Source organism: Aegilops tauschii, chromosome 5, assembly GCF_002575655.3.
Source record: "Aegilops tauschii subsp. strangulata cultivar AL8/78 chromosome 5, Aet v6.0, whole genome shotgun sequence".
NCBI lineage: Eukaryota > Viridiplantae > Streptophyta > Magnoliopsida > Poales > Poaceae > Aegilops > Aegilops tauschii.
The window spans coordinates 551,756,645-551,827,354 of record NC_053039.3 but is presented as its reverse complement, the minus strand read 5'-3'; the positions used below and the strand labels follow the sequence as shown (position 1 = coordinate 551,827,354).

Here is a 70,710-nt window from a genome sequence, read left to right as displayed (position 1 = left end):
TTCCGTAGTTCCTGATTTGAGTTACAAATATGAGCAACCGCACCGGTATCAAATACCCAGGAGCTAATACGAGTACTGGTAAGGTACACATCAATTACTTGTATATCACATATACCTTGGGTGTTGCCGGCCTTCTTCTTGTCCGCTAAATATTTGGGGCAGTTCCGCTTCCAGTGACCACTTCCCTTGCAATAAAAGCACTCAGTCTCGGGCTTGGGTCCATTCTTTGACTTCTTCCCGGTAACTGGCTTACCGGGCGCGGCAACTCCCTTGCCGTCCTTCTTGAAGTTCTTCTTACCCTTGCCCTTTTTGAACTTAGTGGTTTTATTCACCATCAACACTTGATGTTCCTTTCTGATCTCTACCTCAGCTGATTTCAGCATTGAATATACCTCGGGAATGGTCTTTTCCATCCCCTACATATTGTAGTTCATCACAAAGCTCTTGTAGCTTGGTGGAAGCGACTGGAGGATTCTGTCAATGACCGCGTCATCCGGGAGATTAACTCCCAGCTGAGACAAGCGGTTGTGCAACCCAGACATTCTGAGTATGTGCTCACTAACAGAACTGTTCTCCTCCATTTTACAGCTGAAGAACTTGTCGGAGACATCATATCTCTCGACCCGGGCATGAGCTTGAAAAACCAGTTTCAGCTCCTCGAACATCTCATATGCTCCATGTTTCTCAAAACGCTTTTGGTGACCCGGTTCTAAGCTGTAAAGCATGCCGCACTGAACGAGGGAGTAATCATCAGCACGCTGCTGCCAAGCGTTCATAACGTCTTGGTTCTCAGGGATTGGTGCTTCACCTAGCGGTGCTTCTAAGACATAATCTTTCTTGGCTGCTATGAGGATGATCCTCAGGTTCCGGACCCAGTCCGTATAGTTGCTGCCATCATCTTTCAGCTTGGTTTTCTCTAGGAACGCGTTGAAATTGAGGACAACGTGGGCCATTTGATCTACAATACATAATGTAAAGTTTTTAGACTAAGTTCATGATGATAAAGTTCATATAATCAAATTATTTAATGAACTCCCACTCAGATAGACATCCCTCTAGTCATCTAAGTGAAACATGATCCGAGTTCAACTAGGCCGTGTCCGATCATCACGTGAGACGGACTAGTCAAGCTCGGTGAACATCTCCATGTTGATCGTATCTTCTATACGACTCATGCTCGACCTTTCGGTCCTCCGTGTTCCGAGGCCATGTCTGTACATGCTAGGCTCGTCAAGTCAACCTAAGTGTATTGCGTGTATTCCGAGGCCATGTCTGTACATGCTAGGCTCGTCAACACCCGTTGTATTCGATCGTAAGAATCTATCACACCTGATCATCACGTGGTTCTTCGAAACGACGAACCTTCGCAACGGTGCACAGTTAGGGTGAACACTTTCTTGAAATTATTATAAGGGATCATCCTACTTGCTACCGTCGTTCTAAGCAAATAAGATGCAAAAACATGATAAACATCACATGCAATCAAACAGTGACATGATATGGCCAATATCATCATGCTCCTTTGATCTCCATCTTCGGGGCACCATGATCATCTTCGTCACCGGCATGACACCATGATCTCCATCATCATGATCTCCATCATTGTGTCTTCATGAAGTTGTCACGCCAACGATTACTTCTACTTCTATGGCTAACCGTTTAGCAACAAAGTAAAGTAAATTACATGGCGTTATTCAATGACACGCAGGTCATGCAAAATAATAAAGACAACTCCTATGGCTCCTGCGGGTTGTCATACTCATCGACATGCAAGTCGTGATTCCTATTACAAGAATATGATCAATCTCATACATCACATATATCATTCATCACATCTTCTGGCCATATCATATCACATATATCACTTGCTGCAAAAACAAGTTAGACGTCCTCTAATTGTTGTTGCAAGTTTTTACGTGGTTTGTAGGTTTCTAGCAAGAACGTTTCTTACCTACGTATGACCACAACGTGATTTGCCAATTTCTATTTACCCTTCATAAGGACCCTTTCGTCGAATCCGTTCCGACTAAAGTAGGAGAGACAGACACCCGCTAGCCACCTTATGCAACTAGTGCATGTCAGTCGGTGGAACCTGTCTCACGTAAGCGTACGTGTAAGGTCGGTCCGGGCCGCTTCATCCTACAATGCCGCCGAAACAAGAAACGACTAGTAGCGGCAAGAAGAATTGGCAAACTCAACGCCCACAACTGCTTTCTGTTCTATACGTGCATAGTAACTACGCATAGACCTGGCTCATGATGCCACTGTTGGGAATCGTAGCATAATTTTAAAATTTTCCTACGCTCACCAAGATGCATCTATGGAGTCTACTAGCAACGAGGGGAAGGGAGTGCATCTACATACCGTTGTAGATCGCGAGCGGAAGCATTCCAATGAACGTGGATGACGGAGTCGTACTCGCCGTGATCCAAATCACCGATGACCGAGTGCCGAACGGACGGCACCTCCGCGTTCAACACACGTACGGTGCAGCGCGTCTCCTCCTTCTTGATCCAGCAAGGGGAAGGAGAGGTTGATGGAGATCCAACAGCACGACGGCGTGGTGGTGGATGTAGCGGCTCTCCAGCAGGGCTTCGCCGAGCTTCTGCGAGAGAGAGAGAGGTGTTGCAGGGGAGGAGGGAGGCGCCAAAGGCTGTAGTATGCTGCACTCCCCCCCCCTTATATAGGCCCCGTGGGAGGGTGCGCAGCCCTAGGAGATGGGATCTCCAAGGGGGGGGGCGGCGGCCAAGGGGGGAAGGGGTTGCCTTGCCCCCCAAGGCAAGGGGGAACTCCCCCCTAGGGTTCCCAACCCTAGGCGCATGGGGGGAGGCCCAAGGAGGCGCCCCAGCCCACTAGGGGCTGGTTCCCCTCCACTTTCAGCCCACGGGGTCCTCCGGGACAGGTGGCCCCACCCGGTGGACCCCCGGGACCCTTCCGGTGGTCCCGGTACAATACCGATAACCCCCGAAACTTTCCCGGTGGCCGAAACTGGACTTCCTATATATAATTCTTCACCTCCGGACCATTCCGGAACCTCTCGTGATGTCCGGGATCTCATCCGGGACTCCGAACAACTTTCGGGTTTCCGCATACATATATCTCTACAACCCTAGCGTCACCGGACCTTAAGTGTGTAGACCCTACGGGTTCGGGAGACATGCAGACATGACCGAGACGCCTCTCCGGTCAATAACCAACAGCGGGATCTGGATACCCATGTTGGCTCCCACATGTTCCACGATGATATCATCGGGTGAACCACGGTGTCGAGGATTCAATCAATCCGTATGCAATTCCCTTTGTCAATCGGTATGTTACTTGCCCGAGATTCGATCGTCGGTATCCCAATACCTTGTTCAATCTCGTTACCGGCAAGTCTCTTTACTCGTACCGCAATGCATGATCCCGTGACCAACGCCTTAGTCACATTGAGCTCGTTATGATGATGCATTACCGAGTGGGTCCAGAGATACCTCTCCGTCACACGGAGTGACAAATCCCAGTCTCGATCCGCGCCAACCCAACAGACACTTTCGGAGATACCCGTAATGCACCTTTATAGTCACCCAGTTACGTTGTGACGTTTGGCACACCCAAAGCACTCCTACGGTATCCGGGAGTTGCACGATCTCATGGTCTAAGGAAAAGATACTTGACATTGGAAAAGCTCTAGCAAACGAAACTACACGATCTTTTATGCTATGCTTAGGTTGGGTCTTGTCCATCACATCATTCTCCTAATGATGTGATCCCGTTATCAGTGACATCCTATGTCCATAGTCAGGAAACCATGACTATCTGTTGATCAACGAGCTAGTCAACCAGAGGCTTACTAGGGACAGGTTGTGGTCTATGTATTCACACATGTATTACGATTTCCGGACAATACAATTATAGCATGAATAATAGACTATTATCATGAACACAGAAATATAATAATAACCATTTATTATTGCCTCTAGGGCATATTTCCAACAGAGCTCGCACCAGAGCTCCCTGGCGACGGCGAGCCGGGCGAAGCCAGCCCACTAGAGGCCGAGGCGGGGCTGACCGGATCCCGCTCAGGGCCGGTCAAAGCAACAGCCGGCCCAGGCGAGGACGCCACCAGGTCGGGCGAGGCCAGCACCGGGCCAGGCAAGGCCGGCAACAGGCCGGGCGAGGCCTCAGCCGTCGAGCCAGGCGAGGCCAGCGGCAGGTCAGGCGAGGCCAGCACCCGTGGGCCAGGCGAGACCGGCGCCCGCATGGCAGCCTCCACGGGCGGTGTAGGGGCGGGTACGCGGGTCTCACCCGACTTGCTGTGATGAGGGCGCCGTCTTGCCACCGGATGACGAGGACTTCGGAGGTTTACCGCGAGTCGTGACGTTGGCGGAGACGAAGCCGGGGGAGACACGACGCGCCTTGATGCCAGCTCACGGCCAAGGAGTCGTGCTTAAAGCTCACGAGGTGGAAGTGGATCATCACGGCCATGAACGTTCTCAATGAGATTGTCATAATCATCATCGAGCCCATTAAGCACGTAGGTAGTGAACTCCTCATCCTGCAGTTGCTGGCCAACGGAGGCCAGCGTGTCGGCGAGACCGGTCGTCTTGTTGAAGTAGTCGGTGATGCTGAGGTCACCAAGCTTGGTCTTACCCAGCTCGGTGCGTATGGAATGAGCACGCGCCTGAGACTGAGAGGCAAAGCTAGTGTGAAGTGCCGCCCACGCCTCCCTGGACGTAGCGGCAAAGATGACCAGCGATGAGACGCTCGGAGTGAGCGAAGACTGGATGGCGGAGAGGATGGCCTGATCCTGAGCCACCCAAGTGTGGTACGCCGGGTGATGAGGGGGCGGGCACGGGATGGATCCGTCAACATATCCCTCCAAGTAGCGGCTCCGCAGAAGAGGCAACACCTGAGCGCGCCAGGACAAGTAATTATCCGGCGCAAGCTTCACCGGCAGCAGATGCGAAAAATAGAACGGCGACGGCACGGCGGCCTGATCGGCATGAGCATGTGGCGGTGGTGCATAAAGGCCCATCGACGGAGCCATCTCGGCATGAGCAGCAGGCACCGAGTACGGTGCGTAGAACCCGGGAGGGCCAGTGGCGAGGGCGCCGTAGTTCGGCGCAGCATGAGCCCCATAGGGCGAGACGGCCGCGCCCCCATGAGGCTGCTGCTGTGGAGTTGGCGCAACCCCGTAGGACGGCTGCAGCGAGGCGGCGGCGCCCCCTGGGTAGGGTTGACGCGGCGAAGAGGCCGTACCCCCATGTGGCGCGTAGGGTTGCGGTGGCGGCGATGAGTAGGCCAGCTGCGATGGCGGCGGCCCATAGGGGTGTCGCGGGGGCGCCGCGTAGGGTTGGTGAGGAGGCGGCGCACCATACGACACCGCCTGCCACGAAGACGACGGCGGCGGCGGTGCACCAGGGGCCACCAGGGAGGCGCCGTACGGGTTAGGGCCGTAGGACAGCGGCGCGGCGACGCCGTAGGGCATCGAGGAGGTGGCGCCGTACGGTGGTGGTGCAGCGACGCCATAGGACGGCGGCGCAACAATCGCAGCCGCGGTCGAGGCAGGGTCACCCGGGGAAGCGCCGTACGGGTTAGATCCGATTGGAGAACCGGGCGGCGGCAGGGCTCCATAGGCCGCCGCGAGAGGCCGAGAGGCGAGGAACGTCGACATAGGAGCGAGAACCGGCCCGACGGCGGCGGCGGCCACCGCAGCGGGAGCAGTGGAAGACATCGTAACCTAAATTGATACCATGTAAAACAAGTATTCTGAGAAACTGCACGACACCCTAAATGGGATGTGGCTATCTCATTATATAGAGGTACCAAGAGGTACAATACAATGTTACAATAGTTATACAGAGGCTATGTATATATACAGTCTAACATAGAGGTCTCCGACGTCGGTTGTGACGTGGCTTGATTGCTACGTGGCTTGGCTCATCGCCTTAGGCATGAGGTTGGCTTGGATATAGCATGTATCGTAGTTAGCGTGGTGGATGTCTTGGATGAATGTGAATACTAATCCTTGTGATTGGCGTGGAAAGGACCGAAAGGCATTTGTTGTATCCGATTTCTTTGCCGCTCCATTTTTAATATATGATACGCATGAAAAAACATGCACTACTTTTCCAAAACAAAACAAAACCAAGTATAGCTTGGATTAAATTAGACACGTCACTCGATCCATAGTAATTAACACAGAACCAGTACATGTCATGCCATGTGCATAGCATACGTGCATTTCTCCCGATTGACATAGACGATGATCGATCAATTCATTATCGGTTTGCACTTCATGCCTACTTCATTCCATCCAGATGCTCTTCTTCTTTTCCCCACACACGCAAAGGTGCGGCGTTGTGCTCTGTCTTTCGGGTGTTGCATGTACGTCGATCGTATCATCGTAATGAAGAATATCGCTGCATAGCGACATCAACTTGTAGCTAGTGCCTAGTTCAGTGAAGGCAGCCACTACAGAAGCCGAAGCCAAAAACAAAGGATGGTGCATGCGTGAATGCCGTCCTTCTTACCCTAGCTACTTCTTCTTTCCAAGATGTGCAAAATCAGCTCTCCTATCACTTGCTCGCGCTGTCCACAATTACTAGCGTCCAAACAAATTAGGAATGGCCAGGGGACAATCGACTGAAGTTAGAATTTGGATGAATCGAGTTGTTCTCAACCGTTAAATTCTGAAAAATATTGCACAAGTTTACTAGGATGTGATGCGCATTCGTGTAAAACAAATCAGGATGAAATACAATTGTAGTCCCTCACGCGAGGTATCCCACCACCATGAATAATAAGAAGAAATGGGACGTAGGGTATTACTCTCGAGAGGCCCAAACCTATGTAACCTGCGTGCAGGCTCCGTCCCGATACTTCCGATCACGTCGAGCACCCTATCGAGAGATCTGATAGTTTTCTGCACCGTCACTTGCACACACCTGCCTCTTGCACAATAGGTGGGCTCTGAAGCCCACTCGAACTGAGAAGACACATGCGAAGATCTTGGCGGAGAAGGTGGTCGCACTGTCGAGGAATGACCTCCCAGTCCCAGCAACGACTATGTTGATGCATGGTTCAATTGGAGAAGGTCCAAGGGAACCATCGTAGTTTCGTAATTGTGGTTTTTAGTAGTGGAAATTGGAGAGGAGTATCTCTTTACAAAAAATTTTAAGAAAATTATGATTTTCAGGGCATAAAGTTAACCCTATTATCAGGTGGACATGGGGCATTTGCCCCCCCCCCCCCCACTGTTGACCATGTTTTGTTTATTCAATAGTTTTTTATGGTTGAGTACGTGTATCTTATAATGATCACTTGCACCGTATAATCACATATACATTATGTATTAAGATTTTATTTGCTAATTAAATTTACACTTTTTATGGTTGTGCCTTCATAATAATTTTGATGATATCTGATATATATCAGTGGAAGTATTTATGTTTTTGTTATAGTTTTTTTTTTGCGGGTAGTTACTGTTATAGTTGTTAGGTCTATTGTACAGTACCTCATTTGGCCTCCATAATACTAGGGACCATGTTGTTTGGTTATGCTTGAGTTTGGAAATAAGCATTGGTATGAGTAAGATTCAGAAAATACATGCAACGGTAATAGATCCTCCACCTGACCACTAAAGTTGGACACAGAGAATTAGCGCAAAAAATATGAGAGAGAGACAGAGAGAGACAGAGAGAGAGAGTGTGTGTGTGTGTTTAGGTTGCTCACCCCTCCTTTGGCTCAGTAGTGTCTCTAGATTTAGGAAACTCAACTCTCATTTTGACCACTAACAGTGGGCCGAGATGTTTCCGGTGGAGCGTCTGAGAGGGACACCCCGCAGGCGATTGTTGCGGCTTCATCGTTGCCTCTGCTTCTGCCAGTGGCGGCCTATGTCCTTCCGCCTCCTTCCTTCCACCCAGCGCGGCTCTACTCAGGCACCACGTGGTTTTTCACACCGGAGTAGCGGCTCCTCCTCAGGTCGTCTGTGCTCGCCTTCTTGTCGAATCTTAGCGCGATGCCCTCCCTAGCATCGGTTCTGCCATGCCGCGTCGTCTCGCGTAGGAGGATTTGCTCCTGGGACAGCTATCCCTGCGGTCTATCGTGGATCCAACCGAATCCAGTATGTGGTGCCTCCTCTCCATCATCAATGCCCCGCTGCTACTTCTTGAGCTTGTGTTGATTTTTTTTCCTTAAAGAGGAAAGGGTAATACAGCAAAGTAAAGATAAGTATTTTCCTTAGTTAAGAACCAAGGTATCAACCAGTCGAAGGCACAAACAAGTCCTCAATACATGCGCCTGCACGAAATAACAAACACTTGCAGACAACGTGAAAAAGGGGTTGTCAATCCTTTCACGGTCACTTGCAAGAGTGAGATCTAATAGAGATAGATGTAAAATATAAATAAAAGGCAAAATAAATTAAATATAAATAAATTGCAGCAAGGTATTATTAGATTTTTAGTTTTATAGATCTGAAAGTATATGATGGAAAATAGACCCCGGGGGCATAGGTATCAATAGAGGTGCCAGAAATTGTCGAGTTGACGGGATAAAAATATGATAGATTGAATAAATAGATCGCGAATAAATGCAAAACAAAATAAAGTGCAGCAAGGTATTTTTGGGTTTTTGGATTAATAGATCTGGAAATAAAAGCGAATAAAAATAGATCTCGAAGAAAAATATAATAAAGAAGAGACCCGGGGGCCGTAGATTTCACTAGTGGCTTCTCTCGAGAAAAATAGCATACAGTGGGTAAACAAATTATTGTTGGGCAATTGATAGAATTTTAAATAATCATCACGATATCCAGGCAATGATCATTATATAGGCATCACATCCAAGATTAGTAGACCGACTCCTGCATGCATCTACTACTATTACTCCACACGTCGACCGCTATCCAGCATGCATCTAGTGTATTAAGTTCATGAAGAAACGGAGTAATGCAATAAGAACGATGACATGATGTAGACAATATCTATTTATGTAGAAATAGACCCTATCTTATTATCCCTAATAGCAACGATACATACGTGTCGTTTCCCCTTCTGCCACTGGGATCGAGCACCGTAAGATCGAACCCATCACAAAGCACCTCTTCCCATGACAAGAAAAATCGATCTAGTCGGCCTAACTAAACCAAAGATTCGAAGAAGAGATACGAGGCTATAAGTAATCATGCATATAAGACTCAAATAAATTTCATGGATAAAAAGATAGATCTGATCATAAACTCAAAGTTCATCGGATCGCAACAAACACACCGCAAAAAGAGTTACATCAAATAGATCTCCAAGAGAACATTGTATTGAGAATCAAAAGAGAGAGAGAGGAAGCCATCTGGCTACTGCCTACGGACCCGTAGGTCTACAATGAACTACTCACGCATCATCGGAGAGGCACCAATGAGGATGATGATCCCCTTCATGATGGTGTCTAGATTGGATCTGTGGTTTCTGGAACTTGCGGCGGCTAGAATTGATTTTCGTCGACTCCCCTATGGTTTCTGGAATATTGGGGTATTTATAGAGCAAAGAGGCGGTGCGGGAGGCCACCGAGGTGGGCACAACCCACCTCGGTGCGCCTGGGCTCCCAGGCACGCCCTGGTGGGTTCTGCTCCCCTCAGAGCTCCCCTCTGATACTTCTTTGGCCCAACAGGTGTCTTCTGGTACAGAAAAAATCACCAAAAAGTTTCGCTTCGTTTGGACTCTGTTTGGTATTGATTTTCTGCGAAGTATAAAACAAGCAAAAAACAGCAACTGGCATTGGGCACTATGTCAATAGGTTAGTCCCAAAAAGTGATATAAAGTTGCTATAAAATGAGTGTAAAACATTCGAAAATGATAATATAACAGCATGGAACAATCAAAAATTATAGATACTTTGGAGACGCATCATCGGGCGCCTTCAAGATGACTGGACACCCCCCTCGGTCCATGGTTGTGCCTCCCACTTCACACCTCCTGTGAGGATAGACTTCTTCTCTACAAGAGGTGAACTCGTGGTCGCTGCGCACGATGCCTGGCCCGTGACCACAGAACCATGCTTTGTCGTGATCCATTCCAATGTATCCTCTACAATAGATTCAACCACAGAACTCGGGATTGCCACTGCTTCCCATCTCCAGTTGTGTCCTGAAGACTGAGGTTTTCCCCATCCACTTCGAGGGTATTGACCTTCAATACCTCCTCATTGTGTTCCCGGCAAAGATCTCCTTATTTCCGGGCCAATATTTGGGCCTCCCTGCTACCTCTTGAGCACTGCGTTGGTTTTCCCTTGAAGAGGAAAGGGTGATGCAGCAAAGTAGCGTAAGTATTTCCTTCAGTTTTTGAGAACCAAGGTATCAATCCAGTAGGAGGCTACGCGCGAGTCCCGCGCACCTACACAAACAAATAAATCCTCGCAACCAACGCGATAAGAGGTTGTCAATCCCTACACGGTCACTTACGAGAGTGAGATCTGATAGATATGATAAGATAATATTTTTGGTATTTTTATGATAAAGATGCAAAGTAAAATAAAAGGCAACGGAAATAACTAAGTGTTGGAAGATTAATATGATGGAAAATAGACCCCGGGGCCATAGGTTTCACTAGTGGCTTCTCTCAAGAGCATAAGTATTTTACGGTGGGTGAACAAATTATTATTGAGCATAGTTATGAGAATATCTAGGTATGATCATGTATATAGGCATCACGTCCGAGACAAGTAGACCGACTCCTGCCTGCATCTACTACTATTAGTCCACACATCGACCGCTATCCAGCATGCATCTAGAGTATTAAGTTCATAAGAACAGAGTAACGCCTTAAGCAAGATGACATGATGTAGAGGGATAAATTCATGTAATATGATCAAAACCCCATCTTGTTATCCTCGATGGCAACAATACAATACGTGCCTTACTGCCCCTACTGTCACTGTGAAAGGACACCGCAAGATTGAACCCAAAGCTAAGCACTTCTCCCATTGCAAGAAATATCAATCTAGTAGGCCAAACCAAACTGATAATTCGAAGAGACTTGCAAAGATAACCAATCATACATAAAAGAATTCAGAAAAGATTCAAATATTGTTCATAGATAAACTTGATCATAAACCCACAATTCATCGGTCTCAACAAACACACCGCAAAAGAAAATTACATCGAATAGATCTCCACAAGAGAGGGGGAGAACATTGTATTGAGATCCAAAAAGAGAGAAGAAGCCATCTAGCTAATAACTATGGACCCAAAGGTCTGAAGTAAAGTACTCACACTTCATCGGAGAGGCTATGGTGTTGATGTAGAAGCCCTCCATGATCGATGCCCCCTCCGGCGGAGCTCCGGAACAGGCCCCAAGATGGGATCTCATGGGTACAGAAGGTTGCGGCAGTGGAATTAGATTTTGGCTCCGTATCTGATCGTTTGGGGGTACGTAGGTATATATAGGAGGAAGGAGTACGTCGGTGGAGCAACATGGGGCCCACGAGGATGGAGGGCGCGCCTGGGAGGGGGGTAGGCGCGGCCCCCTACCTCGTGGCTTCCTGTTTGATTTCTTGACGTACGGTCCAAGTCCTCTGGATCATGTTCGTTCCGAAAATCACGTTCCCGAAGGTTTCATTCCGTTTGGACTCCGTTTGATATTCTTTTTCTGCGAAACTCTGAAATAGGCAAAAAATAGCAATCCTGGGCTAGGCCTCCGGTTAATAGGTTAGTCCCAAAAATAATATAAAAGTGAATAATAAAGCCCAATAATGTCCAAAACAGAAGATAATATAGCATGGAGCAATCAAAAATTATAGATACGTTGGAGACGTATCAAGCATCCCAAGCTTAATTCCTGCTCGTCCTCGAGTAGGTAAATGATAAAAACAGAATTTTTGATGTGGAATGCAACTTGGCATAATTTCAATGTAATTCTTCTTAATTGTGGTATGAATATTCAGATCCGAAAGATTTAAGATAAAAGTTTAATATTGACATAAAAATAATAATACTTCAAGCATACTAACTAAGCAATTATGTCTTCTCAAAATAACATGGCCAAAGAAAGTTATCCCTACAAAATCATATAGTATGGCTATGCTCTATCTTCACCACACAAAATATTTAAATCATGCACAACCCCGATGACAAGCCAAGCAATTGTTTCATACTTTTGACATTCTCAAACTTTTTCAATCTTCACGCAATACATGAGCGTGAGCCATGGACATAGCACTATATGTGGAATAGAATGGTGGTTGTGGAGAAGACAAAAAGTAGAAGATAGTCTCACATCAACTAGGCGTATCAACGGGCTATGGAGATGCCCAGTAATAGATATCAATGTGAGTGAGTAGGGATTGCCATGCAACGGATGCACTAGAGCTATAAGTATATGAAAGATCAACAAAAGAAACTAAGTGGGTGTGCATCCAACTCGCTTGCTCATGAAGACCTAGGGCATTTTGAGGAAGCCCATCATTGGAATATACAAGCCAAGTTCTATAATGAAAATTTCTCACTAGTATATGAAAGTGATATCATAGGAGACTCTCTATTATGAAGATCATGGTGGTACTTTGAAGCACAAGTGTGTTAAAAGGATAGTAACATTGTCCCTTCTCTCTTTTTCTCTCATTTTATTTTGTTTGGGCCTTTTCTTCTTCTTCTTTTTGGCCTCTTTTTTTTTATTTCGTCCGGAGTCTCATCCCGACTTGTGGGGGAATCATAGTCTCCATCATCCTTTCCTCACTTGGGATAATGCTCTACAAAATGATGATCATCACACTTTTATTTACTTACAACTCAATACTTAGAACAAAATACGACTCTATGTGAATGCCTCCGGCGGTGTACCGGGATATGCAATGAATCAAGAGTGACATGTATGAAATAATTATGAACGGTGGCTTTGCCACAAATACAATGTCAACTACATGATCATGCAAAGCAATATGACAATGATGGAGCGTGTCATAGTAAACGGAACGGTGGTAAGTTGCATGGCAATATATCTCGGAATGGCTATGAAAATGCCATGATAGGTAGGTATGGTGGCTGTTTTGAGGAAGGTATATGGTGGGTGTATGATACCGGCGAAAAGTGTGCGGTATTAGAGAGGCTAGCAATGGTGGAAGGAAGAAAAGTGCGTATAATCCATGGACTCAACATTAGTCATAAAGAACTCATATACTTATTGCAAAAATCTACAAGTTATCAAAGCAAAGTATTACGCGCATGCTCCTAGGGGGATAGATTGGTAGGAAAAGACCATCACTCGTCCCCGACCGCCACTCATAAGGAAGACAATCAATAAATAAATCATGCTCCGACTTCATCACATAACGGTTCACCATACGTGCATGCTACGGGAATCACAAACTTTAACACAAGTATTTCTCAAATTCAAAACTACTCAACTAGCATGACTCTAATATCACCATCTCTATATCTCAAAACAATCATCAAGCATCAAACTTCTCTTAGTATTCAAAACACTCATAAGAAAGTTTTTACTATTCTTGAATACCTAGCATATTAGGTTTTTTTAAGCAAATTACCATGCTATTTAAAACTCTAAAAATAATCTAAGTGAAGCATGAGAGATCAATAGTTTCTATAAAACAAATCCACCACCGTGCTCTAAAAGATATAAGTGAAGCACTAGAGCAAAACTGTATAGCTCAAAAAATATAAGTGAAGCACATAGAGTATTCTAATAATTTCCGAATCAAGTGTGTCTCTCTCAAAAGGTGTATACAGCAAGGATGATTGTGGTAAAATAAAAAGCAAAGACTCAAATCATACAAGACGCTCCAAGCAAAACACATATCATGTGGTGAATAAAAATATAGCTCCAAGTAAAGTTACCGATGGAAGTAGACGAAAGAGGGGATGCCTTCCGGGGCATCCCCAAGCTTTGGCTTTTTGGTGTCCTTAGATTATCTTGGGGGTGCCATGGGTATCCCCAAGCTTAGGCTCTTGCCACTCCTTGTTCCATAATCCATCAAATCTTTTACCCAAAACTTGAAAACTTCACAACACAAAACTCAGCAGAAAATCTCGTGAGCTCCGTTAGCGAAAGAAAACAAAAGACCACTTCAAGGTACTATAATGAACTCATTATTTATTTATATTGGTGTTAAACCTACTGTATTCCAACTTTTCTATGGTTTATAAACTCTTTTACTAGCCATAGATTCATCAAAATAAGCAAACAAAACACACAAAACAGAATCTGTCAAAAACAGACCAGTCTGTAGTAATATGTAACTAACGCAAACTTCTGGAACTCAAACAAATCATCCAAAATAGTAAGACCTAGGCAATTTGTTTATTGATTAGCAGCAATTGGAATCAATATTTTATCACGTTCTGGTGATTTTTGACAATTATTTTCGTGAACAGAAAGTTTCTGGAATTTTCTGCAAGATCAAATAACTATCATCCAAGAAGATCCTATAGGTTTAACTTGGAACAAACACTAATTAAAACATAAAAACACATCTAACCAGAGGCTAGATCAAATATTTATTCCTAAACAGAAGCAAAAAGCAAAAAAAATTGAAAATAAAATTGGGTTGCCTCCCAACAAGCGCTATCGTTTAACGCCCTTAGCTAGGCATAAAAGTAAGGATAGATCTAGGTATTGCCATCTTTGGTTGGCAATCCATAAGTGGCTCTCATGATAAATTCATATGGTAATTTTATTTTCTTGCTAGGGAAGTGTTCCATGCCTTTCTTTAATGGAAATTGGAATCTAATATTCCCTTCCTTCATATCAATAATTGCACCAATCGTTCTAAGAAAAGGTCTACCAAGAATAATAGGACATGAAGGATTGCAATCTATATCAAGAACAATGAAATCTACGGGCACATAGTTCCTATTTGCAACAATAAGAACATCATTAATTCTTCCCATAGGTTTCTTAATGGTGGAATCCGCAAGGTGCAAGTTTAAAGAGCAATCATCAAAATCACGGAAACCTAACAAATCGCACAAAGTTTTGGGAATAGTGCAGACACTAGCACCCAAATCACATAAAGCATAGCATCCATGATCTTTAATCTTAATTTTAATAGTAGGTTCCCACTCATCATAAAGTTTTCTAGGGATAGAGACTTACAACTCAAGCTTTTCTTCATAAGATTGCATCAAAGCATCAACGATATGTTTAGTAAAAGCTTTATGTTGACTATAAGCATGAGGAGAATTTAGCACGGATTGCAACAAGGAAATACAATCTATTAAAGAGCAATTATCATAATTAAATTCCTTGAAATCCAAAATAGTGGGTTTATTGACATCTAATGTTTTGACTTCTTCAATCTCTCCTTTATTAATTTTAGCATCAAGATCTAAAAACTCCGAATTCTTGGAACGCCTTCTAGGTAAGGGTGGATCATATTCAGTCCCATCATTATCAAGATTCATATTGCAAAACAAAGATTTAATAGGGGACACATCAATAACTTTTAGATCTTCATCTTTATTTTCATAGAAACTAGAAGAACACGCTTTCACAAAACAATCTTTCTTAGCACGCATCCTAGCGGTTCTTTCTTTGCACTCATCAATGGAAATTCGCATAGCTTTGAGAGACTCATTGATATCATGCTTAGGAGGAATAGATCTCAGTTTTAAAGAATCAACATCAAGAGAAATTCTATCAACGTTCCTAGCCAATTCATCAACTTTAAGCAATTTTTCTTCAAGCAAAGCATTGTAATTCTTTTGTGAATTCATAAACTCTTTAACACTAGTCTCAAATTCAGAGGGCATCTTATTAAAATTTCCATAAGAATTGTTGTAGGAATTACCATAATTATTAGAGGAATTGCTAGGATAAGGCCTAGGATTAAAGTTTCCTCTATACGCGTTGTTACCAAAATTATTCCTACCAACAAAATTCACATCCATAGATTCATTATTATTCTCAATAAAAGTAGACAAAGGCATATCATTAGGATCAGAAGAAACACTCTTACTAGCAAATAATTTCATAAGTTCATCCATCTTTCCACTCAAAACATTAATTTCTTCTATCGCATGCACTTTTTTATTAGTAGATCTTTCAGTGTGCCATTGAGAAACCATAATATTATCTAGGAGTTTAGTAGCTTCTCCTAAAGTGATTTCCATAAAGGTGCCTCTCGCGGCCGAATCTAAAAGATTTCTAGAAGCAAAATTCAATCCGGCATAAAAATTTTGTATAATCATCCACAAATTCAAACCATGAGTAGGGCAATTACGTACCATTAATTTCATCCTCTCCCAAGCTTGTGCGACATGTTCATGATCAAGTTGCTTAAAATTCATAATGTCATTTCTAAGAGAGATGATCTTAGCGGGAGGAAAATACTTAGAGATAAAAGCACCTTTGCACTTATTCCAAGAATCAATACTATTTTTAGGCAAAGACGAAAACCAAGCTTTAGCATGATCTCTAAGCGAAAAAGGAAATAGATTCAATTTAACAATATCATTATCAACATCTTTCTTCTTTTGCATATCACACAAATCAACGAAGCTATTTAGATGAGTAGCGGCATCTTCACTAGGAAGGCCGGCGAATTGATCTTTCATGACAAGATTCAACAAAGCAGCATTGATTTCACAAGATTCAGTATCGGTAAGAGGAGCAACCGGAATGCTAAGGAAATCATTATTGTTGGTATTGGTAAAGTCACATAATTTGGTATTATCTTGAGCCATCGTGACAAACAAGCAATCCAACACACAAGCAAACAAAAAGCAAGCGAAAAAGAGGCGAACGAAAAAGAGAGGGCGAATAAAACGGCAAGGGTGAAGTGAGGGAGAGGAAAACGAGAGGCAAATGGCAAATAATGAAATGCGGGAGATAAGGGTTTGTGATGGGTACTTGGTATGTTGACTTTTGCGTAGACCTCCCCTGCAACGGCGCCAGAAATCCTTCTTGCTACCTCTTGAGCACTGCGTTGGTTTTCCCTTGAAGAGGAAAGGGTGATGCAGCAAAGTAGCATAAGTATTTCCCTTGGTTTTTGAGAACCAAGGTATCAATCCAGTAGGAGGCTACACGCGAGTCCCTCGCACCTACACAAACAAATAAATCCTCGCAACCAACGCGATAAGAGGTTGTCAATCCCTACACGGTCACTTACGAGAGTGAGATCTGGTAGATATGATAAGATAATATTTTTGGTATTTTTATGATAAAGATGCAAAGTAAAATAAAAGGCAACGGAAATAACTAAGTGTTGGAAGATTAATATGATGGAAAATAGACCCGGGGGCCATAGGTTTCACTACTGGCTTCTCTCAAGAGCATACGTATTTTACGGTGGGTGAACAAATTATTGTTGAGCAATTGACAGAATTGAGCATAGTTATGAGAATATCTAGGTATGATCATGTATATAGGCATCACGTCCGAGACAAGTAGACCGACTCCTGACTGCATCTACTACTATTACTCCACACATCGACCGCTATCCAGCATGCATCTAGAGTATTAAGTTCATAAGAACAGAGTAACGCCTTAAGCAAGATGACATGATGTAGAGGGATAAATTCATGCAATATGATAAAAAACATCTTGTTATCCTCGATGGCAACAATACAATACGTGCCTTGCTGCCCCTACTGTCACTGGGAAAGGACGCCGCAAGATTGAATCCAAAGCTAAGCACTTCTCCCATTGCAAGAAAGATCAATCTAGTAGGCCAAACCAAACTGATAATTCGAAGAGACTTGCAAAGATAACCAATCATACATAAAAGAATTCAGAAAAGATTCAAATATTGTTCATAGATAAACTTGATCATAAACCCACAATTCATCGGTCTCAACAAACACACCGCAAAAGAAAATTACATCGAATAGATCTCCGCAAGAGAGGGGGAGAACATTGTATTGAGATCCAAAAAGAGAGAAGAATCCATCTAGCTAATAACTATGGACCCGAAGGTCTGAAGTAAACTACTCACACTTCATCGGAGAGGCCATGGTGTTGATGTAGAAGCCCTCCATGATTGATGCCCCCTCCGGCGGAGCTCCAGAACAGGCCCCAAGATGGGATCTCGTGGGTACAAAAGGTTGCGGCGGTGGAATTAGGTTTTTGGCTCCGTATCTGATCGTTTGGGGGTACGTAGGTATATATAGGAGGAAGGAGTACATCGGTGGAGCAACGTGGGGCCCACGAGGGTGGAGGGCGCGCCCCCCAACCTCGTGGCTTCATGTTTGATTTCTTGATGTAGGGTCCAAGTCCTCTGGATCATGTTCGTTCCGAAAATCACGTTCCCGAAGGTTTCATTCCGTTTGGACTCCGTTTGATATTCTTTTTCTGCGAAACTCTGAAATAGGTAAAAAACAGCAATTCTGGGCTGGGCCTCCGGTTAATAGGTTAGTCCCAAAAATAATATAAAAGTGAATAATAAAGCCCAATAATGTCCAAAACAGAAGATAATATAGCATGGAGCAATCAAAATTTATAGATACGTTGGAGACGTATCACTCCTCGTTTACTTCCGCTGTATTCGTAAGGTCCACATGCAACCACTTATTGACAAGATTGGTGCGGGCTTCTTGACTAGAAGGGTAAACATATCTTCAGACCATCTCGGAGCTAGTCATGTGCGGCCTTCAACCACCCACCATGCCTGCCTAGGGTTGACACCGAACCAGGAGCTTTGTCGAGGCCACCTTCACTAGTAGGAAAAGGGGCTTTTGTCCCGGTTGGTAAGGCCCTTTAGTCCCGGCCCCGGTTTTTGAACTGGGATTAAAGGGTCGTTACTAATGCCTCTCCCCTTTAGTCCCGGTTCTTCACAAACCGGGACTAAAGGCCGCGGCCACGTGGAGCTCCACCTTTAGTCCCGGTTGGTAACACCAACCGGGACTAAAGGAAATTTTATGATTTTTTTTTGATTTTTTTTTGATTTTCAAATTTCTGAATTATTTTAACCTCTAATCTCTAATCATCACCCCTCATCACTGCTCAATTTATCCTCTAATCTCTAATCACCCCTCATCATTTCAAATCATCTAACTTCCCGAACGGTCACCCATCCTCCCACTCCCCCAGCCTAAGCACGCTTAACTTCCGGGTTCTATTCTCCCTCGTTTCCAAGTCTGCACTTGTTGTTTTCCTGACAATAGTAAGATGTCAATCCCATTAACCCTCAGGAATTTTGCTTGAGCATGAAGTGACACATTTCACTGTTTGAGTTTGAAACTATTGTTTTAAAAAACAATAATTATTTAGTAACACTAATATTTCTTGAATAATTAGTTTGACCATTGTTTGACCATTGTTTGACCACAGTTTGACCAGATTTGACCAAAATTCAAAATAAATGAAATAATTATTTAGTAACACTATTATTCTAGAATAATTAGTTTGACCATTGTTTGACCACGGTTTGAAATTTTTTCGATTTTTTCCACTCTAGATCTTAAAAGCCCCGTAACTTTTTTTCTGTTAGGTTTTTGAGGATTTTGAAAATGTTTAACGGGCCCTGTTAAATTCGGATGTAACTTTTCGAGTAGATGATTTTTCATATAAAAAACTTTTTCATCCGAGTTCGTATGCAAAAGTTATGCCCATTTTACAAATTCCAGAGAGATTTTGCAAATAAAGTCGAAATTCATATTTGTTAATTTTCCCAACAACTAGACCACATATCACATGGGGAACTTATTTTATTTTATTCTTTTGACATTTCCATCATTTTTTTTGTTTTTTCTAAAACTGAAAAGGCGGTCCGGGGGGTTGAGTTTGAAAATGGGACCTTTAGTACCGGTTCGTGCCATGAACCGGTACTAATGCCTCAAAGCCTATTAGTACCGGTTGGTGGCACCAACCGGGACTAAAGGTCTAACCTTTAGTCCCGGTTGGTGCCACCAACCGGGACTAATGGGCATCGCACCCTTTAGTCCCGGTTCATGGCACCAACCGGGACTAAAGGGCCCAGGTGAACCGGGACTAATGCCTTAGCCGCACGAACCGGGACGAATGCTCACATTAGTCCCGGTTCGTGACTGAACCGGGACTAATGTGAATACTGCCCTGTGACCAAAGCCCTGTTTTCTACTAGTGCTTGGAGACAAGGCAAGGAGTGGGTCGTCGTTGACAGGGCCGGTCAAGGAGAATGCCATTGGAATAGGCCACCCTTATAAGTGCTTTCAACCTATTTGGAATATCATCCAACCAGTGATAAAATATATTGGTGACACTTGTGGACAGATATAAATTTGACGCTATTTGGATGACTGACCATGTAAAATGTGCATACTTGCATTGGAAAAAGAGGTGTTTGATTGTCTCGTTATGAGCACAAAAGCAATACTTCTTACTCCCTGGCCAGTTGCGTCATGCAAGATTGTCTTTGGTTAGCAATACTCCCCTACGAAGATACCACATGAATATTTTAACTTTAATGAAATCTTCAAGTTTCAAAGTTTCTTGTTATTACTCACTGGTGTCTCGGAATGCGTGAGTGCATGGTACATAGCATCCACTGTGAAAGACTGATGTAGTAAGGTTCCAGCAAAACACATCCCGACCTTGTGTCAGGTTAATCGAATTCAACCAGGATAAAAGACTATGCCATGACATAAGTCGAGGCCGATCAAATCCCGCCTGAACAAAATATTCGGTGAGGATGAACTGAGCACATACGCAATAGTATTATTATTATTATCACGAGCAATGGTGTACAAGGCTGGGTATTGTTCTTGGAGACTGGCATTGTCTAGCCATATATCTTTCTAGAAACGAATCTCCGGCCTGTCCTTTATCACGAAAAACCCATAGCGGAAGAGTTGTTTCTTTGCCGCCATTATGCGGGCCCAAAAGTGTGAGTCGTCAGGTTTTCAAAAGTCCGAGGCATCGTCTTTTGGTCTAGATTCGTGTTGCGCAGCATGGTTTGCCAAACACCATCTTCAGTAAAAAGTTTGAACAACAAAAGTAAGAAGGAACTTGTATAATAATAAACAATTTGCACTAATGTTGACATCATTGTAAGAGGAATAGAGGGATTGGTGGACTCGAAGAATTTTTTACTGTTGAGTCTCATGGGCGTATATATAATGAGTACATGATCTATTTGAAATATAACCAAGGTACAATAAATTCTACCCTATCCTATATATTTCTCTAAATGATCACGATACTCAACGATCATGTCCGTCGACTAGGAAAGAGGAAGTTGTTTATTGACAGTGGCCTTAGATCAAGTAGTACGTATTTGTTGACCCTTTTGGGCTTGTGCTTGCATGGAGCACGCGAAGTGCCCGGAAACTTGAAACGGCCTTGTTGTCCGACCGAATTCGATCCACCAAAACGCACACACGGCCGGCGACGGCCACGGCGAGCGCGACCTCTCGCCCGCCCGCCGCCCCGACAGACAGAGCAACGCAGATCGAAGCGCCCGGGCCCTGTGCATGTCTTGTCCGCGAGGCACGTACGCGTGCATCCAGAGTCCAGACCAGCGGGAATATTATACTCCCTCCGCCCTAAAATTCTTACCTTAGATTTGTTTAGATATGGATATATCTAATATTAAAATGTGACTTGATACCTCTGTATTTAGCCAAATTTAAGATAAAAAATTTGGAACGAAGAAAGTATCTATGCTTAACTTGCCTGCTGCATCCAATTAGTGCTGCAGCCAAGTGACAAGTAGAGCTAACTACATTCCGTCCGTCCGTCTGATCATCAACCCTGCAGGTGGAGGAGGTGGCGGTGCGTGGAGGATGTGGATACGATGGAGCCGGGTCCTTGGGTACGGTACGTATCCTAATTAATCTGACACGACACGACATGACACGACTGCTCTAGCTAGTTTTTTAAAAAAAAATTACCGATCTAATCATCTTCAATCATGGCAGTACAACGAATACAAGAAATAATAGAAATTCATCCAGATCTGTAGACCACCTAGCGACGACTACCAGCACTGAAGCGAGCCGAAGGCGCGCCGCCGTCATCGCCCCTCCATCGCCGGAGTCGGGCACAACTTGTTGTAGTAGACAGTCGGGAAGTCGTCGTGCTAAGTCCCCGTAGGACCAGCGCATCAGAACAGCAACCGCCGCAGACGAAGAATAACGTAGATCAGAAAGATTCAATCCGAAAACACACGAACGTAGACGAACAATGACAAGATCCGAGCAAATCCATCAAAGATAGATCCGCCGGAGACACACCTCCACATGCCCACCAACGGTGCTAGACGCACCACCGGAATGGCGGCTAGGTGGGGAGACCTTTATTCCATCTTCAGGGAGCCGCCGTCGTCTCGTCTTCCTGAGCAGGACACAAACCCTAGCAAAACTGTAAGAAACGACTAAAAACGGAACCCTTCCGCCGGCGCTTGCCGAGATCCACCGTGCCCCCATGGCCCTAGGGCCACCGGAGAGAAGGCGGACCTGCGGCGGCGCTGGTGGGAGACAGAAACCCTAGCTTTTTGTGAAGGAGGAGGCGGCGGCGGCTCCTAGGCAGGTGCGTGTGGATACTGCTCTAGCTAGTTAAGGGCACCAGCTGGACTTACTCGTTATAACTAATCTAATGGGAGGGCGAGCAGCAAAAATCCTACACTTACGAGAAACTTCTACGGAACGGGACTTACGGAAACAGATCACGTTAATCTCGCCCCTCTGATTTGCAGGGTGGGGCCTTCCTCCCCCTCGTTTCTCAATCATCTCGTCCCAACTCATCCTGTAACTTCCATCCCGTGCGAAGTTGTCCGTAGGTATAGCAAATCTCGGGCGAGCAGTGAGCAGAGCAGTACTCCTACGTGTGCGCGTACACATGACATGCATTTCGGTCCCCTTCTATCAGCTCCATCGCTCCTTGTAGTATCATGCTACTCCCTCCGTTGTTGGCTTTTGTAAAACGTCTTACAAAAGTGAAGTGAACAGAGGGAGTAGTAGTAACCAGTGATACCGTTGGTGACACTAAACCGCTAATCCTGATTAGTAATATGCCCGTGCGTTGCATGAAATATCAAGATGCATTTATATGAGTAGTTTATCTTATGGAAGATAAGAATGAATGAGGAAAGACCTTATCTGCAAATATGAAGAGGGGTGCGGGTAACTTTTTGCAAAGTTGTCTTAGTTTGCTTCCTATCCGTCAGATATAGATCGGACGGTCTATATTGCAGGATGGCAGGCACACCATCATCATCAACTCTATTTTTTATAAGAGTATAGACGAACCATGTATTGTACTGCACTGCTGGCCGTCGGCGTTGAATCGTTTCCTGTCTTCTCTTCTCAAGTTAGCGAAAGAAGATTTCGCAAAAAAAAAATACACCTCACGACAAACACACCACACGACACGCCGGACCACGACGCCTCGCCTCGCCTCGCCCGCCGCTCCCGACACGGCGCCTCCCGGACGTATCTGCACCGCCCTGCACTACACTCACAAGCGACGGCACAGCTACTTTTCCTGCTGCCATGGCAGCCACGGCATCCACGACCATGCAAAACACACTACTGTAGTACAGTAGAAGAATTTCTTTTAACCAAGCAACAGATTATTTTCCTTTCCACTAGACAAAAATAACAGACCGACCAACCATCATCCTCCATCACCGACTCTCTACATACATCAATCAAACACACGACGCACAGACAACAGCAGCACCAATGAACAAATCAATCAACAGCAACGGGAAGGAACAGCACCGCCAGAGCCCGCGAGGAGGAGGTCGGCGACGGCCTCGTCCACCAGGGCCTCCAGCAGCGCCGCCGCCACGTCCCTGCCGGCCTCGAACGACTCCGCCTTGAACTCCACCCACGCCCCGCCGCGCGGCCCGCCCATCTCCCTGTACACCAGCTCGTCCACCATCGACTCCTCCGCCACCCTCAGCCCGCCCCCGCTCATCTCCCGGTGCAGCTCCTCCGCCGACAGCTTCGCAAGCACCGCCGCGCCAGTGAACCATGACCCGTACCCCGCGTCCAGGTAGTAGGCGCACTTGCCGCTCAGCGCCTCGTTCGCGCAGTCGAACAGCAGCCTTCGCGCCATCCTCGAGGCCTTGCCACCGTCTTCCTCGCCAGCTGCAGGCCTGGCGCTCCTGTTTAGCTCCTCCAGCAGACGAGGGTCCAGGACGGCTGAGCTGCCAGACCGCTCAAAAAGGGATGATGAGCAACCGCTCAGAGAACTGGCGTTCAGTAGTTCCCTTAGGAAGTCTATCTCCGGATCGCGGTCCGCACGACATGAACTGCTGCTTTCTGATGGGTGTGTTGTTTCTGCTGTAGTCGCCGTGACTGATGACGCCGTGTCGGAATATTCGGATGAAGCGTCCACTTCTTGGGATCCACCGTCCTGTGCAGAACCAGATGTTGCTGCTCCTTCTGTACAACTAAACAACCTTGATTCTGCAAAAAGATGGAAGTATTATAGAGAATGTTTTGTGGAACGCCTGTGTGGCTAGTGCGAAATAGCAACAACCAAACAACTGCTCTGTAAAGCTCACCGTTTGCATTTGTCCAGCTCTCTGCAGAGCAGCAGGTTTCCGTTTCTGTTGAAACCGAGACTTCCCATGTGGAACGGGGGCTGAAGTGAAGATGCTCTAACTCCACTTGATCGACGAAATCATTATCATACTTCACAGATTGAGATGACTGGCCATAAAGAGAAATTATTAGCACATGAACCAACTCTTAGCCTGTCATGAATGTATATATAGAAAAATGCAGGCTCAGCCCTTGCATTGGTGGCACGGTTAGGTACCAGCTTTAGCATCAGTCAGAAGGTTCAAGTGTTCAAAATATTGACATACACATACTATACAAAGCTGAATTCCATCCCTATCTCTGTGACACAATTCAGTGCTCCTAACTATGCTTATAATTGACCATGTAGGAAGAAACCCACTGTGATCTTACTTTTAATAGACAACAAAGATTTACTCCAAGTCGTCTCAGACTTGAAATAGGAGTATTTCAAGATAACCTAATCATATGTGTGGACTCTAATATGCACATAGCTACATGGAGAAAATAACTATGCCTAACTATTTAATGGGATGATTAATTTTCCTATGTTCAACTCAAGATATGAGCATCAAACCTTCTGGCAGTAATCATATGATGTTGCTCACAAGAAAATAGTGTGCATATGACAACGAGTCAACAAGAAACAAGTATAATAGGAAAATAAGTGTCTCGGGTGACATACCTGACCACTTTTCGATTCAAGATCGTTCTGGTGGAATTTGTTCTTTCCGTCCTTGAAAGGCTGAGAGGACTCCCTATCATACTCAGTAGATGCAATGCTAGATGTATCTTCCGAACCTGGTGAAGGGGCGTATACTCGAACACCATTGGCTGGCTTAGAATAGGGTGACTTTACCCGAGAGGTCAATTCTCTCAATTTCTGCTCCAGAAGAATTCCCAAATAATCACCATCTATGTCATCAGGTTTAGTATTTGATGTATTGCTTGAAGTTGGCGCTGAGTTCATGCTCTCTATTGACCGTGTTTCCACTGAATGGTTGCGAAATCTAGAACCAGGTAATGATTTGTGAACTGGTGAGGTAAATGTGAACGAAACAATCTCAGTGCTGACTTTGTTTTTGTTTGTGGAGATAGATGACTGCTCATCTGTCCCAATGTTGTTCTGAACACGCCTTTGAATTCTCTCAGCGAGAATTTTATCAATTGACTGGTTTTTCTTTGGGTTCATCCTCCCATCTGGCAATCTTCTCGGTTTCGGGATTGTTTTGGCTGTAGAATTTGGTCTTCTGTTTGCATAGTTGGTTGGCTGCATTTCTCCCTTTGTGTTGACTTTCGTACTGCTTTCAGTGCGGGTGCTGGTGATCCCGACCTTCCTGGGAGAGGCATTTGTTGAATGAATGTTGCTTCCCTGTTGGCTGAGTCTTGCTGACTTTGGATTCACCTTGTGCTTAACACCCATAGCATTCCGCTTCCTGTTATTTTGCTCAAGCGAATTGGAAGAGCTTGCAACAGTTTGGTTATTACTCTTTTGTTGGTTGCCCCGATTTCTCTCAGCCATGTTATGTTCAGGATCCATATGAGTTGCAGGTTTCCTGCTGTTTTTGCTTCTACCTCCACTTCCTTGGGTACTTGCAGCTCTCGGATCTAGTGAAAATCTACTGGCGGCCTTGACCCTTGGAGCAGCCGGAGCATTTCCGTTTGACTCTGAGAACCTGGAAGAAGAGGCTGACTCTGAAGTTGCCAAACTTCCATCAAAAGGTTTTGCTCTCGGTGCCTTCGCAGATGCTGAGGTGTCACGCTTCTTCGCCGCTTGGGACATTTGCTGGACTCTAACAATCTCTGATGTGTTGAAGGCACGCACGACATTTGAGTACCCAACATCCCGAGCTCTGTAAGAGCTATTACTCTCAACTCCAGGCCCAATGATCCTAGACGCTGCCTCCATTATATCAGCAGCATTTCTGCCTGACGTATGATTAGGATTCTTTACCGGGGAGAACAACTTGTGTTGCGCGCCTGAAAGTGTCCTTTTGGCAAATCTCTGAGGCAGCGCTTCCATTCCAAACCGGTCAATAGGGCTACTCGGCATCTTATGAGGACTAGGACTGCCAATGTAGCTTCTGCCAATGAACTCATCATGGACATTGTTTGTGAAGGTTTGCTGTGCGGTAGAAGGAATCGGGTAGGATCCAGATGAGCTGGTCGCAGGCATGGAATCCAAACCCATCAGCCTCGCCACAACAGTGGGTCCTTTCATCGCACGAGCGTCCTCATCGATTACCGAGGATGACGAGCTATGCTCGCTACTTTCCCTCAAACTCGATGGCTCTTCGAGAATCTGCCAATGTGCAGAGTTTGACTCATTAAAACGACAGTAAGCAGCAGGCAGAAGTACAGACAGAAAGATCAAACGCCCGAAAACAAACCGAGTTTGACGGCGTGCTCGGCCTGCTGCCAACGGCTTCCTTCCCGTCTGCCGTGCTCCCTGCAAAGATAAATTGATGTGTAAGCTCAGGCCCCCCTGTTTTCATTCTGCGACAATGTATCAAGTCTCATAGCAATCACTCAGTCCACTCTTGACTCCTAGAACACATTTGCTTACCCGGCGTCGGAGAAGCGCCCCCGCTTCCGGCGAACAGCCGCTTCTTGGACTTCTTGCTCTTGCCCCAGTCAAAGAGGCTGAGGATGCCATGCCCCTTGGACGCAGCTCTCTCCACATCCATCCCTTCCCCACCACCTAAAACCTGCAGGCGGAGACGGCACGCATAAGCACAAGAAACGGAAGAAAAGGAGATACATTCAACCTAACATAAACGCTTCCGAAGCAAGCTGATCAAGAAATGGGCCGGCGGCGAACGAATCCGCCCAAACCCGATCTCCATCTCGAATTCGACCGGGAGAAACCCAGAGACCCAAACACCATAGCAGAACGCCCTGCGTCCCTCAGAAGATTTATCAAGCAATGCAGGAAGCCCTCACCTGAGAACGGGACGCCGGGAGAGGCCCCGGGGGGCAGCGGCCGGGGGAGGACGCCGCCAAGATCCGCCCTTTCCGCCGCGCGGCGCGGGGTCAGCGGCGCCGGGTGCGCGGGGCCAGCGCCCTAGCCCGAGCCAGATCGCCGCCGCGGAGGAGCCCGGATCGAGCCGCGCTGGAGCGGACGGTGGCTCGTCGGGGGATGGGTGGGGTGGGGGGCGAGCTCCGAGAGCGGAGTGGAGCAGAGGAGCAGCGAGCGTTCAAACGAGGTCGACCCAACGGCGCCGTGGAGGAGGCGTCATGTCACATGTGTTAGGGTTGGGGCGGATGGGGAATGGAGCCCTGGGCCCTGGGGTAAAGCGCTCTACAGCCCTAGGCCTGGCCCAAATGCTGCTTAGAAAAAACTTATCCTAATCCCCCTCCAACGGTCTGATTGATAATTTTTTTTAATCCTATATAGTGTGGACTATAAAAAGGATAACAAGAAAAACGTCGCATATAAATTCCTATAAAAATATTGAAAAAACTGGTAAAAATTGAGTTGATAATGAAATGTGAGACGATGATTTGGTTTTGGATGGTAGTTTTGTCTCACGGGCTTGATGTGGCATTGATGTGGTGTTCGCTCCACGAATAAATCAAAATATGGTCTGTTTGTATTTCTTTTCTCGTGCTACCTAAGATAGTGAAAGAGATTTAAAAATGAGGCATTTGTTTGTGGATTTGGCGTGATCGCAATGGTCACTCAACAAAATCACCACGCAAAGTAGCGTTCATATAGGGAGGCCACCATTCAAAAAACCAGTTATGAGGCTACTTGCATTGGTTTTCATAGTGAAGGAGTAGAGTGTTTCAAATCAAAGTTAAAAGTGTTGGCGGTGGAGATGAGGATGTAGGGGGTGGCAACAGAGGAGATGAGTATTAGGTGGAACAGACATATGGAGGAAGTCTTTCTCCCCCATCATCATACACTCATATTCTATGTTTGTCACTTTGTTGCAACGCACACATTCGTCGATCTTTATGTCTCTTTGCTGACGAAAAACCCGAGAAAATACCTTGAGAGACTTTGGAAATTGTTTTGGTAAAGTGGGGCTTTTTGAGCGTCTCTGCTAAACAAGCGACAAAACATGCGACAGTCCACCCAGTCCATCTTGGTCTATGCATGATGCTTTGCAAAGAGCAAATAAACGAGTGAACGATGCGGACGTGCCTAGCTCAGTGCCACCCCATTGTATATACTAGATGAAACTCCGCACGTTGTTGCGGGAATCAATTACAGTATAGTTCAATGAGATTTGATTGTGCGGAATATAAATATTTACATTAGTAACATGTGAACCAAAATTATACTTGTTATATTTGATTATGTATAGTTGTAAAATGCTTATTGAATATAAGTAGAATGAAAAGTATTTTCCCATGCATGGTTGCATGTGGTGGTGAGTCTTTTTTCATACATGGTTGCATGTTGAGGTGGGTATTACCCCATTCATAATTGCATGGTGATGTGTCATGCTTACATGTTGAGATAAATAAGTTTGTGGAGATCACTCTCTTAGGTATATATAGGATTCTTTGTACTATCTTCATTTAGATTTATTAGGCCCCTCTTAGTTTGGGCCAAAGAACAAATACTACTACCTCCGTCTATTCCCCATCGTATTTTAGGTCAAACTATGACCACATATTTGACTAGCAGAACGTTAATGCATGTCACAAAAATGTTAAATGGTTGGATTCGTATTTGAATGTAGTTTCTAATGATATTATTTTTTGTTACATATAATTTCTATTTTATTAATTAAATTTATGGTCAAACCCAGTAAAAAGGTGAGCCAAGCCATCGAACGATCCGTGTATCCATCCCTCATCCCTGGAGTAGTCAGTGGAAGCTGTAAAGTGAAACTTGCTTGTCAAAGGAAACAATTCCAAATCCATTTGAGAGCTGTCTTTCTTTGATGGTAGTGTCCTTTCTTCACGCTCACCATCTCTGTAGAGCTTAACAAGATAATCCACGCCAACAACCAAAGCCAACAAGCCTTCGAAATATGACCCAAAATACAAGGTTACTAGTAAACTAGGGGCCAGTTCTTTTGGGCAATTCTCCCAGAATTGACCCCCTCCCCAGCTTCTCCCAGAATTGCCACTTGATATTTTTTTTACAATTCCTAGCTAATTAGATCTTAACTAGCTAGGAATTGTAAAAAAAGATGGAGTGGCAATTCTGGGAGAACCTAGGGAAGGGGTCAATTCTGGGAGAATTGCCCAAAAGAACTGGCCCTAGGACAGAGGTAGTAGTAAAGTAGTACTCCCTCCGCTCATATAAATATAAGATGTTTTGAATATTTTAACATAAACTACATTGAAATTGAAAATGAGGGAATAGATACATTAAATTGTATTTATATACATTTGATTTAGAAAAAGTTAGAAGACTTTATATTTATGAATGGAGGGGATAGTACATTGCAAGGGTTTCAAATTGATATTTTTGGGTGGAGGCCAAGGGATGGGACAGCACATGCGGCACCAAATGCTAGAGGCGCGTGACCTACCTCCGTGTTTTACTTTACTCTTTCCTATACCAAGTGGGGTACTCCCTTGGCTTTTTCTTACGACGCATATAAGATTTGTCTCAAGCCTAACTTCATAAAGTTTGATCAAATTTACAGAAAAAATATCGACATTCATAACACCAAATCAAAAGCATTAGATGCGTCGTGAAATTAATTTCTATATTATACATATTTAGTATTGTACGTAGGTGCTGATATTTTTTAATTATAAATTTATTCAAACTCTTTAGATAAATCTTATATGCAGAGTAAAAAAGAAACGGAGGGAGTATGTTTTTTGCACTGCTGCTCCTGCTACTCTCCGTGCACGAATTAATTGACTGTAGCATCCAAAATCCACCTTCCTCGACCTTGGCTCGGCTTTATATAGGTTTGAGAATCGAGATAGAGTGGTAGTATAAGTTTTACCAAAGCTGGACAGGCCAGGCAATGGTGCTGAGCAAGTGAGCAAGAGCAGCCAGGCACTGAAGAGAAAGATGATACGTGCCCTACCTGCTGCTGCTGTATGGGCGCTGAACGTAGAGTAGAGACCACGCGATGCCATTGCCGTTCTCGGGTCTGTCTGCCCAACGTCGTGCGATGGATCTCCTTCACGTGTTGGTCGCAACCAACGCCACTCTGGCAAATTTGACAATTTTAACCTCGAAACAAAATAAATTCACAGAATGAACTGGGTGTGAAACTATTTCACACCCCTAACCCTTTTGTGTAGCGCCCGCCACGCCGGCGCCACATCCTACGGTGCAGCGCCTAGCTCCGGGGCGTTGCACCACTGTCCACCGTGGCAACCCATGGGCCCGCACCCAGCCGTGCAACGCCTCCGTGCTAGGCGCTGCATCTGTAATGTGCAGCGCCTAGCCGCTAGGCGTTGCACGTGTAATGTGCAGCGCCTAGCGGCTAGGCGCTGCACTGTGACTTATCCAGCCACTTGGCTGGGCCCCCCTCCCCCTCCCCCAGCCCCCGCACCACACACTCTCTCACTCTCTTCCCCCTCCCCCGAGCTTTGCCCCCTCTCCCACTCTCCCCCCCTCTCAAATCTTCTTCCAAATCTTGCAAATTTGAAGAATTTGTCCGTGGATTTCGAAGTCAAACCCTCCCTCAAGGTAATAATCTCCGATCCCCTTGTTTTGATCGAAGTAAAGTTCTCCCATTGCTCATTTGTTGGTAGTTTGGGGAAACCCTAGTTTAGTTTGGATCTAGAGATTTGCATGGAGATGTGAGATGTTTGTTTGCCAATTTCTATGATTAGGTTTTGTTAGTATGCTAGGGTTATTCTTATGGGTGTTCTTGGTGCTAGGTTTAGGTTTAGGGCTAGGGTTATGGTTAGGGTTAGGTTTAGGGTTAGGGTTATGGTTAGGGTTAGGGTTGTTGTTTCATATATATATTAGGGTTTGTATTCGGTGTTAATCCATGGATTAGTACTCATGGAAGCAATGTTACCTTGTGTTCATTGCTTATAGGGATGGGAAGAACATGTGTGTTTGTTCATCATGGGGACAAAGACGCCTTTTTGAAAGGCAATAAAGAACCGGACCCGGATGAGCTTGACATTGTGTTTGATAGTAGTCCTAGCTATGCGGAGCTCTTGCAACAAGTTAGGAAAGATTTGAATTGGATGGACCCTAGTGATATCATTGAGTTGGAGGGAAGGCATAATGTTGGTTTTGGAATGCACATCCGTTGGAAGACAATGCGTGTAAACTCGGAGCAACGTTGGGTTGCATACAAGGAGACGGTGGCCGAATCACTAGACAAGGCTCTTGAGTTATTTGCAACGAAGAAGGTTGAGTCAAGTTTGCATTTGGACTTGAACCGGAACCCCTCCCCTTTGGTTGCTAGTAGCCCCCCACCCTTGAAGCAAGATGAAATTGTTGAACCTCTTTTGACCCAAGAAGTGAGGCCAACATTGAGCCCGTGTAGAAACAACCAAGATGAATCTTTGCAAGAGGACAACGATGAGTATGCGGACGATGACAATGAAGTTGATCTCCATGACAACAATGTGGGTGATCTCGACAAATATCATTTGCAAGAGACAATGGACCATTCCATCCCTTTTTCCCGTGCATATGCATCGGACTCGGATGACGATGGTCCCGATGAACAAGTTGATGCGGAGGGGTTCACGGTGAAGGAGGCCGAAGCTTTCGAGAAGGTATTTGGTCGGGATCATCGGACTACATTGTTCAAGGATGTTAGTCTCGCGGATGAAGCCGTGGTAGATGGTGGCCAATGTGTAGCTCTTGGGGTTAGGCCAAGCTCTCACCGTGATTTGGTAGACGACCAGAACCGGATTGCTAAAGGTTCTAAGTTCGACAGCTTGTTGGATTTGAAGATGTGGCTCGACAACTACTCGGTTACGCATTATCGTCCACACAAGGTGGTGCACTCGGACGTCAATGTGCGCTACACGGTTGCATGTGCATGTGAAGATGAAAAGGAGGTCCAACTTGGACTTAAAAGAGGCCGTGGTGGTGGTAGAGGTCGTGGAAAGGAGGTCCAACAAGGAGTGGCAAGACGCCGTGGCGGTTGTCCGTGGATTGTGCGTGCAAGACCATGGAAAGGAGGTCTTACTTGGCATGTAGTGAGTTGTGTGCCAACTCACATGTGCCAACGCAAAAGGGTGGATGGCAAGATTGTGTCCCAAGACCACAAACAACTCACGTCCGAGTTCATCGCTTACAGGCTCTCGAACTCAATATCCACACTTCCAACAATGAGCGTCCAACATGTCATTGACCTTGTGAAAGCCATCTTTCATTACCAGGTGAAATACGGCAAGGCATGGAAGGCGAAGCAAGCCGCATTTAAGATGTTGTATGGTACATGGGAGGAAGCATACAACCGAATCCCTAGGTTGTTGTTAGCCATGGCCGCGACAAACCCGGGCATGGTTCATGTGGTCGAGCCTCATGGGCACCAAACAACGGTTCATGAAGGAAGGAAAGTCAGAGTATTTGGCCGTGCTTTTTGGGCGTTCGAGCAATGTGTGAGGGCTTTCGAACATTGTAGGCCGGTCATCGCAATTGATGGCACGTTCTTGACCGGACAATACAAGGGCACCTTGTTGGTTGCGATAGCAAGTGATGCCAATAACCGGGTGTTGCCATTGGCATTTGCTTTGGTTGAGGTGGAAAACAATGACAACTGGGAGTGGTTTCTGCATCTTTTGAGGACGAAGGTGTTACCCGCTCAAAGGGAAATTTGTGTCATATCGGATCGGAATCAAGGAATTCTTAACGCCGTGGAGATTGACATTCCCGGGCATGCTCCGTTGCACCATCGATGGTGCATGAGGCACTTTTGTTCGAACTTCTATAGGGCATGTGGCCTTAAGGAGTTGGCCGATGATCTTCAAGATTGTTGTCTCGCTTTCTCCGATAAGCGCTTCACCACTTTGTACAACAAATTGCTCGCACACAAAAAACTTGATCCCGGGGGTCAAGACTTTCTCAATAGGCACATTCAATACCGGAACAAGTGGGCACGTGCTTTTGATGAAGATGGCCGGAGATACGGTCAAATGACAAGCAATATGGCCGAATGCTTCAATAGGGTGCTCAAAGGTGCACGTGGATTACCCGTGACGGCAATAGTTCAATACACATTTGACAAGATGAATGCGTACTTTGTAAAGTACTCGATGGAAACCGATGCACAGATAGCGGGTGAGAACCCACGGAAGTACAAGTACAAGTTCCCACCCAAAGTTGATGAATGGTTGCTATTTCAATCACGGAAGGCGGACTCAGAAGAAGCTATATTATATGACAATGAGGAGTGGAAGTACGAAGTGAAAGAGCCAGGAGGAACCACAAACGATGGCCGGCAACATGGAGGTCGGGCTTTCAAGGTGTCGTTAACACAATGTGATTGCACTTGCGGGAGGCCATTGTTGCTTCATCTCCCATGCTCACATTTGTATGCCGCCGGCCGCGTTAGGAATGTGGACATCAATCACCCACGCACCGTGAGGGAGTCCCAGTTCTCAATCATGACGGTCAAGAAAACATGGGCTCCCCGCTTTCACCCATACTTTGACCAATCACAATGGCCGGAGTATCATGGAGTTCAACTATGGCCGGATCCGGAGTTGAAGGTTGTTAAACGGGGTAGACATAAGACAAAGCATCTTAGAGGCGACATGGACGGATGGGGCCATGGTGGGCGCCGCGAAGCGGGCAACGACCAATTCCAAGAGCCTCGTGAGAGCTCCCGTCGTGGGGAGTGCAAAGGTCATGGCCACAACAAAAGAAAATGTACGAAACCAAGGAAAAGGTCCAAGAAAAATGATGCAAGCACAAGCCAACATGGAGCTACACAAGGGAGCCAACCAAGTGGTAGCCAACCTAGTGGTCGCCAACCTAGTGGTAGCCCACCTAGTGGTAGCCAACCAAGTGGTAGCCAACAAGTGGGAAGCCAACCAAGTGGTAGCCAACCTAGTGGTAGCCAACAAGTGCCAAGGCAACCAAGTGGTACCCAACAAGTGCCTAGCCAACCAAGTGTTAGCCAACCTAGTGGTAGCCAACAAGTGCCAAGGCAACCAAGTGGTAGCCAACAAGTGCCTAGCCAACCAAGAGGTCGGCAACTTGGACTTACAAGAGGCCGTGGTGGTGGTAGAGGTGGTGGTGGTGGTCTCGGCCGTGGTGGTGGAAGAGCTCGACGTGGTGGTGATGGTCTCGGCCTTGGTGATGGTCTTGGCCTTGGTGGTGGACTTGGCCGTGGTGATGGACAAGCGCAAGTTCGTTATAGAGGAATGTTTGGATACCTAGATGGACCATTTCCGTATGTTCCTCACTAACTATAATGTATCATATGTTCTTGTTTTTCCATATATTCTTCTTTTTCATATTTGCTTCCATTTGTTCTTATTGTCCTTACTAACCATTATGTTCCACTCATTGTAGGTATGGCGGCTTCCCAACCCAACAAACCAACGATGAAGGAGGATGGTGAAGATGAGATGGCCGGATGGTGGGAGAAGGCGGCGAAGAAGCTTAGAGAGGAGGATGCAGCCAAGCTAAAGAAGAAGAAGGAAGAGGAGCTTGAGAAGGAGAGGAAGCGAAAATAGAGTGCGGCAAATGCGATGCGCGCTAGGGAGCAAGCGTTGATGAGGCAAGTTGAGGAGGCACAGAAGAAGCGTCAACACGATTTTGAAGAAAGAACCATGAAGCTTTGGGCAATTGCAGCTGAAAAAGAAGAGAGGGACAAGCAGATATTCATGGAGAGGGTGGTTAAGGAGGCTCACCTCATAAGAAAAAGGGAGGAGGAAGAGGAAGAAGAGAGGAAGAAGAAGAAGGGAAAGGGGCCTTCCTCTACGCAATAGAGCTATGTCTCCTCTTCGATTTGCTTGTGAACTACTATGTCTCCTCTTCGATTTGGTTGTGAACTACTGTGTGCCGTGAACTACTATGTCTCCTCCTCGATTTGGTTGTAAGAACTACTATGTGCGGTGAACTACTATGTGTCCTCCTTGATTTGGTTGTAAGAACTACTATGTGCGGTGAACTACTATGTGTCCTCCTTGATTTGGTTGTACGAACTACCATGTGTCGTGAAGTAGTATGTGTTATGAACTACTATGTGTCGTGAAGTACTTGGACGCTGCAATCTACCATGTGGCGCCTAGCTGCTGTTGCTCTCTGGAGTACCTTCTGTTCTGGCTGCATAGCTACAGACTAGTGCAGCGCCTAGCTAGGAGGCGCCACACTGTACAGTGCAGCGCCTGCGGGCTAGGCGCTGCACTGTACAGTGTGGCGCCTCCTAGCTAGGCGCTGCACAAACACTTAGCGAAATTTTTGCCTGAAACTGTAGGCATACCTTCTGTTGGTTGCTGGATACCTACAGACATGTGCAGCGCCCAGCATGGAGGCGCCACACTCTATAGTGCAGCGCCTGCGCGCTAGGCGTTGCACTGTAGAGTGCGGCGCCTCCGTGCTAGGCGCTGCATATGTCTGCACCTATCCAGAAGAGCAACAGAAGTTTGGCTAGTTACAGACATATGCAGCGCATAGCACGGAGGCGCCACACTGTATAGTGCAGCGCCTGCGTGCTAGGCGTTGCACTGTAGAGTGCGGCGCCTCCATGCTAGGCGCTGCATATGTCTGCACCTATCCAGAAGAGCAACAGAAGTTTGGCTAGTTACAGACATATGCAGCGCCTAGCGCGGAGGCGCCACACTCTATAGTGCAGCGCCTGCGAGCTAGGCGTTGCACTGTAGAGTGCGGCGCCTCCAAGCTAGGCGCTGCACATGTCTGTAGCTATCCAGAAAGCAACAGAAGTTTGGCTAGTTACAGACATATGCAGCGCCTAGCACGGAGGCGCCACACTCTATAGTGCAGCGCCTGCGAGCTAGGCGTTGCACTGTAGTGTGTGGCGCCGGCGTGCTAGGCGCTGCACAAACACTTAGCAATTTTTTGCCTGAACCTAGAGGCCTACCTACTGTGCCTCCTCCCCCCCTCTACTGGGTCTTTTTCAGCCACAGTTCAACAACTAGTATAACAAACATTCAGGTACGACATCATTTCTCCAAGTATAACAATTAGTATAAGAAACAAAGGGTTCACAAAAGACTTCATTTCATAGAAATGACCATCACAATAAGTTCCAGTTTACCATAGAGGTACCACCACTCCAAGTTCAACGACATAAAAAGGTACGACCACTCCATGTTCAACGACATAACAAATCGCACTCGAAGTTCAACATTATAAAAAAACTAAGATGACTAGTGCTTTCCACGCTTGCTGGGTCCTCCCCCCTCTTGACGCTTATCTTCTTCACCTTCCTAGGAAGAGGAACCCGCTCCGGCTCCGGCTCCGCCACCGGTTCGACATTGTCATCCAAATAGTCATCCAAAGCCGCCATCCGCGAGGTGCCGACCGTCCTTTTGCCTCTTTGGGTGAAGTCTTCAGGTGTGTACTTGTTGATTCCCCTCCTAGGCTTCAACTCGTATGCAGACCGAGCCCGGTACGTCCCCAAGGTCATATCATCAGCAACCTATGCATCAACAAAAGATATGGAAAGACCGTGTGTGAGGATATAGTTAGCAATGCATCAACAAATGGATATATATCGTCATGCCATACCTCTTGGGTGACCCCACCCACATCCTCATCCGTGAAAGGTTCACCATGGCTCTGCCCCGAAGCGGGATCTGATGGTGTCGCCGACCTAGACCGTTCTGGTGATACATACTCGGGGTCACGACAACCGAAAAGGTTTGATAGCCGCCTTAACTTTTGGCCCTGGCGCTGCAACATGTACAAGTGAATGAGACATGGAACGTACCAACAAATGTTAAGTGCTAGTTTGAAGAAGATGTGAACCTTAATGAATTCTCGAAGTGCACCTTCCCCATCGCTTTTGCCAGCCGGGGTTGTTTCCAGAATAGTCTCGGTCTCGTCAGCTGCTTTCTTGATCTGGGCACGCTATGAACAGAAACGGTATCAAAGTGTTAGGCAAGAGAAGATGTGAAAAGTGCGAATGGAAAAGCAAAAAGGGCTAACCACAAAGTTCATCATTGGAGCCGAAGGGATCACCGAGTTGCCTTTCCTGACTAATGCGTTGTACTGGTGCTGGGCTACCTCATCAAAAACGGTGGGTTCCTCCAGAATCTCCTCAGCATACGCCGGCTGGCATACCTCCACGCGGGTACTTGCAAGAAACCATGTGAGATAGTTGTTGAACGCATCCGGGCAGTGCTCACGAAGCTGGGCTCGTTTTCCAGCCCTTGCTTGCTCCACACTAAGAGCGAACTGCACGACATACTTCCTGTGATGGCTGGCCCAATCCTTGATCTTCCGCTGCTTTTTCCTATCCAACCTGCAAGTTAGAAACAAAATATTAGCATCATCGAAACCGTCGAGAAGCTGCTAAGTGCTCAAGGTTAATTATATCTTACGCGTGTAGCAACTTGTCCGTGTCCTCCCACTCCGGCGGGTGTGACTGGAACAAACCAAACTGGCGGAACACCCGATGTGGCAGGTGAAGCTCAATCGCCCAGTTGCATATCAGTGGGCACCGCATATGCCAGAGATCCCTATCCCTAATGCACATCGGATTAAGCCTGAACTCTATAGGGTTACCAAAACTCTCTCCTTTTCCATACGGCTCCCATTCCACCTGCAAAATGGGATTGAATGCAAAATTGATATCGAGTGAAGATACAAGCATGATAATCACTTATGCAAGGTCGGTTCACCTGCTCAGGCGTGATCGCGTCCAGCTCGCTCTTGTACAACTTGTACATTATAGAGGGATCATCCCTCGTCTCATTTAACACATCCCACTTGTAAGCCCAAGTGGGGAGCCGTAGTGGGTCGTCTTTATCGTCCCAATCCTCGTACTTCACGGTCTTAGATCGTCCAACCGGCAAACGCTCCCAGCTCCATATGGAAAGTGCGAGCAGACAACCACCAATACCTCCAGTGTGCTTACAACTGGCATCGTCCAACTGCACATAAAAAAGAACATGGTCAAATTTGCCGCAAGAGCGCATTGATAATGTATCAATGAAGTGAAAAGGAAACAACTTCATACCTGTCGATACAAGTAAGCTAGTGTCGCCGAACCCCAACTCCATTTGCTATCGAAGACGGTCAACGCCTTCAGCCACATCCATGGAGCATTCTTGCCGGTGCCATCAGCAAACATTGTCCTCGATACCACGTACCACATGTAGACACGAGCATAAGTCTTCACCATGTCCTCATTAGCATCATCGGGGCAATGAGCGAAGTGCGATGATATCCACGTGAAAGTAGCGCCCGCTGCGACTCTTTCCTTCTTCTTATCTTCCCTTTCTGGCTCCCGAGGCTCCGGAGGAACCATACCAATAAGGGCTTGCATCTGCGCGCGCCACCCTTCAGAATCGGTGTTCATACATAAAGGATTGCCATCGATAGGAAGACCGGTGATCATAGCGATATCCTGCAGCGTCACGGTCATCTCCCCGGTCCGAAGATGGAAAGTGTGTGTCTCCGGCCTCCAATGATCAATAAGCGCGGTGAGTGCTGCAGCATTGTTGGGTGGCGTCGACCGGCGGACCAACTCAATGAAAGGGAGAAGTCCTGCCTCCCTAACATAAGGTGTGTACCGCTCATCATAGCTCATCCCTCCAAGGCTGATCCCGTGAGACCGAAGCTTCAGAGGTGCAAGCTCCTACAAACAAACAAATCATAACATTACATATGGGGCATTTGTGTTTGAACAAACATACGAAATTCATAACACCGGCCACTTTCAGTATTACCCGCTGCTGCACCGCCATAGTGTACGACCGGTGTTGATGGTCCCAGTGATCATCGAGGAGCCCAACCATCCTAACAATTTCAACAAAGCATTCTTGTCAACACGATTATCTTTTCAATTCAAAAAAACTAAAGTAGGCCTACTACATGCAAGATCCAAAGCATATGGTGCTTCCCCCTACTTGGGCCTACTTCATACAAATAACATGTCAATCTATGTATCCAAACTATAACATGTCAATCTACTTCTCCATACAAATAACATGTCAATCTACTTCTCCATACAAAAAACATGTCAATCTATGTATCCAAACTATATAAATAACATGTCAACCTATCTATCCAAACCACATTCTAATCTAACAAAGGTTCCCCAAATCTAATATACGCAAGATTCAAACAAAAGTTGCCCAAATCTAATACATGCAAGATTCAAACAAGGGTTCCCCAAATCTTCAAAACATAATATTTTCTATGGATAGAAAGAAGGGGATCGGAGGAGAGTACCTTCTACGATGGATTGGGGAACAAATGCACGGACCAAATCGTCGGATCGGAAGGATTTGGGAGAGGGGATTGAGAGGGGGAGTGCAGATGGCCGCGGCCCTTTTTTCTGTAACTGCCAATGGGGAGGGTGGGGGAGGAGAGGGCTGGCGCGTTTGCATATAAGTCACAGTGCAGCGCCTAGCGGCTAGGCGCTGCACATTACACGTGCAACGCCTAGCGGCTAGGCGCTGCACATTACAGGTGCAGCGCCTAGCTCGGAGGCGTTGCACTGCTGGGTGCGGGCCCGTGGGCTGCCACGGTAGATAGTGGTGCAACGCCCCGGAGCTAGGCGCTGCACCGTAGGGTGTGGCGCCGGCGTGGCGGGCGCTACACAAAAGGGTCAGGGGTGTGAAATAGTTTCGGAACCAGTTCATTCTGTGATTTGCTTTCGATTATAGGTCAAAATTGTGAAATTTGCCCGCCACTCTCTTCTGGCTTCTGGCACGACATCGATCGGATCAGCACGGATTCTCAACTCAGAATGCCTTGGTCGTGCACTGCACTGCACGATAAGCCCAAACAAAGAGAGAGAGAGAGAGAGGCGGACACGTACGGATTGCTTGATTTCTTTTAGGGGTTATTACGGATTGCTTAAGTAATCACGGATGATGATGGTTGGGCTGGACTCTGTCCGGCTGAGCCGGGCCGGTTAAAGTTGGCGCGGCGACGCCAGTCTAGGGACACTTCATATTTAGACATTTCAAAAAAAATATATTTCTTGACAACATTCATGTGGGGTATCTCGACAGCTTCGAAAAAATCAGCTCAAAACTCGATGTATATTTAGAGATGTTGAGAGAGATTACTTTGGCAATGCAACTCGATGTATTGATTGGTGCATAACGCACGTATATATGGGTGCACAAAGTGGGTATCGATCTCATCTATACAAGGACTAGGAGGTGGGCCAAGATATACAATATACATGCACAACCATATATTCAACAAGAGATACAAAAAATACAAATTCGAATGTGAATAGTACCAGCTTTGGGTGAATAGTAATTTGACACTATTCACATCCGATTTTATCTTTTTTTTCTATTAATGTAAGTTGAACTAGGGGATGAAACTTTTTGAGGTTGTACATCAAACATTGATGAGCGTCTACAAAAATTTGAAGAACGTTTGGACATGTAGTTTTTTTAAAGGATCTCATTGATCTCACACAAGTCTCCCCCGGCCAGTCCATGGCCAGAGGGCTCGGTTTGCGTTCCACGAGGCTCGCTCGCTCGTGTACGCCACAAGTGGTAGGCTGGCAGTGGGTATTACCCAGGCGGGTATTGGACTCTCATCCCCGTCCCCGTGATACCCTTCCCATGCCCGTCCCCATCCCCATCCCCGTCTGCGGGGATAAAAAGATTCTCATCCCCACCCCCCTCGTTTTTTTATCCCAGTGGAGAAACCCACACACCCAATCAACAGCAACCTTCGACAACATTTCAGTAGAAAAAAAGCATTTCAGCACAATAAACAGTATGTTATGGTAGGTTAGGGAATTTCTTAGGGCTTTCTGGTCAAAGGGGTGGGATGGGTGGAAATCTGGGTGGGTAAGGGCGGGAATTATCTAGGCTCTACTAATTTTAGATCCCACATGCAAGGCCTTCACAGGTAAGGCGGGTAACGGGGCACAGCTAATGCTATCTCATCCCCATCCCCGTCTTGCGTGCTTGATAAGGTATTCGACCCACCAGCCTTCCCGCGAGCATAAAGCTAACACATCCTTCTCCCCTGTTAGAGTAATTACCCACGGAAACATGGGTAACGGTTAACCATTGCCAGCTTGAGGGAGGACCACCTAGTCTTTTTTTAGACATGCATGACCTCCTAGTCGGCGTGAAAAGTGTCGGCCAGGGGAACTGGCGCCCACGCGCCCGCAAACTAGGCCGGCCTAGGTCACCTCGTTCGCTCGTCCCATGTCGTCTAGTTCGCGCGGATCACGGTTGACCAGGCGATAGTTGACCAATTGAAGGACCGACTGTTGACTTTTAAAAAAATAAGGGAAAAATTTAAAATCTAGGGAAAATAAAAAAAAGCATGAATTCAAAATGTTCATGCATTTTAAAATAAAGTTCACACGTTTGAAAGAAAAGTTCATCCATTCTGAAAAAAGTTCATCAAATTTGAGAAAAGCATTCACAAAATTGAAAAAAAATCATCAATTCAAAAAAAATCATTGGTTTTGAAAAAAGTTCAACTATTTTTTGAAAATGCTCATCCATTTAATAAAAAAGTGTTTCAAAAAGCTCAATTTTGAAGAAAAAAACACCAATTATGTAAAAAAACATAAATTTGAAAACAAATTCACGCATTTTGCAAAAAGTAGAAAAGCATTCCAAGAAAAAAAAAAGAAGAAAAGGAAAGAAAAGAAAAGAAGGAAAAAGCTTTAAGTAAAAAACACAAAAAGATGAGGTGGCCGCGTGGTTAGTGCATCGTCGATTCGAACAACACCGTCGCGTGCAGTTTTTTACATTTTAAAACAGAAAAATAAAGATGGGTCGGCCCCACACGAAGGAGAGGGTGTGCGCCGGATTGCGGAAATAAGAGGAACGGGCGCTTAAGGCGCCGTTTAGGAATTGCCTGCTCACCCTGGCCTAGAAAGATGTGTTTGTCTTTTCATTGCCGGTAGAATCTTGTCATTCACGTCGATTCCGACTTCTTTCTTCTTGATCAATGGAGCTTTTTATCGTTTTTGTGTCTCGTCATTTCTTTCATCCTTTTCCCGAGTAAAGAAGCAGCTGACTCAATTAGTACACGTCCAGCATGAGTCAATCCATCCTCTTTTTTGCACATCCTCTCCTGCTGCCAATCCATGAGTGCGGCGTTTTGGTACCCGGTCAGTAAAAAATCAAAACAAATACTAGAAAAATTCAAAAAATTCCAAATTTTTTCCATGTGGTAGATAATTTAATACATGAGGTTCTATCCAATTTTTAGATCATTTGAACATCTGAGCAGCTCTCAGAAAAAAAGACAAATCGGGTCGGAACAGTGCGTGAACAGTAAACATTTTTACAGACCCCGGATTTGTCTTTTTCGCCGAGAGCTGCTCAGATGTCCAAATGATTTGAAAATTGGAGCGAACCTCACGGATCAAAATATCTACCACACAAAAAAATTGGAATTTTTTGAATTTTCCTAGTATTTGTTTTGATTTTTTTCATCAGGGTGGGTGCAGCTGAGCCTGGGCTCAGAAATGGATTATACCCAATCCATCCTCTTTTTTCCACATCCAGTATGAGTATGTACCTCTCTTCTTTCTTCTCCTCCCTCGTGGAAAAATGGTGGTGGTGGTGGGGGGGGGGGGAACGGATACACGTTGACGACATCTACGACGACGGACGAGGGAGGCGGACGTGGAGCAAGAGTGGAGGACGACGATGGCTTGGACCCGAGATGAGGGTGGTCGATTTTATGGAATTGGTGGGTTTTGGGGTGGGTCCGACATAGCGGTTGACCCAGATGAACAGAGACCGGTTTGAGTGGGCCAACTGGGTCATGAATTTTTAATTGGTCACGAACCGAGCCGTCCGCTCAAACGTACAAGGGCAACAACCCCTCAAAAAAACGTATAAGGGCAACATAAGGGGTCTGGATGTACATGTTAGCTCTCTTTTTTCGCGAATACGCAAAGCTTGCGTATCATTGCATTGATAGAAGGAGTAGAATGAGTACAAATAGAGGTACAACACATGACACGAACGCATACAGGCGTGAACATGGTGTCTAGAGCAGAGACACAAGGGATGCTCAGCCCGAACAGGGGATACATCACAGCTAAACCTACCAAACCCAAACCAAGAATGGCAATGCCGAACCAGCAAGAATTCCAACATCACCTAAGCCAGAACCGGGGACACCGCGAGCGAACAAGATAGCGCCTTCAAGAAGGAAGTCGACGCCAAGACGTCGTCGCCATCCGGTCCGGAGGAACCAGACCTAGGGTTTCCCCTGAGCTCGAAGAGGGACGCAACTGAGGGCCTTGACAGCGCCTCCAAGAAGGAAAACGACATCCGCAAACGCCGTCGCTGCCAGCATCGGCTAGCCGAGCAAGGATTTCTCCTTGGCCTGAGGCTGAACAATCCCATAGCCGCCGTATCTGGAGTCGGGATGAGGAAGCCACGCTGGTCGGAGCCACCATGTCGAAAGGGGGGTTGGCGGGGCTGCACCTGCTGTCGGATGGTGGCACTGCTTCCCGACCCACAAGCGTTGGATCTGGCGAAAACGGAGGCTTTGAGTCGTACAGAGGCAGGCGGCGAAGCAAGCCACAAGCGGATGGGGCGACGGCGATCAGCAATGCCGGCAAGCAGAGACTGGAGGGACGCAGATCCATGCTACCGTGGCCATAGCCGTCGGGACGTCGGTGAGCCAGACGAGCTGGAAGGGACGCAACTGCCTGGTCACCGAGGCCGGAGCTGCCCGGCAAGGGACGCCGTCAGCCATGGACACCGGAGAGACGCGGGTCCAAGGTCACCGGGGCCAGAGCAGCACCAGCAAGTACCCACCTTGTGGAGCCCCGGGACTGCCACTAGCACCGTAGCCTCGTGGCCACCGTGTGAGCCTTCACCGCGGCTTGAGGGGAGGAAGGGCCGCCGGAGACAAGGGGGTCCGCCAATGCACAAAAGGCAGGCTACGAACACCCCCGCGACCGGCCGCAGGTCCGCCCAAATCACGCCCAAGTAGCACCAGGAGGACTGGGCCACGCCGAGGGAAGGGGGGACCGCAGGGGAGGTAAAGGCGCACAAGGCCATGGCCTAGCATGCCGCACCTGTCACCGGACCAGCAGGAACGCAGCAGCTGGGAGGGTGCGCCCGCGAGGAACTCGGGGGCGCGGGGGGAGGGGGCGGTGTTGGGGAAGCACGGGAGGGACGGATCCACCCCGCCGCGGCCATCCCAGGGCGCGGCGCGGCCTAGCTGGCCGGCCCTCCGGCGACGGCGCGGCAGAAGCGGGCGGAGGAGCGGGCGCCTCCCGGCGGTGGCAGCAGATGGATCTCGAGAGGGGCGCGGGGAAGCAGACGCGAGTTGGGGAGACGGATCCGCCCCGCCGCCACCATCCCGGGGCACGGCGCGGCTTTGCCGGCCGGCCCTCCGGCGGCGGCGCAGCGGTGGTGGACGGGGGGTGGCTACCCGGCGGCGGCGGATGGGGTCTCCCCCGTGCCGCCAGAGGAGGCGACGCGGGGGGCGTTTCTTTCGCTCGTCTCGTGTGGTCGTACGGTGGTGTACATGTTAGCTCTCTCGTGACTTGTATGGTTGTGCCCCTATGTAAAGTCCTAATCTATTTCCTGGCAAGCAAATTGTCATAATGACACGTCATTTTTGGAGTATCCCAAAGTTGGAGTGCATTTTTCTTCTATAAATGGTATTCGGGAGATGAATTTTAATTCCAGATAGTTTGCAGTGACAGCTTTTTCTGGTGCTTCTAAGAAAGAAAGAAAAAACTCAACTACACGGGTCGGGACGTCGCACCCATGGCCCGTACCCAAGCTAAATGTGTTCGTAGCTAAGGGTTTTTGTTCCCTCTTTATCTCTAACAAAAAATTTCTCCAACAAAAAAAAAAGATGATCCAAAAATATAATTAAGAACATTTTCGAAGCACTCACTCTGTCCCAAAATAAGTGTGGTGGTTTTAGTTCAAATAAAACCACAACAACAATTTTAGTACGGAGGGAGTATAGTTTAGAGTTCAAAATTTATTTTTTCTAACAAAAACAAGCACAATTTCCATTTTTAAAGGGGAGCAAAGAGATTTAAAACGCGACCCAAGGCACCGAATTCGGCGCACCCATCCATCCGCACCGCACGAGAGCATCCAAAAGCCCTAAACCTTTGCCCCCATTCCCCCACCCATGGGCGCCGACCGCCTCCTCCACCTCGTCCGCGCGCCGGCGGCCGCCCCCGCGGGTCCCCTCCGCGGCCACCCCCAGCCCCACAGCCGGGTCCGCCTCCCCGCGACGCCCGCCGCCGGGATGCGCCGCGTCGCCGTCTCCTGCTCCGGCTCGGGCTCCGGCTCCGGCCCCGCCGACGAGGAAGGCATGACCTACAAGGGCGCCGGCGTGGACATCGACGCCGGCACCGAGCTCGTCCGCCGCATCCGCAAGCTGGCCCCCGGGATTGGCGGCTTCGGCGGCCTCTACCCCCACGGTGCACCTCCACTCTTCCTCATCTTTGCTTGCCTTTCCTGCTACTTTTTGGCTCTAGCCACCGGTGGTCCCTCTTGCTCGATGCGCCGGAATTCAGAGTTTGAGCATTGACAAGCAGGAAATCCGCTGCTTATGATTGTGCGTAGATTGGAAGTTGGTTGTACAGGGGAATGCCATGTCACATAATTGAATAATTGATTGACATATTGGCCTTTTTTGTGTCAGTGAGAGGGGGCGATTTTGTGAGGTACTACTACTGTTTGGTACATATATGTTGGCAGGTGCGGAAAGTGAGAGTTTCTTATTGTTAAAACCATTTTCGTAGTGTCGTAGTGTCAAAAATGGTCTTACATTTTGGGACGGAGGGAGTATTTGACTAAACAGTAATTGATATATGTATCTACCAAGCACGAACAGTATTATAGTATTAGGCTAGTAAGAGTAAGAGGTCTGCGTCGTGTATTTGACTAGTTATTACTCCTTTACTTACTTGGATACAGAAATGTGTTGCCGTGTTAGTAAAATTCGGTCTTCTGTTATTTTGTTGGACAGGGGATGAGTACCTTGTGGCTGGTACTGATGGAGTTGGGACGAAGCTGAAGCTCGCGTTTGAGACCGGTATTCATGATACCATCGGGATTGACCTGGTATGTTTTCACTCACTTTTCATACATGCCGTTTGTCAGATTTCCTAGGAGAGTCGATGAACATTTTCTGTGTCTGATCCATCGTGGCAGGTTGCTATGAGTGTCAATGACATTGTAACTTCGGGTGCGAAGCCATTGTTCTTCCTAGATTACTATGCTACGAGCAAGCTCGATGTGGACCTTGCAGAGAAGGTACTGTCAATATTGCTGCTCATTTATCACATCAATTCTTGCTCTTGCTCATTTTATCTGTCTTCTACCCATGGAGTATGATATCTATCTATCTTTGACTGTATCTTTATTTTGCACTTTCATAGGTTATCAAGGGAATTGTGGATGGATGCCAGCAATCAAATTGTATTCTCCTAGGAGGAGAGGTGAGATATTCTGGGATAATACGCAGATTTATAAACTGTCAGAGTACCTGATGATCTATGCATATCACTCTGACAGTAACTATATGATCTGGCTATTTGATTATTTATTCTAGATACATGGACAAAGTCAACTGACAGTAAAGCATGAATACTTAACATAGCCATCTGTTTTACTTTTAGCATTGATATTTACTCTCCTGAAGCATTCCACATGGACCATACAACTCTGAATATAAGCAGCATTTAAAAAAACTGCATAACTCAGTTAGCTATTGTTAATACAGACCGCAGAGATGCCTGATTTCTACAAGGAAGGTGAATATGATCTGAGTGGTTTTGCTGTGGGTGCCGTAAAGAAGGATAAGGTCATTGACGGTAAAAGCATTGTGGAGGGGGATGTCCTGATTGGCCTTCCTTCCAGTGGGGTTCATTCGAACGGGTTCTCTCTCGCTAGGAGGTATGCATTTATCCAGCTCCATTTGTTTAAAATCCACATAGATGATTGAGAGTGCAAATCTGATGCCACTGATGCTTTCCTTTTGATACAATTATTGCTTCTAGTTAACGACAGTCGGAAAAATGTTTTTTTTTTCTAGAGTACTGGACAAAAGTGGACTCTCCTTGACTGATCCTCTCCCAAGAAATGATGGTGTAACAACTACTGTTGGTGAAGCTCTCATGGCACCAACTGTCATCTATGTCAAGCAGGTTAGCTTATTCTGACGGAAGTCTCATATCTCCAATTGGTCATTTCCTGAATTTCTGATTCAGTTGTTTGGAATGAAAAAAGGTACTTGACATTATCAGCAAGGGTGGTGTAAAAGGGCTAGCCCATATTACTGGTGGTGGCTTTACTGATAATATCCCAAGAGTATTTCCTAAAGGACTTGGGGCGAAAATTGTCACCGGGTCATGGCAAGTGCTGCCTGTGTTCGAGTGGCTTCAACAGGTAAGAGCAAACAAATCCATTAGCTTGTCATGCATATTTTTGGAGCCCCAGCGAATATAGTCGCTTGTTTACAATCAAAATAATTGGTTGATGATTCGGTATCCATCTTTAGAACTTATAATATCAGCCAGCCCAATGGTATTAGGACGTTAGTAACAAAACAAATATCTAAGTAACAATTTGTTTGATACTCGATACTAACATTGCTGAAAGTATGGTTAGTGCTGGCATGTGTATTAAAGGACTTGCAATGTTAAGCTTGAATCAGATGGGGATCTGGGAGCTAGGTAAAACATCACACAACCAAACAAGCATAGGATTCTGTACAGCCCAGAGAAACAATTGACACTTCATTTGACAAATTATTATTTTTTACACACTGAGTCGACACGATTTCTTTGTATGTTTGCTTGCATCCATCCAGTTTTTAAGCAATGTGCTTGTCTGTCTCCTTAGCTTTTGTTTTTCTGACACTTGTAGGTCGGCAAAATTGAAGACGCAGAGATGCTGCGAACGTTCAACATGGGCGTCGGGATGGTCCTTGTAGTAAGCAAAGACGCGGCGGACAGAATCCTCGAAGAGTCGAGCCCTGCTTACCGCATCGGAGAGGTGATCCAGGGCGAGGGGGTTCAGTACGTCTGAGAGCTTACGCAAACATTCAAACTTCTAATGGGTGAGAATTGTTTAGCTGATGGGCAAAGTAGCCCAGTTTTTCTGTAACCCCGTAATCTTACGGGGCTAAGTACGTCGGGAGTAAAAGTAGTTTACTCCAGTGAGATTTGACAAAAAACGGGAATAATGTTTCTGGGTTGGTGACAACTCGCTGCAAACAGCTGGTGTTGCCATCCTGAACATCACTTCACGGTTGATGTGAATGCCTCCAGTGTGCTGAATTTTCTTGAGAAATCATATCTATAAATTACATCGCCTGGCCTGTTCATCCATCTGAATGAAATGAAACTTTTTTGGGGGGAGACTGAAATGAAACATTGAGGCTTGCTTCTCTGTGCTGAATGAGGAGCATCTAGAAATTTTGCCCTCCCAGCTTACCAAGCGCATGGACTACAGATTTTCGTGGTCATGCATTGCTACAGAGTTACACGATTGCTACGCAACTTAATAAAGATAAGAGTATGATGTCGTCGAGGAAAAAACCGAGTTATTTGAATGATTTCTTCTCCGTATTTTGCTTGCATCCATAGGAACAAAATTAATAAGAAACGAAGGCGACTTTGCATGAAGAAGGAGAAAACAGAAACATTATGAACAGGAGGGCCGGCGAGGTGGTCGAAGCACACGCCATGATATGCCAACGACGTGAACAGGATGTCGCCGCAGCATGTCAGATCGGCGTCGGTCGGCCGGTCACCGGCGGTGGTGGACGATGCCGGTGCAGCGGTCCTTGATCCAGCGGAGGCCGCGGCGGAGCGACGCCTTGACCCTGGCCTCCACGGCGTAGGCCTTGTAGGCGGCCACCCTCCTCCGCCTCTTGGCCTCCGGGTCGCCCGCCCACCACGACGGCGTGGTCACCGCCGACGACCCCCCGCTGCCGCCGCCGCCATTGTTCCGCGGCGGCCCCGCCGACGAGCCCCGGAACTCCTCCAGATCCCTCATCGTCTCTCTACCTCTGTTGCCTCTGCCGCGAAATGCAACGTGCCGGGGCGACCGCGTTTGCAGTTGGAGCACCGCGAGAGACCTGGCTGTATATATATATATATATATATAGACCGTGTGATATAGAGGAGGTAGAGAGATAGAGACGAGGCCGGCCATGACGGACGGACGGACGGACGGTATGATTGAGAGAGATCGGTCGACCTCCCACTGCCTGAAATTTTCGTCAGTAGTGCTTGGCAGGTCACGGCCGGACGCGCATTGTTCTTCTCCTTTCATCGTGCAAATCCTTGGGCCAGCTGACACCATGGTAAGGTAAATTTCCCGAAAAATTACACGACCATCGTAGTCCTAGTTGCCTAACATCATGGATAGATAGATTACACTCTTTTCCTTTTTTTTAGAAATTTTTGATGGGGTATAGATCACACTAGTTGCGAGGATAACCAACTTGACATGAACGAGTAATGCTACAAACAACATAAACCATGAGATTATTACAGCACTTTTGGCATGAGGTAAAAAAAAAATCAAATTTATGGAACAAGAGCGATTTGTTATTGTTCACAAATGTTATTTTTCGGTCGTAGTGGACGAGCAGTTCGCAAGTTGCCCGGCCAGCAGCAGCTGGGATTTACAAGGCAAAACAAGTGGCGCCCTACCAAGTCAAACCACATCGTTTCACAGCATGCACAGCCTGCGGATTTCTTTTTCATTAAATTATTATGAACTTCCCAATGCTCTGCTAATTTTGTCATACAAAATAAATCCAGAACATTACCTGTAGCCAAGTGGAGCATGATTACATAGAGAAACAGGCTAGCATATAACTTCTTTGCTTGATCAAACGTGCCCAGGACCAAAACAAAATGGCCCGAGGGGATCACATATATGCAAAACAAAGAAACTATCTTCATAACTAAATCCAATAATTTATTCTTTCCTATCATTTGCCTGAAAAGTTTTACAAGTCTCCAATTGTACTTCCGATCCATCATATCTCTAACTCCCCCACAAAAAGTTACCTACACCACACAGTTATAAACTTATTGGAGACGACAACAAGAGTCAAGCCCGCCCGCAATACAGGCACGCCTTTTTTAACTGATACAACCCCCACGGCAGAGGGGCGCTGCTGCACTATGTGCCATAACAGACTTGTGCTCAACGCACAGCCAGCAGAGTTCAGACTTGGCAACACACAGCCATCATCATCATATAACTAACACTCACAAAAAAGACATTTACAACACAAGAACAGTCATCTCCACGTCGCGCCGAAGTGGGAGACGAAGAACCGGAAGTCCGGGTGGTCCACCTGTACGCAGCGGAGCCAGTTGTCCGCCTCCTGCATCAGCGACGTGACGCTCTCCTGCTCCGGGGCGCCGTTGGACGCCCACAGGGAGCTGCGGAGCTTGTAGGACGCCAGCCCGAAGGCGGGCAGGGAAAGCCTGCCCGTTGCGGTGGCGCAGTGGCCGGTTCCCTCGAAGCCGGGGCATGCTGGTGTCGTGGGATGGCTATCTGCAAGTTGAAACCAGAGCATTTAGAAAGTGTTCCATGCACGTCCAGAATACTGGCGTCGTCTAGCGAAGGCAAGATAAAAAAATTCCTATTTTGTATGATGCTAGAAACAGGGCGCGGGTGCTGGTGTTTTACCCTTGGAAGGTGTTGCCAGGCAATGGAATGTCAAGAAGCAAGCGTCCAGGTCCTTCAGCGTCGGTCCTGTCGGGATTCTATATATGGGGTACCTGCAATCAAAGCATGAGGATGAAACCAGTAACGTATAGAATCATAGCAGCACTGCCAGTGCAGTGTTGCTCTTCTATCTTATGCTGAAATACAGCATGGTATGCTGAAATGCAGCACGATAGGCATGCCTAGTTGTTTAGGCATGGCAACTGGTAGGCATCCTCTGCATGGGCCAGCACAGTTGGCAAATGTTATAACTTGGCCAGCACTGTGATGGCGTCATGCTTAATTATAATGAAACCAAAACGTTGTCTACAGAAAAACAGGTACAACGTTATGGCCAGATGCTATCAAATAAAAATGAGGATGGCAGGTAATAAGTGGATAATACATGGCAGGTAATAAAAGGATATAATGAGGATGGCAGGTATTACGGAATAATTGATCACAAATAATTTAAACTCTCAGAAGTTTAGGAACATCTACAGCAAAAGAAGATAATACATGGCAGCCAACAAATGGAACAGAACACATCTTACCACTGGAAAAATGACTGACTAAACAGGCTCAAAAGTGTTTGAAACATACCATGCAACAGACATCCAACTGGATGGCAGCAAATCACAGCTTCTGAATGTCTTTAGAGCCGGAAATCTATCCGCAAGAACTGATACCTGGAAAGAATGCAGAATAAGATTCTATACACTGGAAGTCCGTAACATGCTTTGAGTTCTCAAAGAAACAAAACTTACCTTGTCTGTTAAAGGCTCTCTGCCATACGGAGGATCCCGCTCCAGATGCTCAAATATAGGAAAACTTGCAGATACAAAAGCATCGCCGTCCTCACTTTGTAAGACACCATTTTGAGCAGCATCAGTTTCACTGCTACTCTCACTGCTAAAATCCGTAGATTCCCCGTCACTTTCATCCAGAGGATGCCTTAAGCGAGAAAATTAAGTATAAGAAGTTATGCGCTAGCAAAGGTTTCGTCCAAACAAAAAACACATTCTAAACTAGCAATACTATGTTTCGAACCTATTCTCACGACTTCTCTTATTCGTCTACTTGTGTTTCTTATTATTCTTTTATATGTACAGAACATAGTTAAGGTTAACTTGCACACCAACCCTAGCTCATAGAAATGGCGAGCACTAAGTTACAAAGTCAAGCTCAACATCTGTACAGGTTGGTAAAGGAGAAACTTCTGAAATTACACAAGCTATACAGGATTTCACCACGAAAGTAGCTTAGACTTTAGCAAAGCAGTAGAATTTTCCTTTAAACATCTCTGGAGAAGTAGTAGAAACAAACGGAAATCTCTCCTCTACCCTCAGTTTTGCCAAACAGTATCCGTATGTATAAACTGGGACAGATTTTAATACACTAACATTTTAGGTAAGAGCAAGTATTATATAATACATACTAATTTTAGTACATTAAAGTGCATTCCTCACAATTTTAATTGTTATTTGTGTAGTTTGATACCATATATGAACATCCCCAAGCTCAAACAAAACAGATCATACCAAAAAAATGAGACAAATGAATCTGCTAGACAGATTGACCTATGGACTGTTTATATATCCCAAAAGGGAGAATTTCCTAGAAGTCATAACCTTGCATAGCGCATATAAGGTTGTTACCTGGTACTTGCAACAGGTCTAGATGGATCAGCATACAGCTGGATAGCAGAGAGATATGGCACATAATATTGTATCACAGAGTCACCGCCATTTAACACCAGGGGAACACCAGCCCCATAAGCACTCCACTCCCTGAAAGACTCCCAGAGATCATCAAGGCAAAAGTAAGGAGATGAATCCATGGCATCTCCACTCCTCCGCATCCTCAAGCTTGTCTGCAGAGAACAAAACCAATATAGCTTAATCGTAGAACAGAAGCAATATGTTGTTTTCCTTTAATAACCAAAAGTGGTCTACCTTTGACTGGAAATCAAAATCCATTTGCGCAGACAGAACATGTGCAAATATCACTACATGATTTAACCCTTCAGAGAAACTAATGACTTGTAGATGGCAATTGGCACAGATACATATTGCATGGATACGCAGATTGCAAGCAAAATCAGAGTACCTGAATAGTTACTATATCTAAGTTACAACAAGCGCAATTAGCAGAAAATCAAAAGCTCCAAAGAGACTAACTGTGTCAATTTCATTCGGTAACACTAGGAAAGTAGTGCTTAAATATAGACTAAACCAAACAATATTGGCTGAATAAGCATTCCTTCAAGACAAATTTCTTCTTGGAAACACATTTTAGCAATCATCAGTTGGGGGCCATGGCGACAGAAGTTTCTTAAGAAAAGTACACATGAACTGCAATTAGGACCATGCTGGAATTGAACAGCGGTTGCTGCTCACCATCCACAACTACTACCATTAAGAACTTTCAATGACCTGGAACAACCAATAATTCAAGCGAAATGCAGTCAGTCTGGAGTAAACTATGAAATGCGGCCTCGACATATTCATCCAGAATCCTTCACTTTCCTTTGGAAAATGATGCATCGACCATCTGAATAGACCTATATCGGTGAACAGAACACACCTAGACCAGAACAATCTACACACTATTATGTAGTCGCCACGTTTTAGCAGCTTACTAAATATATATGAATCTAAACTAAGTCCCTCTCGACCATGCGCCCCACATATGTAATCTAATCTACAACAGCACGCTTAGGCATGGAAGGATGGATACCTCGGGCATGTTCCGGACGGGCACGGAGGGCGTGGTGGAGGCGAGGAACCTGTCCAGATTCCCGGCCTCCTCCTCCTCCTCCGCGGCGGGCGCGGAGGACACGACATTCACCTCGGCCGCCGTGGACGCGAGCGAGGGCTTGGAGGAGGTGGAGGAGGAGGAGTCGGAATCCGCCCGGCCGTCGGCGTCGAGGGACGCGACCGCCGCCGCCGCCGCCGTCTTCCGCCTGGGGGAGGGGGACGGGGAGAGGGAGGGGGAGGTCGGGGGGCGGCGGCTCTGCAGGCCCTGCTGCTGGTGCTGCTGGCTCTGGCGGCGGTGGGGCGGGTAGTAAAAGCGGTCGCCTTTGAGCTGGCTGCGGGAGGAGGCGGCGGCGGCGCCGGAGGAGCCTGCCATGGTCGCGGCGGCGAGGCGGGGGGAGGTCAGGGATAGGGTTTGGGGGCGACGGGGGTGGGGGATTCGGTTCGGGGCGGGGGAATTGGGATGCTTAGGGTTAGGGTTTTGCTGGCCCTTTTAGCCCTCTCTCGCTCGCTCGCTGGCTGCGGCGCTGCCTTTGTTTTTCAGACGGGGGTTTGGATCTGAAGACTGGGGGCGCAGGCGAGGGGAGGGGAGGACGAGGGCAAAGTACAGCGGCAGGCAGGCAGGCAGTTCCTCCTCGCGGTGGCAGGGTGAGGAGTTTGTGTGGTGTTTTGTATCTTTTCTTCATGTTGTATATCGTGTTTTAGTTTTCACGTGAAATCAGAGAGATCTTGGGGGGGGGGGGGGGGGGGGGGGGGGGGGGGGAGCGATAATACCGGTTCGTCTCCCGCGGATGTGCGATGGCCTCGGTATGATGCCTACTTTAGGCATCTATTGATGTTGTTGCGAGTTATGATGCCGCTTCGGGGGCGACATGGTGGAACCCGCGGGCGCCTTAAACCGACTCACGTGCAATAGGGTTGCGCCCGTGGAGCGGGGTGTCAAAATCGGAGAGATCTTAGGGGGGATGTCGGTTTACCTCTCGCGGACGTACGACGGCATCAATATGATGACTATTGAGGGCATATATTGACAGTACTACGAATTATGATACTGCTTCAGGGGGTGACATGGTGGAACCCACGGGCACCTTAAACCGATTCACGTGCGATAGGGTTGCGCCCGAGGGAAGCGGGGTACGTGTCGCTTGGGCATAGTTAGGTGGTATCTACTACGGATTGAAGTCGGTAGGAAAAAAGTTGGGACGCAGTAAGCCATCTTAATGACGGCGACAACAAGTATGGCGATTGCAATAGTTCGGATGACATGTATGTTGGTGGATGTGTGAAGACAGAGACAGGGGCACACGGGGGGGTTACGGTAAACTCCCCTCCACGCTTCACCACCGTGGATTCGCCTCTTCTCTGCCTGCCCTCCAGCGGCCGATGACGGGGAAGAGTTTTTAGTCCTCGCAGGTGTCTTCCGGGCTTCGATCCTCCTCTAGTTTGTCCGTCCGGACGTAGTCGACAAAGCTCCGGTGTAGATTCTTGTCGTTCCCTTGGGGCGGTGAGGTTAAGGTTTCTTGTCATGTGGCGAGATTTGGTATCAGGTGCTTCAGATCTATGCGAGGGTTCAAGTGCGACGATTGTGGCTCCAGGGTGCTACTCTTTAGGGGCACGTGCACGAAACCTTCCCGACTGTCATTGACATGGTCAAGCCGGCTCCGGTAGGAGAGCGGCCACCACGACACGTGGATGGCTCGTTCTGGTGGCAGTAGTGCTCGTTTGGTGGTCTCGGAATCTCAATGTAATTTTTATTATGTTTAAGATGGTGTGCACTTTCGGCGAACTTTTGCAATAGATCTGACATTTTCGCAACAAAAAAGCATATCCAAAGTTAAAGCAACTCTAGCAGATGCCATATGAATTAGTCACACAAAACCGTTACACGGTTTGCTCTAAAACGATTTTGCGGGAACTTCTACCCCGACGCGGAACATATCTTGCAAAAGCGTATGCAAATTTTAAAAAATTAACATAAGTTGCGTTCTCGCTACATAGTTCGTCTAGAACACACCGGAGATCACCTACATTAAAACCAAAACATAAATAAGGTAGAACTAGCTTAACATCGAGGGTTGTGGCTTGATATCTCCTTTTTATTGATCCGGTATTGGAACAAGAAAGCGTATCCCGCACCTATTTCCCCATATGTGACCCTGGGTATCAAACCCACGAGAGGAAGATTCCCTTGAAGCAATGGTCTCTGGCAAGCTTTTGCTTAAGTGTCAAATCCAGGTTTTGACCGGATCAGCAAGCAAATTGTGATTCAAACACTTATAATAAAAAAAAGGTACGGGGATGAGGTCTTAATGCTTACAACCATGTATTGGTGTTAGGATAAAAAATGATATTAGTTTTTGCTCGAGAAGTCACCCATCAAGAGGTACTTGCTTCGTATCGGAGTGGGGGATGTGTCCAATAACATCTTGACCGGCACAAGTCCTGCATCAAGAATCAGTTGTCCTACTGAAGGCCCTACCCGTCTCACGGGGTTGCCCCGATAATTAAGATAATAATATTAGACAAATGCATTGGGTGTTTAATGACTACATCTCATGAATTCCCAAGGATATGATCCATGTTACCCTACTAAACCTTGCTGCCACCGGTGTTGGGTATAACACTTTACGGTCCCCTTACTCCTAGCCTCACCGGTGCTCAATCTCCATGATCCTGGGTACCTGCAGGGATGAAGATCGCGGACAAGACCAGAGACACTTCACGAAACAATTTTATTTCGCACATACGAGACGTTGTGTCAAAGACTTCCATTGTCCTTCACCAAATACTTGGGGTTGCAAGGCTCGTGCCTCACCCCATACCTTACCGAACTAAACGCACATGGAGATCAGATCACGAGAAGAAAAAACATTGAAGAACACATCTTGGGATTGATTGATTGCAATATGTCTTACAATGAATGCCTTGTGCGATGCACGATTACTTGTATGAACTAGATGAGAGAGCACTATGGTGGTGGAGATGGCTATGGAGATGAAAATGGCGGCGGCTAGGGTTTGCGGATGAAGATGATGATAAAAGGTTCTCGCTATGCTCGACGCCCTCCTTTTATTAGCATTTCGATGGGGTCCCCTTTATAAAAGTTGTTCAGGTGGACGACCTACCTCGGTTTCCACGTCAAATTGCCACTCATGCGAGCGTGCGGTCGCATGGAACGCCATCTTTGACTCTGGTGGCCTTCTGACGCCTCCTGGTGACTTATTTCTTCTCCATTTTCCTTTCTTTCCTTTCTCGCAAGTGATTTCTTCCTTTTTAGCCCATTTCCTATGGAAAAATACCAAAGAGAGGATTTGTGGAATCCTTTGCATTCATTAGTCATTAGTGGCAAACTATCAGAGTGAATATCTCTCTTTAATGAAATATCTCGGTTTAAACAAGGTTGAAATGAGTGTAAAAATATCACTCATGAACTCCCCTAAGCTTAAACTTGATCGTCCTCGAGCAACATAGAGACAAATCTAAAGCATAAGGAACTAAGTTGTTTAAACCAAAATAATGAGAAGGTTTTGGTTCACTTATGATCAGTATGCCTAGATAGCCCTCCGCTTCTTGACCTGAAAACTTATCATAGATATAGCGGTGGCATGGTTATAGCGCAAGTGTTACTAAAGCAAAGATAATCAACACAAAGTTTCTCATCTACTAGATAAAACAACTTTGCAACATTTCATTTCATTTAATCTAGATAGCACTTGCTTGCTGGGAATGCATGGATGAGTTTCTTAAGATAGAGCCATGAAAACATAAGTTAGGGAGTAGAAAACATGTAGTAAAACACGATGCTCAAGTGCTCCTGAGCACACCCATAATTGTCTCCTCCTCTAGGCTCTTAAACACTTTGTTTGAATCATTGTTTGCTGGAACTTTGATTGTCACGTGAAGGAGATTATGCCAAATAAGTGATCATGCGTAGGTTTTCGCAGTGGCTTAATGTTTGGGAACTATGGACCTTTAGCAATAATGTCTCTTTGGAGCTCTTTTGATCAGTCCACTTTATTTACCACATACACACTCACTCAAGAGAAAGCCGAATAATATTCATTTGTAGTGTTGCCACTATGTACGGGAACAAACTCATAGCCAAAATCCGAGTTGTCGCTCTTGGTGGATCGTTCATTGGCCAGCGGTGCTACGGCCCGAAGGAGCGACGCAACGTCGGGGCGACGGCGGGGACCGCGAGCCACGGCGCTACGGCACGAAGGGCGGCGCAGTGGCGGAGTGCGGGCCGGTGCAACCACGGGGACGGCCTCGCGGGCAGCGGCGGGGATCGCGACACTATGGCCCAAAGGCACGATGCAGCGGCGACACGCGAGTCGGTGCAACCACGGGGATAACCACGGGGTGGCGGCACTACGGCCCGATGAGGCGATGCAGTGGCGCGCTATACTCGGGGACAGTCTTCACGGGATCTTTGGAGGCGCGCACAACCGATGGGCCAGATCGGTCGCATGGCGTAGATGAGGTGGATCACGGGCGGGCGGATAATCAGTCTGATCGCACGCGAGGTCGGGGATGCCGCTCGGTGGAGGCGGGGTGGTGGTGGAGTCCAAGATGAAACTGGCGATGATGGCCAGCGAGTCCGACGCAGCCGGCGTGAGGAAGCCGGCGACGGGGCCGCAGTCGGCCCAAGGCATCTGGCAACGGGGCCACAGTCGACCCAAGGCAGCCGGCACGGGGCAGCCAGCGACGGGGCTGCACAGATGCGGTGGAGGCAGTGGATGATGAAGAAGTCCCGGTCGGAGCAGGGCGGCGACTGCCGGCGCAGGGCGACGGGTGGCAGACGTGCGAGCGACGGCCGAGAGGGCCGGCGTGTCGCGCAAGGCCGCAGGGTCGAAGTGGATGCCGGGTGGTCGTGCCGATGTCGGAGTAGAGGCGCGGGGTCGACGGGGGCTGAAGGAAATATGCCCTAGAGGCAATAATAAAGTTGTTTTTTTTAATTTCCTTATTCATGATAAATGTTTATTATTCATGCTAAAATTGTATTGACCGGAAACCTTAATACATGTGTGAATACATAGACAAAACAATGAGTCCCTAGTGAGGCTCTACTTGACTAGCTCATTGATCAAAGATGGTTAAGGTTTCCAAAACATGGACATGAGTTTTCATTTGATAACGGGATCACATCATTAGGAAAATGATGTGATGGACAAGACCCATCCGTTAGCTTAGCATGTTGATCGGTAAGTTGTATTGCTATTGCTTTCATGTATGTCAAATACATATTTCTTTGACTATGAGATCATGCAACTCCAGGATACCGGAGGAATGCCTTGTGTGCTATCAAACGTCACAACGTAACTGGGTGATTATAAAGGTGCGCTACAGGTATCTCAGAAGGTGTCTTGTTGGGTTGGCATGAATCGAGATTAGGATTTGTCACTCCGAGTATCGGAGAGGTATCTCTGGGCCCTCTCGGTAATGCACATCATAAGAAGCCTTGCAAGCAAAGTGACTAATGAGTTAGTTGCGGGATGATGTATGATACATCTCCAACGTATCTACTTTTTCTCACGCTTTTCCTCTTGTTTTGGACTCTACTTTGCATGATTTGAATGAAACTAACCCCGGACTGACGCTGTTTTTAGCAGAACTACCATGGTATTGTTTTTGTGCAGAAATAAAAGTTCTCGGAATGGAACAAAACTTCGCTAGGATTTTTTATGGAATAAATGAGAATTTCTGGAGCCAAGACCTACCGGAGAGGGGCCCCTGGGTGGGCACAACCCATCAGGGCGCGCCCCCCTCTCCTGGCGCGCCCAGGTGGGTTGTACCCACTTGGTGGCCCCGCAGACCTCAACCCTTTTACTATAAAATCTCATATTTCCAGAAAAATCAGGGAGAAAGAATTATCGAAATCCACGAGACAGAGCCGCCGCCAATCCCTGTTCTTCCTCAGGAGGGCAGATCTGGAGTCCGTTTGGGGCTCCGGAGAGGGGGGTCTTCGTTCTTCCTTATCACCAACCCATCTCCATCGCCAGTTCCATGATGCTCCCCACCGGGAGTGAGTAATTCCTTCGTAGGCTCGCTGGTCAGTGAGGAGTTGGATGAGATTCATCATGTAATTGAGTTAGTTTTATTAGGGCTTGATCCCTAGTATCCACTATGTTCTTAGATTGATGTTGCTATGACTTTGCTATGCTTAATGCTTGTCACTTTGGGCCCGGGTGCCATGAACTCAGATCTGAACCGTTTATGAATTCATCATTATATCCATGTTTTAGATCCGGTCTTGCAAGTTATAGTCACCTACTACGTGTTATGATCCGGCAACCCCGGAGTGACAACAATCGGACCCACTCCCGGTGATGACCGTAGTTTGAGGAGTTCATGTATTCACTATGTGTTAATGCTTTGTTCCGGTTCTCTATTAAAAGGAGGCCTTAATATCCCTTAGTTTCCAATATGGACCCCGCTGCCATGGGAGGGTAGGACAAAAGATGTCATGCAAGTTCTTTTAATAAAGCACGTATGACTATTTACGGAATACATGCCTACATTATATCGATGAACTGGAGCTAGTGTCGTATCGCCCTAGGTTATAACTGTCACATGATGAATATCATCCAACAAGTCACCGACCCAATGCCTACGAATTTATCTTATATTGTTTCTGCTAAGTTACTACTGCTATCATCACTATTACACTTGCTACAAAACTACTGCTATCACTGTTACTGTTACCGTTGCTGCTGCTACTATTATCAAAACTATCAAACTACTTTGCTACTGATCACTTTGCTGCAGATAATTAATCTCCAGGTGTGGTTGAATTGACAACTCAACTGCTAATACCTTCAAATATTCTTTGGCTCCCCTTGTGTCAAATCTATAAATTTGGGTTGAATACTCTACCCTCGAAAACTGTTGCGATCCCTTATACTTGTGCGTTATCAAAACCTTTTTCTGGCGCCGTTGCCGGGGAGCATAGCTATATTTGTTGAGTCACTTGGGATTATTATCATATTATCACTATGAAGAATCTGAAGGATCCAAAGACTAAGATATTTCCCTTAAAGACGAGGGGAGGTAAGGAACTACCGTCCAGTTCTGCTTTAGATTCACCTTCTGTTATGAGTAAACTTGCAACACCACCACATGCTATCAATTCTAATATGTCGCGAGTTATTGATGATGCTACTTCTGCTATGAATGATGCTTATGATGATGCTAGTACCTTGCTTGAAAATTATGATGTGCCACTTGGTGATTTTCTTGATGCACAAATTGCTAGAGTAATACAACCTGATGTTGTTGAATCTAATGATGAGCTTGAAACTGAATCTCCTGAAACACCTGCTAGAACTAGTCCTTCTAGATATGAATTGCCTAAGGTACCGGAAGGTTATGTTATGAATGAGGAGACAACTAGAGATATTCTTGCTTGTAAGGATAGAGATGATCTAGAGAAATTACTATGCAAGTACAAAGAAAAATCTCTGAATGCTAGAATGAAATGTGATCCTAAGTTTGCTACTTCACCTATCTTTTTTGATGACAAGGATTATGAATTCTCTGTCGACCCAGAGTTAATTACTTTGGTTGAATCTGATCCTTTCCATGGTTATGAAACTGAAACTGTTGTGGCACATCTTACTAAGTTGAATGATATAGCCACCCTTTTTACTCATGATGAGAAAACTCGTTATTAATTTATTCTCAAATTATTTCCTTTCTCATTAAAGGGTGATGCTAAAGCTTGGTACAATACTCTTGCTCCTGGTTGTGTGCGTAGTCCCCAGGATATGATTTATTACTTCTCTGAAAAATATTTTCCTGCTCATAAGAAACAAGCTGCCTTATAGGAAATATTTAACTTTGTGCAAATCTATAATACCTAAATAGTTCATCCCCACTATGTTATTTCTCTTAACATGCAGCCTATCCACATCAGCAAACTGCCACATCATCATTTAGTTTTTCATTTAACTAATTTCTATTGGCATGTAGACATGCATGTCGTCGTTGCTCAGTTTGCAGACTTAAATTAGCACAGAAGCCATATGATCTCAATTCGCACACATACCAACCCATTCTCCTTCATTCCCGTCCCATCCCCTTCCCCTACCGGCTCCTTCCTTCGTTTAATTGGTTATTCTGGAATGAGAGAACCTAACCCTGGAAGGTGGCAACAAGAAAAAACCAGAGTGAACTCCAGGAAATTTAAGCCTGCCGGGAGGCCCTTTGCTCAGAGAAGCCTTGCTTTTTTTTCCTGATTTGTAAACCTTCTCACAACTTTGTCTTTTGCTGTGAACTACTATATGTTTGTTATGTTCTATGAATCATTGAGATGTATAAAATTGCTTAACTTATGCTTTTCAAGTCTTTTATGAAGACGAGTTTAATGTGAGTGTTCCACATGAGCGCTGGACTAGCGTGTGAACGTTTGGAATTTATTACATTGTGGCCTCAATTAACTGCATGAACCACTGTAACAAGATACATAGTTGCTTATATGTCAGACAACAGATTGTTGATTGTTAGTTGGTCGATAGCCTAGTGTTGAAGCGAGCTGAGCCAAATTGCCGTGTTTTGCACAACTGCTTACAAGTGGGGTAGCACCAATAGTGTTTACAAGTACTTATGTATACGTCGGCGCACGGTTCTCGAACGAGTGCTCTATTTCATCAAAACACACACTGCTCGTATGATAAACCGTGACAACTTATGTCTTACCATGCCATATTCATGAAAAAACTAGTTAGGACGCATCTGTTTCAGCAACAATTACGATGGTTCTCACATGATTCACGGGCACACAAAAGTAGCAGCAGTTCCCATAGACGGATTCAAACAGAGTACTAGCCCCAGAGGGGTCGATAACAGGCAAGGTTCGGATAATTAGACACAATCCAAACTACTATTAAACACTAGCTGGGGCAACTATTTCATGCCTCGATCTAATTTGGGCTGGACACAAGACGGACCTTGCCATGAACATCATCGAGGACGTCCCGCAGCAGCTCAATCCTGTGAACCTTCATGAAGACAACCTTGTGGCCTTCCCACTGATAAACTTGTTTGTGGAGGCATGGCACGTCATCTTCCTGTGTAATCTTGACAAGAACAGTATGCCTCACAAACGAAGGAGTAGCTTCGAACTTCTTGTGCTTCAGTACACCCTGGACAACACGCCTGACAACAGTGAGGCTGGAATACAACTCTTCATTGGTATAACCGCAAATGGCTTCCAGGATCCAACAGCCTAAGAACTCTGTTTTCCCAGTGCGTATATTCAGGTCGTCCGCCTCATAGCGAGTGACATGTACAACCACACAATCCTTGTCTGCATTAGGGCTCTAATTGAAACAGAAACAAATTCTGAATTACTTTTCAGTATAAGAAACACAAGTTATTTAAACCACTATGTATAGCATGGCATCAAAGCTAATAAAATTTGCATTATTAATCACCACATACTTCCTTTTCTAAAAAAATCACCACATACTTAGATGAAAAACCACAATCGAGATCGGCAAAGAAGGAAATCACCTTAGGCGGCTCAGCGGGGGGGACACATCCTCGAAGGGGGAAAACTGCTCCTGCAGTGCCACGGGGGCTGTAACCTCAAACGGGGCGTCGACCATCTCAGTAGTGGCCGTGAGCGTATCTGGGGTCGGCTCGGTGGTTGCCTCCATCTTCTTGGAGCTCTCTGTCTCGTGTGGATCAGCCTCCCGCGTCTGCTCCAATATCTGCAGATCTTTGCCTGGTTCTCCTTGGTCCATCATGAAACTGACGAATACTAGGAGACCACTGAAAGGAAAACACAATCGCAATGACAATGAAACAAGAAAGAGAGTGAGGATCGGTTACTGCTTTGCAAAAGTTCTTTTTTTTTCTCTGAACGAAAATATACCAATATCACGGATCCGCTTACCTTCCCTTCGTTCGGAGAGAAGAACAGTGGCAGGTGCGAGTGTTGCCTTTCTTGAAGACGGTGAGGGAGAAGGGGATTCAGCGAAGAGTGAAATGATGGTTGCTTCGTCCGTCAAACTTAGACTGCGGGGAGGTGGGGTTTTGTGATACGACGGCTCGTTACTGCCGCGCTACGACCGGGGTGACTCCCCGCCTGCATACTGCCTTCTAATTTGGTGGATGGCATTTGGGCCCGCGCGCTGCATGGCCCGCATGTCGGTGAACAAAAGTATAACGACATTCAGTAGAGGGAGACATTTCAATGACCTAGGAGGAGCCAGAAGCGGTAGAGTGTCTCCACTGTACTAGTAGTAATTGTTTCTCTGGGCCCAAGACAAAACAGCCCATCCACACTAGTAAATAGTAAAATCAATTCAAAAGCCCATATATTTACTGAATGAGAGGCGCTACCCACACCCAGCACACCGCCCCCCCCCAAAAAACCTGGGTGCTCTTCTTCCTCCTCGCTCCCACCCACCTCACGTCAGCTCGCTCCACTCGTACCCCCAAATTCCTCACCTCACTCCTACAGAAAACCCCAGCTCCCCTTCTTCCTCACTCCTACAGAAAAACCCCAGCTCCCCTTCTTCTTCGCTCGCACTACAACTAGGCTCGTCATTCATTACTCTGCTCAAATCCGTGAGCGCGACGCGACGCCCTCGAGGAAAATGGAGTCGGCTGACCCCAGCGCCAAGAAGATGAGGCTCCCGCCAGCGGCGACGCCTGTTGTAGATCCTGCACCCGGCAGCGCGGGGAGAAGCGGCGACCCCGCCCCCACCGGATCCGAGGAACCCGTAGAATCTCGAGTGGACCACATCAGCAATCTCCCGGACGCCGTCCTTGGGGAGATCATCTCGCTTCTCCCCACCAAGGATTGTTGCCGCACCCAAGTCCTCTCAATTCGGTGGCGCCCTCTATGGCGCTCCGTGCCCCTTAATCTTGAGTGTCGTCAGCTATCTCTCTTCAATGATTTTGAAATCCCCAGAGCCATCATCTCCTCCCACCAGGGCTCCATTCAAAGCCTCTGCATCCCGTCATGCTACCTGAGCAAGCAGACCATGCCCTGCACGGTGGACGCCTGGCTGAAATCCCCTGAATTCACAGAACTACAGCTGCTTGAGTTCTAATATTCCCCTGGAAATCACATACCACATACCGAACGCCATGAACTTGTGCCCTCAGCATCGATGTCCATCTCGCGGTTTTCGTCCTCTCTCCACACCGCCACCTTTGCGTTGTGCTACCTACCAGACAATCTGGTACTAAACCTTTGACTCCCATTTCTCAAGAAACTTTCACTTGTGCGGGTTCCTATATCGGAGGCCTCATTGCACAGCATCATCGACTCCGGTTGCCTTGCGCTGGAGTGCTTGGTGCTTGTTTTCACAGTTAGAATCGGTTGTCTCCAAATAAAGTCGCCTAACCTTGTAAGAATTGGAATTTATTTTGACGGAAGGCAGCTCATCATCCAAGATGCCCCTTCACTTCAAAGGTTGATCCTTGATTCTAGTTATTCACCGTTGCAAATAACCGTCCTCTCTGCGCCTAAACTGGAGACCTTGGGTGTAATACATGATCTCTGTGCTCATTTCAATATGGTGCTTGGCTCCACAGTTCTTCAGGTACTTTATATTATCATCTACACTTGTAACCATAAGCTGCATTTTAAATTTCTGCACATAATTTATATATCATCTTGGAGTACACATTTTGTACTAATATTATGTTCTATGCTCAATGAAGAGTTTCTCCATGGATGGCCTATCAATGGTGCTGGATTCTGTCAAGATCTTATATATCCAAATGAATAGTTTTGATCTGAACAAGATTATTGGCTTGCTGCAATGCTTTCCATGTCTGGAGAAGTTGTATATAAAGGTGATAATTTCACGCACATTGGAAGCCCGCATATAGTGTACTAGAATTAACCGTTCAGGTGTTGCTCTTTCGACACTCTTCTTTTAGACCTTAACTGTTTTCAATCTTCATGTCTATTTAGGCAACAGGACGGGGTAAGAAAGTTATAACCAATCGGTGGATTCGTAAGCATCGGGATTATCTCACTTCTCATGAGATTCGATTGAACACAATAACGCTAGAACGATATGTAGCCAACCGTGCAAACACAAGATTTGTCACATTCTTCCTGCTGAATGCGAGGTTACTATTGTCCATCAGCCTTAAGTTTATCAGCAGCATGGTTTTGATGGATGGGTATCTCGAAGAGCAAAAAAAGGAGTTTCAGGTGGGCAAAAGAGCTTCTGAACATGCCGGGCTTCTATTTACAACATATTGTGGTCATAATCCAGTAAATTTTATGACCCAGGATGTTCATTCTATGGACCTGAGCGATCCATTTGACTGTGACTGCCGAAAACAGTGCTGGAGTTAGATGTTGTTGCCCTTTTCAATCTGGTTTTTTTGTAAACCTGATGAACAATTAACCCTCGTGCTTTTGTATAGTTTGTAAGCTGGAGTTAGATGTTCCTGCCCTTTTCAACTCGGTTGTGACTGTCATATTTTCTTTGAAACAAGGCAAATGGCTTGCCATTCGTTTAATTTAGAGTGAAATATTGTAACAAATCCCAACCAAGGGAAATAACATCACTCTCGTCGGCTGCTTGAGCTCACTGTGCATTACAGAAGCCAAGTGATTAGCCCCCACCAGCACCCACAAACTTATTTCGAACTAGCACATCAAATGGGCTGTAAATTTTCATAGGAAAGGCTGCATGACAGTGACAGATTTGGATTCTGACATTTGGGACCCGCGAGGAAATAGCCTATCCAAGGTGGTGTCGACTTACTAGCCAGTCAACAAACGATTCTGCCTACCAGCCGTTGGATTAACATCCAACATCTGTCGTGTATCTTCTATCTCTTGTCTTCTTCTTCCTCCAGCCGCCCAAACCAAACCACCCCGTCGGCTCCGCCTGCTCCCGCCTCCCATGGCTGGCTGCGCCTCCGCCGCCCTACCGTACGTACCCTCCAACGTTGGCCAGTCCCTCCCTCTACTCCCCCACACGTCCTGTTATTCTCCGGCGACGTCAGCCCCAACACGCACCCGCGCCCGAACCAGGCAACCCTCGTACTCCCCTCCGCCTGCGACTGGACCGGCGCATCTTCAACGACTCCTGTTCGTTCCGTCCGAGGCCTCGCCATCGTCCTCCGCCTTGCGGCCTTGGTTCGCCCGCCGTGCGCGGTGCGCCGCCCTCTTGCGTTGTCAACGTCTTCAACAACCGAGAGGAAGAAGGAGATGACTGTACGTGGAGAGGATGACAGCAGGGACCCACCAGCGTCATGGCAGTACGCAAGCAAGTGCCTCTATAGTACAAGCCCAAAAATATGGTTCCTCCTAATGGTTGGACATCTGGGGCTCAAGCCATTGTCAACGTAGTCAATAAACGAGAGAATTACACTACGAGCGGCTGACACCAGGGACCCAGCAAGTCGCGCAGTTTTTTTTAGGAACAAGCAGTTGTTATTTATACTAGTTTTAGCGACGAATTAGGGTAACAACGGGGCTGTGCGGGGGCTGTGGCCCGTCTAGGCAGGGTTTTATTTATGTTTACCACATCATGAGCCCAGTTGTATTTTTTTCTTGCTGAAAATGGCTAGCCCAGTTCTATTTTTTTTAAGAAATACCCAAACAAGGCCTACTTGCTTTATCGGCCCTGCTGGGCTGCAAATCTTTCAAGACGAGGAGAGTTTCATTTGGTTTGCCCAGAAATGGGCTGTACATTTTTAAAACACATCAAACCGGGAATTAGTTTCAAATTTTTTTCATTACAAGATCTTAAATTCCATTGATTTTTATGCGTGGACAATTATTTGGATTTTATATTTATATAAATTATTTTTCAAAATAGTTTGAATGTGAATCAATATTTCTGGATTAAAAATAGTTGACCGCACCGAAATATGCAAAATTTCATATACTTTTTAACCGTGGCCACAATATGGGGTGTAATGCTAACAAAAAGAAGATGTGCTCCAAAAAAATTCTTAAGAATTAGCAAATGGGCTGTACATTATTAGAAATAATGGCAGATGGGCTCTATGCTATTTTCCACATATTTGAGGCTGACTTGTGCGCCTACTACAGGTTGACGCGTATGCTTTCATAAAAAAAAGGTTGACGCACACGCAACGCCCTGTCAACTTAGTCAACACACGAGAGCAGTGACTGTTGGATGTCCATCCAACGGCTATCGTGCTTCTTCAATCTCTGCTCTTCATGCTCCAGCCGCTCAAACAAGCGCCGGCGAGACTGCCTGCTCCCTCCTCCTGCGGCCGGCTATGCTGCCGCGCAGGCCTCACGGCCCCACCGTACTCCCATCGCTGGCCTAGCCATCCCTCTACTCACCCACACATGTTGTTATTCTCCGGCGACGGCAGACGAACCAGTAAACCCTCGTACTCCTCCGCGTGGGAAACAACTGTCGAGTATTCCCTGGCTCCATGTCATTCCCTTCCTAGGCCTCGCCGTCGTCCACCGCCCTGGTGCTCTCGGCGCGGCCTGGTCAACGTGGTCAATGAACGACATCCATCGGAAGTGGACTGTACGTGAAGAGGCTGACAGCTGGGTCCACGGCCGCACGCAAGGAAATGCCTCCTTATTACGCGCAAAATAATGATTCCTCCACCAGACAGCTAGGACCCACAGGAAGGGCCTCTGTATTTCATGAAAAAAACATTCCCCCCGCTGACAGGTCGGACCCACCAGCTATATCTTCGCACGCAAGGAAGTGCCTCCTTATTACGCCCAAAAAAATGAATACCCCCCTGCTAGCTGGGACCCACCATATTGTTAGGCCAACTTGTGGGCCTACTAAGTTGACGGGGACGGAGGGCTTTGTCAACTTACTCAATACTCCAGTGACCGTATGATATCCATCCAACGGCCATAGTGCTTCTTCAACCCTGGTCTTCTTGCTCCAGCCGCCCAAAGCAGCGCCAGTCGTGCCGCCTGCTCCTGCCTCCCGTGGCCGGCTGTGCTACCGCGGAGGCCTCACCGCCCCCATACTACTCCCACCACTGGCCAGGCCATCCCTCCACTCACCCACACCCCCTGTTATTCTGCGGCGACGGCAGCCTCACACTGCAGCCGAACCAGTGAACGCTCGTACTCCTCTCTGCGTGGGCATCCACTGCCGCGTCTTGCTCGGCTCCGCGTCGTCCCCTTCCTAGGCCTCGCCGTCGTCCACCGCCGTGGTGCTCTCCGCGCGGCGTGGTCAACGTGGTCAAGGAACGACTTCCATCGGAAGAGTACTGTACGTGGAGAGGCTGACAGCTGGGTCCACGGCCAAAGCCCAGTTTTTTTGTGATTTGCCAAGTAAGTCGCTTTGTCAGGCCTGTTGGGCTGCAAATCTTTCAAGACGAGGAGAGCTTTCATTCGGCTGGCCGAGAAAATGGCCCATCAGTAATGAGAAATGGGCTGTACATTTTTAAAACACATCAAACCGGCAATTAGTTTCAAATATCTTTTTTTCATTTCAAGATTTTAAATTACATTAATTTTTATGCGTGGAGAATTGTTGGATTTTATATTGATATACATTTATTTTTTAAATCATTTTGAATGTGAGTCGAAATTTCGGGATTAAAAACAGTTCGGACCGCACCGAAATATGCAAAATTTCGTATAATTTTTTAACCGTGGCCACAATATGGGCTGTACTGCTAACAAAAAGAATATGGGCTCCAAAAAAAACCTTAAGAATTAGCAAATGGGCTGTAAATTATTAGAAATAATGGCAGATGGGCTGTATGCTGTTTTCCACAGATTTGAGGCTTTCCTAAAAAAAGGTTGACGCACAAGCACTGACTGTTGGATGTCCATCCAACGGCCGTCGTGCTTCTTCAATCTCTGCTCTTCCTACTCCAGCCGCTCAAACAAGCGCCGGCGGGACTGCCTGCTCCTCCTCCCCGCGGCCGGCTGTGCTGCCGCGCAGGCCTCACCGCCCCACCGTACTCCCATCGCTGGCCTAGCCATCCCTCTACTCACCAACACCAGCTGTTATTCTCCGGCGACGGCAGATGAACCAGTAAACCCTCGTATAGTCGTACTCCCCTCCGCGTGGGAAACAACTGCCGAGTCTTCCCTGCCTCCGTGTCATCCCCTTCCTAGGCCTCGCCGTCGTCCACCGCCGTGGTGCTCTCGGCGCGGCGTGGTCAATGTGGTCAACGACCGACTTCCATCGGAAGAGTACTGTGCATGGAGACGCTGACAGCTGGGTCCACGGCCGCAACAAGGAAGTGCCTCCTTATTACGCGCAAAATAATTATTCATCCACCTGACAGCGGGGACCCACCGGACGGGCCACCGTATTTCGTGAAAAAAACGTTTCCCCCTGAGTGCTGGGACCCACCAGCTACATCTTCGCACACAAGGAAGTGCCTGACAGTCGGGACCCACCTAGTCGAAGCGTACGTAGCGTTGTCATTCTGGTCGCGAACGTGTACGTACATATATACTGGTGGATGTAGAGGCGCGCACGTGTCGTAGTAGAGGCGCGCACGTAGCATGTACACGTACGTACAGCGGCCAGGGTGCAAGAAAGAAAATACGGCCACGTATGTGTACATACGGGCGGGGTCTCGAACGCCTACTCGCACATACATACGGCGAGGGCTCATTGACATGGCTGGGTCGGAACGGAGAAACAGCATCGTCGTCGTGTTCATGGGGAGGCAACGGAATGCGTCGTGTTCATGGGGAGGCAACGGAATGCGTCGTGTTCATCGGGAGGCAACGGAACGCGTGGGAGCCAACCGGCTGGGTCGAAACGGAATGCGTGGTCGTGTTCATCAGGAGGGCTTGGACGGAACAGGCGATGGAAACGAGGCCTGGCGTACCGCAGA

General features: G+C 46.8%; 5 protein-coding genes and 1 long non-coding RNA gene across 8 annotated transcripts; 1 reads left to right on the top strand and 5 right to left on the bottom strand.

Moving 5' to 3' along the window:
* Positions 1-23,443: 23,443 nt before the first annotated feature.
* LOC109754589 (uncharacterized) lies at positions 23,444-27,632 on the bottom strand. Its single transcript, XM_020313504.4, has 6 exons — positions 27,383-27,632; positions 27,006-27,147; positions 26,830-26,888; positions 25,125-26,741; positions 24,421-24,568; positions 23,444-24,322 (listed from the first exon to the last, which is right to left on the bottom strand). The coding sequence occupies exons 2-6, from the start codon at positions 27,124-27,126 to the stop codon at positions 23,604-23,606; spliced, it is 2,664 nt and encodes an 887-aa protein (XP_020169093.1). The 5' UTR covers positions 27,127-27,147; positions 27,383-27,632; the 3' UTR covers positions 23,444-23,603.
* A 9,178-nt stretch (positions 27,633-36,810) lies between these two features.
* LOC141022645 (uncharacterized) lies at positions 36,811-37,783 on the bottom strand. Its single transcript, XR_012183793.1, has 3 exons — positions 37,284-37,783; positions 37,044-37,208; positions 36,811-36,954 (listed from the first exon to the last, which is right to left on the bottom strand). It is a non-coding gene; the product is annotated as an uncharacterized lncRNA (long non-coding RNA).
* A 71-nt stretch (positions 37,784-37,854) lies between these two features.
* Positions 37,855-38,877, bottom strand: LOC141023145 (uncharacterized). Its single transcript, XM_073499477.1, has 3 exons — positions 38,630-38,877; positions 38,335-38,410; positions 37,855-38,079 (listed from the first exon to the last, which is right to left on the bottom strand). Exons 1-3 carry the CDS (start codon positions 38,875-38,877, stop codon positions 37,855-37,857), a joined length of 549 nt encoding a protein of 182 aa, XP_073355578.1.
* Positions 38,878-45,509: 6,632 nt separating this feature from the next.
* Positions 45,510-48,788, top strand: LOC109754581 (phosphoribosylformylglycinamidine cyclo-ligase, chloroplastic/mitochondrial). The gene is made up of 8 exons (XM_020313491.4): positions 45,510-45,894; positions 46,446-46,540; positions 46,631-46,732; positions 46,858-46,917; positions 47,202-47,374; positions 47,514-47,625; positions 47,708-47,866; positions 48,347-48,788. The coding sequence occupies exons 1-8, from the start codon at positions 45,600-45,602 to the stop codon at positions 48,506-48,508; spliced, it is 1,158 nt and encodes a 385-aa protein (XP_020169080.1). The 5' UTR covers positions 45,510-45,599; the 3' UTR covers positions 48,509-48,788.
* Positions 48,789-49,005: 217 nt separating this feature from the next.
* On the bottom strand, positions 49,006-49,578 carry LOC109754587 (uncharacterized). The gene has a single exon (XM_020313502.3). The coding sequence runs from the start codon at positions 49,478-49,480 to the stop codon at positions 49,232-49,234; it is 249 nt and encodes an 82-aa protein (XP_020169091.1). The 5' UTR covers positions 49,481-49,578; the 3' UTR covers positions 49,006-49,231.
* Positions 49,579-50,392: 814 nt separating this feature from the next.
* Positions 50,393-54,554, bottom strand: LOC109754577 (uncharacterized). 3 transcript variants are annotated; one of them, XM_020313486.4, is made up of 6 exons: positions 53,894-54,554; positions 52,813-53,027; positions 51,922-52,108; positions 51,758-51,843; positions 51,137-51,228; positions 50,393-51,001 (listed from the first exon to the last, which is right to left on the bottom strand). In XM_020313486.4, the coding sequence occupies exons 1-6, from the start codon at positions 54,284-54,286 to the stop codon at positions 50,742-50,744; spliced, it is 1,233 nt and encodes a 410-aa protein (XP_020169075.1). In that variant the 5' UTR covers positions 54,287-54,554; the 3' UTR covers positions 50,393-50,741. The 3 variants fall into 3 exon arrangements, with proteins under 3 accessions (XP_020169075.1, XP_020169076.1, XP_020169077.1); XM_020313487.4 differs by having other exon boundaries at positions 51,922-52,066; positions 53,894-54,549; XM_020313488.4 differs by having other exon boundaries at positions 51,922-52,063; positions 53,894-54,547.
* Positions 54,555-70,710: the final 16,156 nt, after the last annotated feature.

Coding starts and splice junctions, on each gene's coding strand:
- LOC109754589 (XM_020313504.4), bottom strand. CDS start 27,126: ATGGATGTGGAGAGAGCTGCGTCCAAGGGGCATGGCATCCTCAGCCTC. Junction 26,742..26,829: donor CGAGCACGCCGTCAAACTCG/GTTTGTTTTCGG, acceptor GCACATTGGCAG/ATTCTCGAAGAGCCATCGAG. Junction 24,569..25,124: donor TTGAATCGAAAAGTGGTCAG/GTATGTCACCCG, acceptor CTTTATGGCCAG/TCATCTCAATCTGTGAAGTA.
- LOC141023145 (XM_073499477.1), bottom strand. CDS start 38,877: ATGATCACCGGTCTTCCTATCGATGGCAATCCTTTATGTATGAACACC. Junction 38,411..38,629: donor TATGCTCGTGTCTACATGTG/GTACGTGGTATC, acceptor TTTTATGTGCAG/TTGGACGATGCCAGTTGTAA. Junction 38,080..38,334: donor TTCCATATGGAGCTGGGAGC/GTTTGCCGGTTG, acceptor CCCATTTTGCAG/GTGGAATGGGAGCCGTATGG.
- LOC109754581 (XM_020313491.4), top strand. CDS start 45,600: ATGGGCGCCGACCGCCTCCTCCACCTCGTCCGCGCGCCGGCGGCCGCC. Junction 46,733..46,857: donor ATGTGGACCTTGCAGAGAAG/GTACTGTCAATA, acceptor GCACTTTCATAG/GTTATCAAGGGAATTGTGGA. Junction 47,867..48,346: donor TGTTCGAGTGGCTTCAACAG/GTAAGAGCAAAC, acceptor TGACACTTGTAG/GTCGGCAAAATTGAAGACGC.
- LOC109754587 (XM_020313502.3), bottom strand. CDS start 49,480: ATGAGGGATCTGGAGGAGTTCCGGGGCTCGTCGGCGGGGCCGCCGCGG.
- LOC109754577 (XM_020313486.4), bottom strand. CDS start 54,286: ATGGCAGGCTCCTCCGGCGCCGCCGCCGCCTCCTCCCGCAGCCAGCTC. Junction 53,028..53,893: donor CCGTCCGGAACATGCCCGAG/GTATCCATCCTT, acceptor TGTTCTCTGCAG/ACAAGCTTGAGGATGCGGAG. Junction 51,844..51,921: donor GAGAGCCTTTAACAGACAAG/GTAAGTTTTGTT, acceptor CATTCTTTCCAG/GTATCAGTTCTTGCGGATAG.